At 44.7% G+C, this 70512-nt stretch overlaps 2 protein-coding genes across 2 annotated transcripts; one reads left to right on the top strand and one right to left on the bottom strand.

The window, feature by feature from the left end:
• Positions 1-20803: 20803 nt before the first annotated feature.
• NT5DC4 (5'-nucleotidase domain containing 4) lies at positions 20804-31123 on the top strand. Its single transcript, XM_049784639.1, has 17 exons — positions 20804-20895; positions 22250-22323; positions 22399-22516; positions 22589-22684; positions 22774-22865; positions 22968-23025; positions 23221-23314; positions 23380-23433; positions 23597-23680; positions 23919-23951; positions 24353-24460; positions 24650-24716; positions 24796-24966; positions 25593-25644; positions 25921-25981; positions 28123-28194; positions 31070-31123. Exons 1-17 carry the CDS (start codon positions 20804-20806, stop codon positions 31121-31123), a joined length of 1380 nt encoding a protein of 459 aa, XP_049640596.1.
• Positions 31124-39664: 8541 nt separating this feature from the next.
• On the bottom strand, positions 39665-69723 carry CKAP2L (cytoskeleton associated protein 2 like). The gene is made up of 9 exons (XM_049784459.1): positions 69621-69723; positions 64321-64387; positions 60419-60470; positions 55330-56549; positions 52099-52306; positions 45532-45687; positions 44215-44278; positions 41975-42164; positions 39665-40059 (listed from the first exon to the last, which is right to left on the bottom strand). Exons 1-9 carry the CDS (start codon positions 69649-69651, stop codon positions 39834-39836), a joined length of 2214 nt encoding a protein of 737 aa, XP_049640416.1. The 5' UTR covers positions 69652-69723; the 3' UTR covers positions 39665-39833.
• Between the last annotated feature and the right edge of the window lie 789 nt (positions 69724-70512).

Below are 70512 nucleotides of genomic sequence, written 5' to 3'. Positions count from 1 at the left end.
AATACACTGTGATGGTGAAATAGTTCGTGATGGTGATTTCTTTAATGACGCTTCCAGTTGTGGGTCTGCAGGAATTCACACAGTTCTGAGTTCTTAGGGGATTGTTTGCTTACTGCAGTGGGGTAGGAATCCAACTCTGACGGTCCTGGTATGAAATTCTGGGGGCTGGATGAGCCTGACTCCAAAGAGGTCTCCATATGTTTTGTGGGTGGATGCAGAAATCTGGGCAAAGGCTTAGTAGATCTAAGTAAAAATATCACACCCTAAACAGCAGCTATATCTTCATGACTTGACATTCTTATCTCCTTGTGACCAGCAGCCACCAGACAGGGTGAAATCCCAGAAATGATTACATGAGAGGAAGTACTTGAATTTCACAGCTTGGCATATTATCTTTCACATATTTGTTGCCACTGAACAATACAAATTATCACTTATTTATTTTAGATGTTGGGTCATACCTGGTGGCTCTGAGGGGCCCACTCCCAGTTTGGTGCTGGGATGTTGCTCCTTGTAATTTTAAGTGTTTGGAGGAACCTGCATAGATCCAGCCCAGGCTTCCAGTGCTGGAGATGAGCAAAGCCATTGAGTTATCTCCCAGGCCTTATTTTAATAGCTAATTTTGGTTTGGGGGGACCACAGCACAGAGATGCTTGGAGGTTTCTCTAGCTCTATGTTTGGGGATCACTTTTGGTGCTGCTCAGAAGATGGTGCAGTGCTGGGGATCATAGCATACACTTCCTGTGTGCAAAGCCTGTGCTCAGCTTGTTAAGGTCTCTGGTACTCAAGTCTTCAAGTTCTCGAGCTCTGAGGAGGTTGATCCCTTCCCTTCTTGGTTGGAAATAGAAATTTGGGGTTTTCTGGCTTTTCAGGATTTGTTCTTTATGTACAGCCCTGCTTTCTCCCAGGGAAACCAATACCAGGACTACTGCCTTCTGAGAAAACTCTGCGACCTATCCAGGGCAAGAGGGAAGGTGAGTTTACTAGGGTCAGCAGATTATCTCTTGGGTCTCAACCATTGAGTTGAGCCAGAGTACAGGAAGGTGACTGGCACTGATCTATGTCAGAGGCCTCTGGTGGATGGGGCTCTCATCCGTGCCCCCTTTCCTGCAGCCACCCTACCCTCTGCCCTTTCAATTTTAGATTTCATGGTCCATTTGGTAGTTCTAACTCTTCAGACTGAGTATCATCATGTCTCTATTGCTAGAAATCATAAAGCTTGTTTTTATTTTTTTTGGGGGGGGGCACACCCAATGATACTCAGGGATTAATTCTGGCTTTAAGCTCAGGGATCATTCCTGGTGATACTCAGGGGACCATAAGGCAAGTGCCCTTACCTACTTGCATATACTCTTGCTCTGTCCCATAGACTTGATTTTTTTGGGGGGAGAGCCACACCTGTTTGACGCTCAGGGGTTACTCCTGGCTATGCGCTCAGAAATTGTTCCTTGCTTGGGGGACCATATAGGACACAGGGGGATCAAATCGCGGTCCATCTTAGGCTAGCACTTGCAAGGCAGACACCTTACCTCTAGTGCCACTACTTCGGCCCCAGCCATAGGTTTGATTTTGAGGCCACACTCAGCAGTAGTCAGAGCTTACTCCTGGCTCAAGTATCACTCCTAGTAGGCTGGGGAAACAACTTCCCCGTTGTACTGTCTCTCTGGCCCTGAAATCAGTAAGCTTGCACCTGAACTTCTAGTTTCCCCTGGTAGGCCATCCCCTTGCCCTCTCCAGTGCTCCTAAGGATCTGATCTGCCCTGCTCCCCCTTCTTAGCTTCATGTCTGGCCCCACCAACACTGCCTCTCGACTAAGCACTGAGGCTCTGAGATTTGGGATGAGAGCATGTTCTTCACCTCAGCAGTAGCTCTCTTGCCAGCCTGGAAACAGGTCTTTAGATCCCTTGTGAAAATGAAGATATTGAATTGTAAACCCACTAAAATCCAGACACTGTCACTTAAACTTGTCCATCATTAAGGCACAGCATAAGGGAAGAGACAGTACAGGTGGTAAGGTGTTTGCCTTGCATGTGACCCCAATATAATGTCTGGTTCTCCAGTACTATCAGGGATCACTCTGGAACACAGCTGGGTAAAGCCCCAATCCATGCCTCCCAATAAACTCATATAAAACAAACAAGACAAGAGAAAGATTCATGCATTTTGGGGAATAAAAGAAGAGAAAAGACCAGTGGCACTAGAGGGCACATGCACTTTTGAGAAAAAAAGGAAAACAAAAGAAAAATCAGTGGTGTGGACATGGCTCAATGGTAGAGCACTTACTTGGCATGTGTGAGACCCTGGATTTGGTTCTTAGAACTGGAACTTCCTAGTTCCCAAAGCTCAGCTAGTTATGCCCCCCTCCCCCAAGAAAATAAATCAGAAAACTGGATTTGAAATCCAGCTTCCTACTTACTATTGAACAGATATTTGAACTTTCTGGACACCAATATATCATTCATAAGTTGCAGGTGTGTGTGTGTGTTTGTGTGTGTGTATGTGTGTGTAAAAATTACCTGTGTTCTCTAGCTGGCAAGTTGTCTGGGTGGGAGTAAATACAGAACTCAGCACTATACTGAGCCACTGCAGCCACTGTCTTTAGGAAGTGATCTATTCCTTTTTGCTGTTATTTTTTTGGCTAACCCAGTGGTGCTCAGGGATTATTCCTGGTTATGTGCTCAGGAATCACTATTGGTGGGCTTGGGGAACCATATGAGATTCTGAGGATCATGCCCACGTTGACCACATGCAAGGCAAGCACCTTAACCCAATGCATACTATTTCTCTGTCCCCAAGAGGCCTGCCAGGAGGGGGAGCACCTTCAGTCTTTATGCCCTAATCCTTGGGGAGCAGAAAGAGGTACTTGGACAGGTAACTTCAATAGGGGAGGAAAGGACAAACTGGGACATACTTAGACAGGGAGCCCATGATAAGCATCTCTATCCCAGATGTCAGAAGCTGTGGTAAATATACTCAGTGGAATTTTAAAAAATCTATTAAAAGAGATGAATTGGTATTGAAGAGATAGTACAATGGGGAAGGTGCTTGCCTTGCATATATCTGACAGGTTGACCCCTGGCACCAAATAGGGTTTCCTGAATCCCACTAGAAACAATTCCTAAGCACAGAGCCAGAAGAAAGTCCTGAGTACAGCCAGTTGTGATCCCATTTTACTGTCTCTGCAGAGGAGGCAGCCACCCCTCTTGTCCCTACAAGGACACTTGAACCCCATGAGAGAGCTGAGGTCCCAGGGAGCAGTGGTATTTTGGAGGAAGAAGAAATGGAGATCAATGTAGGATATGACTGGGGAGTGAGGAAGGCGTGAGAGGTAGGAAGACACTGGGAGTTGGCTCTTGCTAACAAACTTTCGGATTTTGAAGGTGACCTGTTGGGGAGGCAGACTTTTCAGGCTGTGAGTATTTTGGAGGAAGAAGAAATGGAGACCACAAAAGATGAATTATTGCCTTTCCCCCAACAACATGGATGGAACTGTGGGTGATTGTGTTAAATGGAATATACCAGAAAGTAAAAGACTAGAACCAGGTGATTTCTATGTGGAATACAAACAAGCAACAATAACAGCTCAGACTTCTGTGGATTGTGTGAGCAGAGGGAGAAGGGGATGGGGCAGAGAGAGAGAGAGGGAGGGGAAGAGGGGTCCCTCTGCTCATAGAAAGGGGTTCTTGGACTTTGTTGATGTTTGTGGCAAAGTTGGAGCCAGAATTCTGCCTGAAGTTGTGCTCCTGAAATACAGGCAGTATCATAAGTCAGTCCAGGGAAAAGCATGTCAGTGAAATAAAGGAAGAAAAAAGGCTTTAGGCTCAAAGCCACAGAAACTTGAGCTTCAGGCTATCTTGGTGTGAAGCTGTCAAACTATTATTTTTCTAGCTACAGTCCACTTGGAGTTTGAAAGACTGTGAACAGGACTGGAAGTTCCAAAGGAGGTGTTGGTGCCATAGGCTGAGCCTGGGGCACTGAGAAAGATGCCTTCTGACAGATCTGTTTCACAGATCTGTTTTCACAGTCTGTTTCACAGATCCCTTTCTTTACTGTCTCTGCAGAGGAGGCAGCCACCCCTCTTGTCCCTACAAGGACACTTGAACCCCATGAGAGAGCTGAGGTCCCAGGGAGCAGTGGTATTTTGGAGGAAGAAGAAATGAAGATCAATGTAGGATGTGACTGGGGAGTGAGGAAGGCGTGAGAGGTAGGAAGACACTGGGAGTTGGCTCTTGCTAACAAACTTTCGGATTTTGAAGGTGACCTGTTGGGGAGGCAGATTTTTCAGGCTGTGAGTAATTTGGAGGAAGAAGAAATGGAGATCAATGTAGGATGTGACTGGGGAGTGAGGAAGGCGTGAGAGGTAGGAAGACATTGGGAGTTGGCTCTTGCTAACAAACTTTCGGATTTTGAAGGTGATCTGGTGGGGAGGCAGACTTTTCAGGCTGTGAGCTCTAGGAGGGCAGAATGGGATCTGGTAGCAGGTAGGATGAGGGACGCAGGCACTCACCTCCCTTCTGAGAGCACTGTCTCCATGACTAAGGTAGTGAGAAAGGACTGCAGGATCTCTCCTCAACCTGACTGGGCTGTTGTGGCCTGTTGGTGCCTGTGGCTTAGAGCTAAAGTCAGTCAGTCACCATGCTCCTCCTCCAGACCCACAGCCTGGCTCTGGGCCAGGTAGTTGGCAAACAAGCAAAACCAGGCTACCTTAGGACACTCAGGTGATGATGCAAGGGGCTGAAGAGATGTCCCATTAGACAAGAAGTCTGATTTGGCTGGTTTGGGGAATACTTGTGGCACCTGACTGGGTGTGTGTCCCCCAACTTTCCAGTCAGACAGTCTGTGCTCTGCAATGCCTGAGGGACCTCTGTGAGACCCGGATGTCTGGTGGACAGACACCAGGGGCATTGGCTGGTGAGCACTGGGCTGTGGGCACAGAACTCTACCTAGAGTTCCTGCTTGGCAAACTGGAAATTGCCTCAAGGAAGTCCTCCCCGAAGAGCCTCCAGGAACTTTAAGGGATTGCTTATTTGTTTGTTTTGGGTCCACATCTAAAACAGTGTTCAGGGGACCCTTTGTGTGTTGGGAATCAAACCCTGGTTGGCCACATGCAAGGTGTATTTTTTATCATTATCTTCTCTTTCCAGCCCTAAGTGTTTTGCTGCTGTTCATTTGTTTTTAACAAACCTAAATCTATTTAAAGGAGTTAATCCCTAGCTGGGTTGACTCCCAACATTAGCGTATAGGTCTCTAAAGTGCAAACCTTATGTTTCAGTCTGGTTTTCAGTGGTGGGGTGGAATTCAATCAGTGCTGGGTGTTTCTAATCTAAGGATATATATATTAAAAATATCGTTATAAAATATAAAATATATATTATATAATGATATTTTTAATGAAAGGGAAAAATTAGAGAATTGAATGAATTTAAGTTTTGCTTTTTCTCTCATTAAACATTTTTGGGGGGCACACCTGGCAGTACTTTGTGTGTGCTGAGGTGGGGGGATGTTCCCCAAATGGTGGTGGGAGCCATTAGGGCTGTACCTTGCATACTTGATTGAGAATGCACAGTGCAGGGATTGAACCCAGGACCCAATTAAGGATAGGCAGGTTTTTTTTGTCCTTTGAGTTATTTTCCTGGTCCTAGATTTATTTAGAATTTGATGGAGGCTGCTGAGTTGACTTCCCAGAGGGGTTGTGCCAATTTACACGATCACAAAAAAAAATGTGTGGAAGTTTCTTTTCCTTCACAGCCTCACCTCCTGGGTGTGTTAACAACTAGTAGAATTTCTGAGAATCTGATAGGTGAAAATTGGTATCAGTAGTTTTGATTTTCGCTTCCCTGATGAGCAAGTTTGCTCATTATTTTTTATACATTAACATTTAGACAATCATTGGTAATTTTTGAATTGCTTATGCATTTTTCTCTTCCTAGGTTGTAAAATAGAAATCCACTAGTTGTGAGATCTTGTCCCACACTGTATCTCCAACCCCAGGCAGACAGGTCTGAAGAAGTGGTGTAGTGACAAAGAAATAATAAGCCAAGCCAGTCAGGAGAGAGTCATGGAACCAGTCTGCTTTTCTTTGATGTCTTTCAGCCTCCACCAAAAGCCAGAACTGCCTTTCTTTATTAAACCAATACCTAAATCACCAGGAGGGGCAAGGTCGAGTGAGAGACAAAAGTACCAACTATCCAGTGGGCTTTTACATATCAAAGGAAGAGGTTTAAGGAAGGAGAAAATTGGGGGAATGCCTTTGTATTGGGCTAATTCTGGGTGTCATCCTACAATGGGTTATGAAGAGAGTTTATATGTTAGGAGGTTTGGTCTTTGGGATATGAATTGCAAGTTTCCCCTTATACCAATTTGTTCTCTTGTTTGGCTTTTCTGGTATATTTTATTGTTCTTGCATTGTTAAAACTTAAAAATAAATAAACCATATTTTTGGAAACAACTTTAGACTTAGGGTAGGGAACAGAGTACAGCCACTTGGCTTTCACGTGGCCAATCTGCACCAACCTGAGTATACGCAGGAGTGATCTTTGAGCACAGAGCCAGGAGTAAACCCTAAGCACCACTGGATATGGGCGTTCTTTTCTTGCACATCCCCAATAGAAAAAAAAAAGTAAGCATGTTAGACTAAAGGAAGAATTCAAAGATAGTAGAGATTTCATTTCTACCCTAGTAGCTGACCTGAATGGTAAAGTCTTTCATATGCAGTATAATTACTGAAACAAGAAACTCAAGGTTGACATTTATCCAATTTATGGATTTTTTTTGAGTTTCCCTAGTTTCTTTCTTTTTTTCTTTTTTTGTTTCCTTTTGGGCCATACCCAGTTGTGCTCAGCACTCTGATCAGGGATCACTTCTGGTAGAACTATATGTGGTGACATAGATCAACTAGTGTCAGCTGTGTTCAAGGCAATCACCTTAACCTCTGTACTATCTCTCTGGCCCATAAGCTTTTTTATTTTAATAGTGATAGTAACATCTTGAATCTGTTTAATATTTGGTCATGATTAAATATATAGATTTTGAGGAAGAACTTAGAATTTATTCTTCTCCCCCCTGCTTTTTTCTTTTCTTTTCTTTTCTTTTTTTTTTTTTTAGGGCTACATCTGGCTATGCTCTGGGCTTATTCCTGGCACTGTACTTAGGAATTCTTCCTTTTTTTTTTTTTTTTTTGGTTTTTGGGCCACACGTGGCATTGCTCAGGGGTTACTCCTGGCTGTCTGCTCAGAAATAGCTCCTGGCAGGCTCGGGGGACCATATGGGACACCGGGATTCGAACCAACCACCTTTGGTCCTGGATCGACTGCTTGCAAGGCAAACGCCGCTGTGCTATCTCTCCGGGCCCAGGAATTATTCTTGATGGTCTCAGGGAACCATATGGGATCAAAGGATCAAACCGGGATCTGCTGTGCAAGACAAATGCCCTACCCACTGTATTATTTCTCCAGCCCCAGAACGTAGAACTTTTGTACCCCTCTTGAGCATAGAGCCAAGAGTAAGTCCTGAGCATCACAAGGTGTGGACCAAAACAACACCAACAAAATTGTTATTAAAATGGTAAGTCTTATTTTTTCCAGTGATTATCAGATGTTTCTAATTACACTTTGTGTGTGTGCACTTTGAAACACTGGTAACACCATGTGGATATCAGGTTCTGAGACCACATGGGGCCTTGGAGCTGTGGCTGCTCTATTTGGGAATTTATTCTGGTGTCAAGAGTATAAATAAGTAGGTCATGAAGCAAAGAGCCCAAGATTATAAACTAAGCACTAAAGGGTCCTGTGCTGTGCTTTTATTGGAATCTTTTGGATTTTGTTGTGGTGGGGAGAAGGTCTCTGATGATGGCAGTTCCCCCTGACAGCTCCAGCAGGTTTCCTCTCTCTTCCTCCCATGCAGTGACTGTCATGTTGATATCTAACTAGTGTACTGCTGTGATCTTGGTGGACATGAGTCTTTTCCAGACCTACACTTGGCTTGCACTCCAAGTCCCAGGCCTTCCAGAATCAAAAGGACTCCCCAGAATTTCAGCCTTTCTCTAAGGTGTAGGCCTGCAGTTACTTCTGACTTCAGCCCTGGGCATCCAGATGATATATGCTAACCCCTTTAAGATCTACAGAAGGACACCTGACACTGTGCCTGGTGTTCTTGAGGATTGGGAGCAGACATGGAGCTGTGAGGGAGTTCGAAGAGGTCTCAACAGCCTGTGTGGACAATGCCCTGACTGGACCACCATCACTTCTCCTACTCATGTGGTTTCTCTTTGCCCTGACTTGCACAAATGCCACCAGTCTTGAACAGCACCTTTCTAGAAGGGGTTTATCTACAGCTCCGGTCTGCATAGCTGCCTCTGGTGACGTGAGGTTTTTCCTTTGGTTTTTGGGTTGTGTGTGAGCCTTACTCCTGGCAGAGCCCAGGGATCATAGGTAGGCATGAATGACCCCCATTAATTGCCCTGAGCCCTAGAGGCCATGCGGCCACACCCTAGGCAGTAAGGGAGGGAATAAACTCCCTCACAGGGACCCCACAGGCCTCACTGTGGGTATAGGATCATCTAGAAGAGGCAGAAATACCTGGGAACAAGAATCCACCAGCACTGTGAACCCTGGGAAGCAAATTGCTGGCCAGCACCTCCTGGGATGGAGCTGAGCTTGGGGTATCTGGAACCAGAAACCCCTTCATGCCAGATACACCACACCTTAAACACCCTCCAGTGGCTGATAAAGAGGTCAGCATTGTTTTCCTTTTGTGCCAATACAAGAAATAATGCTGGAGCAATAGTACAGAGCTTAGGACATTTGCCTTTCATGTGGCTGAGCTGGGTTTTATCTCCTACTCCCCATATGGTGGGAAGGAGGGAGTGAGTGAAGGAAGAAAGGAAAGAAGGAAGGAAGGAAGAAGGAAAAAGAAAGGAGAAAGAGAATGGAAGAAAGAAGAAATAAAGAAAAAAGAAGAAAGGAAGAAAGAAAGGAAGAACAGAAGAAAGAAGAAATAACAGAAGAAAGAAAGAAAAAAAAGAAAAGGAAGGAAGAAAGAAAAAAGAAAGAAAGAAAGAAAGAAAGAAAGAAAGAAAGAAAGAAAGAAAGAAAGAAAGAAAAGAAAGAAAAGTATGTGTATGAGTTTAGGAATATATAAGTAACACAGTAAAATCAGTAGCCTTTAAAATGATAAAAAAAAAAAAACAACTTTCATTTGTCTTGGGGGTAACAACTGGTGATACTTAGGACTTACTCCTGGCTCTCAGGGGGCTCAGGGTTCTCTTCACAAGGTTTGGGGGACTGTATGTGGTGCCAGAGATCAGTAATCCAGATTGACCAGATGCAAGGCTAGTACTTTTTCTTATCTCTCTAATCCCAAGGACTTTTTTGTTTGTTTATTTGGCTTATTGCTGTTTGTTCATTGGGTTTCCAGGACTTTCTGAAAAGTGCTATCTTAGGCTGTGGTATGAGAATCAGGCATATATATCAATGTGGGAACAAAAGTGAAAGAACTATGAGTCAGAAAGGACTTTTTTTTTGGTTTGTTTTTGGGCCACACCCAGCAGCACTCAGGGTTTACTCCTGGCTCTGTGTTCAGAAATTGCTCCTTGTCAGCTTGGGAGACTATATGGGATGCCAGGGCTTGATCCTGGGTTGACTACGTGCAAAGCTAATGTCTTACCTGTTGTGCTATCTCTTCCACCCCAGAAGGATGATTTTTTTTTGTTTGTTTTTGTTTTTGGGTCACACCCAGTGGGGCTTAGGGGTTACTCCTGGCTCTGTACTCAGAAATTGCTCCTGGCAGGCCTGGGGACCATATGGGATGCCAGGATTTGAACCACCTTCTGTTCTAGATCGGCTGTGTGCAAGGCAAACGCCCTACCACTGTGCTATCTCTCCAGCCCCCAGAAGGATGATATTTTTTTTAATTATTTTTTTGTTTTTTGGGTCACACCCGGCAGCACTCAGGGGTTACTCCTGGCTATGAGCTCAGAAATCACTCCAGACAGGTTCGGGGACCATGTATGATACTGGGATTCAAACCACTGTCCTTATGCATGCAAGGCAAATGCCTTACCTCCATGCCATCTTTCTGGCCCCCAGAAGGATGATTTTTAATAAAAAAAATTGTTAAAGGTAAAATAGATGCCAGAGGAGGCTTTACACATAGCCAACTTGGTTTCAATTCTTGCACCAGGCTGTTTCTGGTGTCTTGAGTCCAGAAGTAATCCTAAAATCAGAACCAGAAATAAACCCTGAGCACTGCTTGGTGTGGCATCCCCCCAAATAACCCTTAACTAACTAACTAACTAACTAACTAACTAACTAACTAACTAACTAACTAACCAACCAACTAGAAGGGGCTAGAGAGCCTAAAACAGCATGTAAGAAAGATACTTGCCTTGCATGTGGCCAACCTGTCTAATTGATCTCTGGCATAAGTAGGGTCCCCAAACCCTGCCAAGAATGATTCTATTTTTTTTTTTTTTGGTTGAGTCACACCCAGCAGCACTAAGGGGTTCCTCCTGGCTCTACGCTCAGAAATCGCTCCTGGCAGGCTCAGGGGACCATATGGAATGCTGGGATTTGAACCACCAACCTTCTGCATGCAAGGCGAATGCCTTATCTTCATGTTATCTCTCCGACCCCCAAGAATGATTCTTGAGTAGAGAGCCAGAAGTAATCCCTGGGCACCACCAAGGATGACCCCCCCCCCACTTCCCCTGCCAAAAGTAAAATTTTCTTTTGTCTTTTTGTTTTGTTTTGTTTTTGTTTTTTGGGTCACACTTGGCAGCGCTCAGGGGTTACTCCTGGCTCTATACTTAGAAATCGCCCCTGGTAGGCACGGGGGACCATATGGGATGCTGGAATTTGAACCACCGTCCTTCTGCATGAAAGGCAAATGCCTTACCTCCATGCTATCTCTCCGGCCCTTCTTTTGTCTTTTTAAAGTTTATTAATTTTACTACTTTTACTGAGCTACTTATATGTCCATATACACATTTTCCCCCTTATTTTGGCACAAAAACAAAACAAAACAATGCTGACCCCGTGGAGTGTTTGGTATGAAGGGGTTTCTGGTTCCAGATGCCCCAAGCTCAGCTCTATTCAGGAGGTGCTAGCCAGCACTTTACTTCCCATGATTCACAGTGCCGGTGGATTCTTGTGCCCAGGCATTTTCTGCCTCTTCTAGTTGATTCTGTATCCCCAGTGAGACCTGTGGTGTTCCTGTGGGGAAGTTTATTCCCTTCCTTACTGCCTGGGCTGTGGCCACATGGCCTCTAGGGCTGAGGGCAGTGAGTGGGTCATGCCTGACATGTCTGGGCAGAGCCTGGACAGTTGGGCTGTTTGTTTTTGGCCAAGAGAATGAGGCATGAATGGCTCTCTCAGTTTGGGTCCCTGAACATGCAGATTTTTGGAATATGGCCACAGTGGCCTCACATCTGCAGATATGTAGTTGAGACAAGCCCTTGATACTTAGTGATAGTTCTCAGAACCACTGATCTCTTGGCAGATGCTTCTGGGCCAAAGCCTGGGCTTTGCTTAGTCACTCAATCCTGATAGAGCTGAGGAACTTTGACCTCCTATTGTGGCCTCTGTTGTGATCTGGCCATGCTAGTGGTGGACAAAGACAAATGTTATTTCAGGAATCAAAGTAAAGCATGGAGGGGCCGGAGCAGTGGCGCAAGTGGTAGGGTGTATGCCTTGCACACGCTAACCTAGGACAGACCATGGTTTGTTCAATCCCCTAGTGTCTTATATGGTCCCCCAAGTCAAGGAGCAATTTCTGAGAGCATGGCCAGTAGTAACCCCTGAGTGTCATCGGGTGTGGCCCAAAAACCAAAAAAGAAAGAAAGAAAAAGTAAACCATGGAGACTTGCTCATTCAAGCTTTCATTCTCTCTTGCACACATATTCCCCCTCCACCAATGGTTCTAGGTAAGTATTTTTCATTATCAATTACACAGCAACAAAGGTCCAAAGGTAACACAAAAGGAGAACTGATCCATACAACTGAACTGGAGGGGAGGAGGGAGAGCTGAGAGGGAGGAGGATTGGGGTCCTGGAGAGGGAAGTGGGTACACTGGTGATTATGTACATGAGAAACCAAGGCAAACACCGCTGTGCTATCTCTCTGGGCCCCAATGAAAACATTTTTAAGTAAAGGTGAGCCATGGTTTCTGTGCTAGCCCATGTTTGACTAGTATAAAATTGCCTCCAATGTTGAGAGAGTCATTTGACAATGTATAACTAGAGTTCTACATAACTGTTACTTAAGAAACCAGGCCAAGAAAATATAATCAGAGATATATAGGCTCAGGGGTTGAGAGTTATTTGAAAAACTGAAAACACCCTAAGCAATCTATCATACTTCATATATTGTTCCATGTCACAGATACCTTAGTAGTTATCAACAGTCAAGTAGTCAGGGCTGGAGATTAGTAGTATAGCAGTAGGACACTTGTTCTGCATACTGCTGACCTGGGATTGATTCCTGGCACCACTTATGGTCCCCCAAGCCCTGTCAGGAGTTATCCCTGAGCACATAGCAAGGAATAAACTCCTTCTTCCCCAAAATTAAGTAGCTGAGGGTTAGAGAGATAGGACATCAGGGAAAGACTGGCATGACATGCTGCTGATCCTAGTTTGATCCCCAGCACACCACATGTGATTCAACAAATACCATGAAGGATTACACCTGAACATAGATCCAGGAGTAGTAGCCCTTGAGCCCTGTTGGGTGGGGCCTCTGTCCCTCACCCTCAGTAATCCAGTAGCTGAGTACATAAAGCTGTGCGCTTTAATTCTGAGTGAAAAGAACAGGATATAGAAAGATATTCCTGTGATGGTTCTAGCTCATAGAATACATTTGAGATCATGTTGTTTGTAATTTTGCATCTTTTTCTTTATTTAAACGTGACTAAGCATTCCCCTAGCACCCACACCTTGCTCCTGAGTCAGGCATGGTGAAGAAATAAGCAAAAAGAATGGTAATCACCGTGGCTGGAGAGATAGCATGGAGGTTAGGCATTTGCCTTGCATGCAGAAGGTTGGTGGTTCGAGTCCCGGCATCCCATATGGTCCCCCGAGCCTGCCAGGATTGATTTCTAGCATAGAGCCAGGAGGAATCCCTGAGCGCTGCCGGGTGTGACCCCTCCCCCCAAAAAAAGAATGGTAATCACTGAGTAGCATTTTGTTTTCTGTTCTTTCTCTTCTTTTGTTTTGTTTTTCTTTTTTTTGAGTCATACCCAGTTGTGCTCAGGGGTTACTCCTGGCAGGCTCAGGGGTAGGATGCCTGGTATCTGCCACTTGTAAGGCAAATACCCTACTTGTTGTGCTATCACTCTGACACTTTTTCTGTTATTGTTTTTTCCCCCTGTGTTTTCCTAACATCTTATTTTGGTGGAGACCACACCTAGCAGTGCTTGGGGGTGGGGGACCCTGCAGTGCCCTTGATAGGGATCAAAGCACAAACTCCTTCAGGCTCAACATGAGGCTCTGTGCATGCTCTGGTCCTTTCCCAAACATCCAGTGACAACTATGTACTTTATGCAGTGGTGGTGATGGTGGTGGTGGTGCAGTGGAGGAGGTGGGTGCTGTGGTGCTGGGGGCACTCAGAACAGCACCAGGGCCTTGTATATGCCAGGTGCATGCCAGCCTTTCGAGTCTCGCCCTTGACCTGAATATGTACTACTTGTGTAAGGTAAATAACTGCTGTTTAAAAATCAGAGTGATTCCGGTCACCTATAAGGCTGTGCTGTGTGCTGCGGCTGCCCAGCAGTTTTAATTGGGTCTCTGAGTCTAAGAATAATTTGCCTGTGCGTTTAATTAGGACACTGCCGAGACGACCTAGAATCTCGACGCGGGGCTGAGCTTGTGCCACCAGTACCCAGAGGAGACACAGCTCCAGCCCCTCACAAAGCTGCCTCCTGGCCTCCCCTTAAGTTTGAACTGGGAACACCTGTAAACTCATCTGCCTGGGTCATGCCCTCCTGCCTCTAATGGATATTTAACAATTAATGCAGATGGAGCAGTTTTCTTGAAGGGAGTATAGAGACTCCAGAAGCAAATATTCTAGCCTTTCTAGCTCCATGATAATTCAGGCTGAGTATGGCAGTCAACTCTCAACAAGAGGGCCTTGTTCCCCAAGCCTGGATCTCTGAGAGGTGGGAATGGCTGGGAGGCCTGGGGGAGAGGCAGAGGCTCATTGCTGTGTGTGTGTGTGTGTGTGTGTGTGTGTGTGTGTGTGTGTAGGTGGGTGTGAGTGGGGGCTGGTGTGGCTGCTCCCTGCCCACCCTTTGCTCAACCCTCAATGTCTCCATATCCATGCTGTCTCTCAGCTCTGCCCCTGTCTCTTTCCAGTTTATTCACTGCTTACAGTAACTGAACAGAACCTCTGACTCAGTCCCGAAGGGGTTCCCCTCTTCGAGTGGTGCAATCCTTGATCAGTCGTCTCTCAAGCAGTTATTTATGGCTCTTCTGGGCCCATTTGTGTGGATGAGTATTCATAAGTCAGCTGCAGGAATGCCAGCTTGCCTATTGCATGTTTATGTCTGGTATCTGGTGTCAGGTTGTAGGCCCAGAACCTCCCCCAGGCCATGTATGCCTTCCCAGAGACCTTCCTGAATCCGGGAACCTCAGGAGCTCAAGGTTGGCAGTTCCTACAGGACAGACCCCCAAGTCTCCAGTCATCTGGCCTGCTGCCCCTCTTTTATCCCCATTATTCCAACTCTGGCCCTCCTGTCTGGCCTTTTGCAATTCCCCTCAACACACACACCACTAACTTCCTGCCAACCACTGCATTCACACCTACCTTGGCACAGGTGGTCTGCACCCTTCAGTTGGCATGATGCTGCTGAGCTTTCTGTGCCATCAGGGGCATGGTCCATTCTCGAGCTAGTCCAGGAGCCTTTCCTCTCTGCGCCTGCTTTCCTCCCCCAGCCTTTATATGTCCCCTGAGCTGTGGGCTCCTGACACCTTTTCTCCCTCTACCTCCTGCAGTTACTGTTCAGGCTGGGTCACACACTTTTGCCCTGGTCCCCGCTGTTTACTTTTCCAGGTAGACTGGTGGGCATAGCCTTCTGAAATTTCCTTTACGCCCACTCAGGGGGCTCCCTCTTAGTCCTTCCTGGACATGACCTACTGTTCCGGCCTGGCTGCTCCTCACTTTCCAAAGGTCACTGAGCTCTTGGGTGACACAACTACACAGCGTGAGATGGGGCACAGGGGGACCGGACCAAAGGTTGTTTTGGATTTTGGATAATTCTCCCAACATTGTCCCTGACAATGAGCCCTGATGGGCCCTGGTCACTGCCAGGCCCTTACTCTGCTTCAGGAATGTAGCTGGAGGTCTTCAGCTCCTTACCCTGAAGTCTCCTTACTTCTGTTCACCAGCCTATGGAGTTCCTCTCCCTGTCTGCAGTGGCTGTGCTGTGTGTCCCAGACATTTATTTCTGCAACCTGTCCCTGCCCAGTATCCTTCCTAGATTGGCTTCCCAGGAGTCATTCCCACCCCTGTTCCGTCAAGACCTGTCCCTCCCCAGCCCAGAGGTGGAGTGGCTGTGTAGGGGCCTCTGGGATAGCTTGTTCTTCCCTTTTTCAGGCCACTTCTAGGGCAAGTCCTGCCAGTTGTGGCTGTGGGTCCTTCCACATTTAACCCCTGCCAGGCCTGCCTGTGGAGGACTGAGGGTGACTGTCGGTTGTAGGGAGGGAGAGTGTCTGGCCTGACTGACTCAAACAGGCCCAACTGGTGCTCATGAGCCCCTCAAACTCCACTGATGATTCTCAGCCAATTTGGCTGATGCGTCAAAGTCAGGGCTTGAGGAAACAGTGCTGTGGGGCCCTGAGGTGCTGGGGACTGCAAGGGTGGCCACCACAGAGATGGTCAGAGGCTTCCGGGGCTGCACCCTGTGACTCTCAGGAAACCAGGTGGCTCCATACTTGTTAGAAAAGTGCTCTGTCTACTGTATTATTTCTTGGCCTCCAAACTTGCCTTCTAAAATTTCCTCTTCCATGAAGCCTTCATTGAGTGTCCTAGGCTCTCTAAGGAAAGGGTTTCTTTTTCACTATTCCCCACATTCTTTATTCCAGGACTGTGAGTAACTTAAGAGCAGGTGCCATCATTTTCTCCATGGTTCTGAACCCAGCCTCTGGTACAGGCTTGACATGAGGTAGTAGCTTAATGAACTTGATGTCTAACTTGCCCTGTACATATGCCTTGAATACGCAAGCCAATAAATGTGCATGCCCAGGTGGCCTCCACTGTGTTTCTCAGGCCAACCAGAACCTGAATAGAGTCGCTGGCCTCAGATGCCTTTTACCCTGCTGATGGCATGGCCTGAGGCCTTCCTGTAGCCCAGGAGCTCTGCCAGCTGTGATGGCTGGCACCATCCTCATTCTCAGGGCTACCTGTGCTGCTCCCCCACCTGGTTCTCTTCAGGCCCACAGTTCAGTCCTTCAGGGGGACTTGGGTTTTCAGGTAGGGACAATTAGGTCTTATTCCCACGCAGGCCAGCTTTCTCCTAAAGAGGAACCCACAAAAAGCCTATGTGGGCGTCCTATGGGGAGTCTTGCACCCCTTCCCTGCTCTGCACTCCCCCGTGTCCTTTTGTGAAACAGACAGGCTTGTGTCTGCCCCTTGAAGCACGCCTGCACACATACACTCACACTCATGTCTATACCCTTCACATATGTACAGACAGGCACATAATCATAAAGCACAACCAGACATATATATCCATGTAAGTTGGACATGTACCACATTTATACACACAGGTACACAGTCAACACACTTGCACGCATGTATATATTCACACAATGCAAAAACCCATGCTGATACAGAACCCACAACCCACACACATGTATCATGCACACAACACACCAGCACACACATACAATTGATATATGCCCAGATAGGCAACAAGTCACACATATACATGTAAATTCATTCATACACACATTCATATAGATGTACATACATATATCGCAACCTGTCCATTCACATACATGCAAACACACACAATACCCACATATATAGACCTAAACATAATATATCACATGCATTACACATGTGTATATGTACACACATATATATGCGCATATTAACCCACACATACGCTTACATATATTTGTTCATACCTACATGTGTACATGCACTGACACACACAGGTGCATATACATACACTAGCACATTTACATGCATACACTCACACGCACTGACACATTCACACATAGTCACATGTATGCACTCACACTCTTGCCCTCTCTACAGAGGCAAGCACCTTGACACATCTGCTGAGACACACTCATACACATGCATTGTAAACACACACACAGCTACCACAAGCATCCTCCTCGGAACCTCCGGCACATATGCACACCTGTACACACCTGCATATGTCTGTACACACCATGTTTTATAGAAGGAAGATGAGCCGTATCCGTCCAAGTCTCTGACCTTTTGTCCCAAATTCAAGCTCTTTATCTCAGGGGGCACCTTTGCCCTGGGAGGAGTTGGAATATACCTTTAAGTCTTCTGGGCCATGGGCGCCAGGGGACTAAACTCAGCCCCAGATGATCCTGGCCATTCCCCTTTCCACCCACTCAGGTCACATGCTTTGGTGACATGGTCCTGCTGGGAGAGTATCCAGCTGGGCTCTTTTGGCAGCTGGGGTCCCCTGAGGGCCATTTTCCTTCTGGATCTCAGCACTGGCTCCTCAAAGATTCTCTTTTAAAATGACCTTTCTTTTTTATTCAAGTCTGATCAAGCTGCATGGAGCAGGGGATGACACGAGGGCCCACACACAATGTATGGTTTTAACCTCTATCCACTCTCTCTAGCCCAGAGACACACACACCTTTTATTTTATTTGTTTCCTTGTTTATTTAGGTTTCTGGCCCACCCCTGTTGGTGCTCAGGGCTTACTCCTTTCTCTGGGTTCAGGAATTGTTCAGGGTCTCCAGGGACCCATTGTGGGGTCAGAGATCAAGCAAATGCCTGACTTTACCAACTCTCCTTATCTGAGACACACCTTTATGTCATGATCCAATTGTGTATGTGATTTCATAGTTGACTTTGGACATGATGCCAGTGTAAAACTTCCTGGGGGTGAGCAGTGGTGGTGAAGGGGAAGAGACTGTGAGCCCTTAGAAGGTAGAGCAGGCCACTTGGGACCTCAGGATCACAGATCCTTTAGTAACCTGCTTTAAAGTTTGGAAATAGTGATAAATTTATGAAAAGTGATTTTAAAAAACAACCAAATCATATGGATTGGTTTTTGTTTGTTTGTTTGTTTGTTTTTGTTTTTGGGTCACACCTGGCAGCACTCCTGGGTTACTCCTGGGTCTATGCTCAGAAATCGCCCCTAGCAGGCACAGGGACCACATGGGATGCCGGGATTTGAACCACCGTCCTTCTGCATGAAAGGCAAACGCCTTACCTCTATGCTATCTCTCCGGTCCCATGGATTGTTTTTTGAGCCCATATTCTCTCTCTCTCTCTTTCTCTCTCTCTCTCTCATTCTCTCTCTCACACTTTGTCTCTCTCACTTTGTCTCTCTCTCTCATTCTCTCTCTCACACTTTGTCTCTCTCTCTCATTCTCTCTCTCACACTTTGTCTCTCTCTCTCATTCTCTCTCTCTCTTTGTCTCTCTCACTTTGTCTCTCTCTCTCATTCTCTCACACTTTGTCTCTCTCTCTCTCACTTTGTCTCTCTCTCATTCTCTCTCTCACACTTTGTCTCTCTCTCACTTTGTCTCTCTCTCTCTCTCTCTCTCTCTCTCTCTCTCTCTCTCTCTCTCGTTTATGCTTCTGGGTGACACACAACAATGCCCAGAGCTTACTTCTGGCTCTGCTTTCAGGGATCATTTTGATGGTTCCAAGGGATCCTATGATGTGCTGGGGATTGAACCTGGGTCAGTGGCATGCAAGGCAAGTGCACTACCCACTATCATTTCTCTCTGGCCCCCATGTTCTCTCTTGCACACACATTTTCTTTCTGTCGTTCTTCTCACATTTTTCTAAGTTTTGCTCAATAAAAACGGTCTTGCTTCATTAAATAAATAAAAGGTGCTATTAAATATGATCTTGTAAGCCCTACCAGGAATGATCCTTATACAGAATAAGCCTGGAGCATAGCTGGGTGTGGCCCCCCAAACAATCTCCCTCAGCACACAAAAAAAGAACAACCTTCCACTTTTTATCAAGATTCACATATGGACACTATCCCATTTGCTTTGTTTGTCTGACCCCTGATATGAGCACATGTGTAAACGCACACACACACACAAACACAAATACACTCGCTTTTGTTATTATTGGCATGATGGAGAGTGTGGTTGCTGTGCTCACATTCCTGGCCATGATGCTTAGAAGCTGGGCTTCTTTATAGGTCTCAACCTCTGTTGCATCCCTGAAGGTTCCAGAGAATAGAGTTTCTGGGCCCACATTTGACACATGTGGCAGCATGAAGATCAATCTCACAGTCTCACATTGGCCAGGCAGCACTTTTTTTTGTTTTTGTTTTTGTGGGGGGCATGTTTTTGGTGCAACACTAGGTGGTATTCAGGGCTTACTCCTGGTTCTGATATTGGAGCTCACTCCTGGTGGGAGTGAATGTGTGATGTGGGGATTGAACCTTCATTGGTCACTTGCAAGGTAGGTGCCCTACTAGGTAATCTGGCCATTGAGTCATCTGGACTGTTTCGTGCACTCAAGCTTCCTTTAGTGCAACATTCCCGTGGCCTTTATCTTTCTGAGAGTCCAGTGGGGTTTTGTTTGGGGACTGAGAGAACAAATATGTGTCCCACCTGTGGGTGCAGCTCATGGACTCTATGACTGTGCACCAGGTGCAGAGGTCTGTCTTTTTTTTTGGGGGGGGGGCACACCCATTTGATGTGCAGGGTTACTCCTGGCTAAGCACTCAAAAATTGCCCTTGGCTTGGGGGGACCATATGGGACGCCGGGAGATCGAACCTTGGTCCTTCCTTGGCTAGCACTTGCAAGGCAGACACCTTACCTCTAGCACCATCTCGCCAGCCCCAAGGGGTCTTTCTTCTTGTCTATCAACTATAATTGCAGAGTTGCAGAGGCATTCTCCATGGCTGAGTATGCGGCCTGGCACACAGTAAAAGCCTTAAAGAATCCAGGGCAACTCTCCTCTCCTCCAAGAACCCCAGGGGCTAACTCAGGGCCCAGCACAGGTCCTCCCTGACACAGGGCCAAGGACTCTGGACTCTGGAGAAGTGACCCTATGCTGGGGTATGCAGAGCCCAGACTTCTAGGCCTCAGTGAATAGCAAATATGGGGTTGCTGGTCCCATAGAACCCCCAGAGAAGGACTACTCCTCATAGAACCTATAGGCATGGTGTGTGTGTGTTTATGTGTGTAGTAACCCCAGCCTAGGACCTATAGGCATGGTATGTGTGTGTGTATGTGTGTGTGTGTGTGTGTGTGTGTGTGTGTGTGTGTGTGTGTGTGTAGTAACCCCAGCCTTGCCCCATCAGCATCTGGAGGGAACAAAGCTGAGAAGTGATGTAAATAACTGGAGGAAACCGAGAGTCAGGGAATTGCTGAACAAGGCTTCCTGGTGCATGCCAGGCTGAATCCATGGCCTCACGCTTGCAAGGCCACTGTCACCTGTCTAGCATTGCCATGGGAAGACCCCTGCTCCGCCTACTCCTCCTTGAGGGAGCCCCCAAGGGGCCCCGGGGGTGGGACTGGAGGTCAGGGTGTCTGAAGTATATGAGGGAGCAGGAAAGCTGGTGCTCGCTGATAGGAGGTAGTGGAGACGGGACCTCAGCACGTCTGCCCTCCTGATGGCAATGGCTGGCGTGGGAAGCGGTGAGCCCAGGGAGCCAGGAGGGGCTCCGAAGGACCTGCTGGCACAAGACCCGAAGCAGGAATGGCAGCAGCGGTGAGGCAGAGCCTGGGGGGGTCTAGGGGGCTCTGGTGGGGTTTTAGCTGTTTCCTGACAAATTGCACTGGACAACTGGGACTGACTTCTGAGCCCACATGTGTAGGCATTCAGCACAGATACTCTGCATCCGAGGTCTTGCTTGGTCCTACAAGAAGGTCCCTCTGTGTGCCAGCTGTGTTGGGCAGCCCAGGGCACAGGGAGACTCCCCCCGCACCGACACTAGAGGCCCGCTGGTCCTCAGACTATGGCCCGCGGGCCACATATTGTATTTGTTCCCATTTTGTTTCTTCATTTTAAAATAAGATATATGTAGTGTGCATAGGAATTTGTTCATTGTTTTTTTTTTTTTTTTTTTTAATTTTTGGGTCACACCCAGCAGCACTCAGGGGCTACTCCTGGCTCTACGCTCAGAAATCGCTCCTGGCAGGCTCAGGGGACCACATGGGATGCCAGGATTCAAACCACCGTCCTTTTGCATGCAAGGCAAATGCCTTACCTCCATGCTATCTCTCCGGCCCCATAGTTATTTCTGTTTTTGGTTTTTGGGCCACACGCGGCGTTGCTTAGGGGTTATTCCTGGCTGTTTGCTTAGAAATAGCTCCTGGCAGGCAAGGGGGACCACATGGGACACCAGGATTCGAACCAACCACCTTTGGTCCTGGATCGGCTGCTTGCAAGGCAAAATCCGCTGTGCTATCTCTCCGGGCCCTTAATGTTTTCTTATTGAAATTATAGTAAGTAGCTATAATTTAAACTATTAAATAACATTAAATAGGTTGCTTTGCATTTTGTCAATTTATTCTTCTCACCTGATTTTTATTTTCTCTTTGTTTTTTTGTTTTTTGTTTGTTTGTTTTTGGGCAATACCTGGTGGTGCTCAGGGGTTACTCCTGGCTCTGTGCTCAGAAATCACCCCTGGCAGGCACGGGGGGGGGGGGCACCATATGGGATGCCGGGATTTGAACCACCATCCTTCTGGATGTAAGGCAAACACCCTACCTCCAGGCTATCTCTCTGGCCCCTAGTTTTTGTTTTTACTATAGTCTGGCCCTCCACGGTCTGAGGAACAGTGAATTGGCCCCTGTTTAAAAAATTTGAGGACCAGGCCTGGAGAGATAGCACAGTGGGCGTTTGCCTTGCAAGCAGCCGATCCAGAACCAAAGGTGGTTGGTTCGAATCCCGGTGTCCCATATGGTCCCCCGTGCCTGCCAGGAGCTATTTCTGAGCAGACAGCCAGGAGTAACCCCTGAGCATCGCCTGGTGTGGCCCAAAAACAAACAAACAAAAAATTTGAGGACCACTCGGCCATACCGAGGTTTGGGGGTGCAGCTTCTCTTTCTCCTCCCCCCAGGATATTCGTCAACCGCAGCCTGGCTCTGGGGAGCATCCGCTGCTTCGGCTTCGACATGGATTACACTTTGGCTGGTAGGGACGGGGTGCGGGTGTGTGGGGCTCCCCAGGGCTCAGGGACCCACCTGCGTGTTCTGCTGGGCCCTGCAGCCTACAAGTCCCCGGCCTATGAGGCTCTGGCCTTTGAGCTGCTGCTGGAACACCTGGTATGCATTGGGTATCCGCATGAGATCCTGCGCTACACCTATGACCCCGCCTTCCCCACCAGGTGCGTGGGCTCCGGGAAGGGGGGGGCCTGGCACCCCCATCTGTGTCTGTGTTCATGTGTTCTCCCTACCAGGGGCCTGGTGTTTGATGCGCTCTACGGGAACCTGCTCAAGGTGGACGCACACGGGAACGTGCTGCTGGGCACCCATGGCTTTGCCATCCTGTCTGAGTAGGAACCTGGGGGTGAGGAGGGGGAGTAGGGGTGGGAGGAGGGGGTGCCCTCTTGCTGTTTCCCAGCCCAGCCCCTTCCCTTCTCAGGGCTGAGATCTGGAGCATGTACCCCAGCAAGTTCATCCAGAGGGACGACCTGCAGCGCTTCCATTTCCTCAACACCCTCTTCAACCTGCCTGGTGCGGGGGACTCCTCGCTCTGCTGAGGGTTGGGGGGTGATGGGGTGGGGGACACGCCTGGGTCTAACTCAGCCCTGAGCCCTCTCTGTGTGTGCCCTGCAGAAACCTACCTCTACGCCTGCTTGGTGGACTTCTTCTCCCGCTGCTCTCGCTACATCAAGTAAGCCTCAGCCCTGAAAGGGGGGGGGGTCCCCCTCCTGAGAATTGGGGGGGCTAAGGCCCCCAGTCCTAGAATCAACGCCACCAGAACTCTTCCAAGCAAATCCTGTTTGCGGGCAAGGTCAGGAAGCCTAGCAGAGTCCCGATGAGGCCCAGGCCCTGACCAGCCTCTGTGGCCTCTCTTGTTCCTCCCCAGCTGTGACACTGGCTATCAGCACGGGAACCTCTTCATGTCCTTCCGTAGCCTCTTCCAGGATGTGACCGACGCCATGGATAATGTCCACCAGTCGGTGAGTGAATTAGGGTGCAGGGCAGGGGTGCAGGGTGCCAATACTCAGCACTACTCCCCTCACAGGACTGTCTCAAGGAGAAGACGCTGCAGAACTTGGAGAAATATGTGGAGAAGGATGTAAGGCATGCTGGGGTCATCCCACTAGGCCACCTGGCCTGCCCTTCTGTTCCTCAGGGCAGGGCCCGATTCTCTCCTCATCCCCCGTGGGTTGTGGGCATAAATCCCTAAATTCCTGCTAAGGGAGGCCCCATCTCAGAAGTCACTCCTGTCTCCACTTCAGGAGAGAATCCCTATGCTGCTGGGCAAGATGAAGGAGGTTGGGAAAGTGTTTCTGGCCACCAATAGCAGCTACAACTATACCAATGTGAGTGTCATGAGGGACACTCAGGGGGAGCTCTAGGGGAAACTGAGGCACCGCAGGACACAGTGAGGGGCAGGTGGGAGCTGGAGCCTGCTAGTGGCTGTGTATCTAGGGGCGCAGTGGAAGGAGCGACTGCCCACCAAGTCTCATGGCCATTGTGCCCATGTGTCTTGGAGTAAGGGGACAGAGGCAGGAGTGGTCCCTGGTTCTCCAGACTCTGAGACCTGTCCTTTCTCTCAAGGCTATCATGACTTACCTCTTCGAGACAGGAGAGGTGAGTGTGTGTGTGTGTTGGGGGGGACTGGCGGGGGTTGTCTTGGACCCATGGGGTGGAGGCTTGCTGGAACTGGTCCAGGGAGTGGCCAAGTCAGACCCTGAGAGTATTGAATTGACCACAGAGATCTTATGGAGGGTTGCAGAGAGGCAGAGAACTGGAGGGTCAGGGAGGGGGTGAGCGTGTGACATCACCACAGAGCCGGGCCTGAGCCCTGCAGGACACAGGAGCTCCCATTGCAGTGCTTTCCATGCCAGACCCCAGACTTTCATTGTGGGCTCATTTGTGGAGGGGAGGACTGGGGTGCCCCAAGACCTGGGAGGCTGGGAAGGCAAGTGACCCTGCTGGAGACCCTGTGCATAGGGTACCACTTCACAGGCTGCTGCCCACCTGCCTTGTAGGCTGAGACCCAAACCAGGCCATGGAGGTCCTACTTTGATCTCATTGTGGTGGACACACACAAGCCTGGCTTCTTTGCGGAGGGGACGGTGCTGAGGCAGGTCAACACGGTACGGCTCGGGCTGGGGGGACCTGGTGACCCCGGGCTGACCTTGGGGTTTGGGGGCCACCTTTCAGACTCAGGCTCTGCCCTGTGCATCGCGCAGGCCTCTGGGTTCTCAGAGGAGGCATTGTGGGCCCCAGAGCACTCTGCCACCCCCAGCTCCCGCGTCCCCCAATTCTGGCCCTTCTGCTCTCAGGACTCGGGCAAGCTCCGTGTGGGCACCTACACGGGGCCACACCAGCACTGCGCTGTCTACTCTGGAGGTACCAGCTCTGTTGGGGGTGCGGCCTGGCCTACACTGCTGGGTGGTCCCTGAGTGCCCTGGCCCCCTCTCCACCACAGGCTCCTCAGACATGGTGTGCGAGTTGCTTGGGGTCCACGGGAAGGACATCCTGTACATTGGGGACCACATCTTTGGGGACATCCTCAAGTCTAAGAAGCAGCAGGGCTGGCGGACTTGCCTGGTGGTCCCTGAGCTGACCTGGGAGCTGGATATCTGGGCCCGGGAGAAGGGTGAGCCCCGGGCAAAGGGGACAGGGACACAAGGACATCTTCCCTGCCTTTCTGGAAGCTATATAGGTGTGACCTCTGGAGTCTGTCTGCTCTGTGCTTTCTGAGCATGGATCTATCTAATATGCAAGGAAACACCCAGATAGGTTAAGCAACTTTCCCCACACCGCATAGCAGAGGGTCACTGCTGAGCACCAGACCTGAGCCTGATCTTTGTGTAGGTTCCTATTTTTGGGGGGGGGGGAGGGGACTTTTTTGGGCCACACCCAGCGGTGCTCAGGGGTTACTCCTCTGGCTCTGTGCTCAGAAATCACTCCTGGCAGGCTTACGGGACCATATGGGTTCCTGGGGATTGAATCCTGGTCAGTCCCAGGTCAGCCACATGCAAGGCAAACACCCTACCGCTATGTTATCTTTCCAACCTTTCTGGAAGTTCTAAGAGCTGGGGTTAGCCACCAGTCCCTCACCTCTCTGCGTGTCTCTTGCTTCGGTCTGGGCAGAGGCTTTGCCCAGGCAAGGAGAAGATTCCAAGAAACTGCAACAAATGTGGGTGTGTGGAGTCCTGGTGGCTCTGCTCCTCCATCACCTTGGGCAGGGATAGATGGACTCATGCACTGTCTCTTCATCAGGGAGGATGGAGAAGCTGAAGAGGCTGGACGCATACCTGGCAGACCTGTACCAGTGAGATCCATAGCCTGGGCAGTCCCTGGGAAGGTTGTGTGTGTGTGTGTGTGTGTGGTGGTGGGGCTGAGGTTTGTTTCAGTCTGGCTTCCCCCAAAAGCTGGACTCAAGGGCCCTTTAAATCCCCAGAGAACCACACAATGTCTCATCTAGTCCAATGCCTGTCTGCTCCCACTGCACCACACAGCCTGCGGGCTGCAGGGAGGGAAGGCCTGGCTGGGTGGCCAGATTTCTCTCAACCTGGTCCTGTGATCAATTTGTCTTTTCCTTTACCAGGCATGTGGATGGGAGCAGCTGTGGGTTGCAAGTCATTACTTCCACCAAGAAAGAGATTCGGGTAAGTGTCCTGCTGAATGCTGAGTGGACAGGCCCAGAATGATGGAGGGTTCAGGCAGATCCTCAGGCACTTTTGAGCTTGCTCCCTTCAGAAGCTCACACCCTCCCCCATTCCGTGGAGCCCCACCTGGGTAGCCAGTGCCCTCTGCTGGCCCACATTCCAAAGCACAGCAACGGGCTTGGTGAGCAGGCCAAGCAATTTAAGAAGCCCTGCCCCAATCCCTCAGTCTCAGACTCCTTGCAACCCACAACACTTGCAACCCAAGAAATGCCTGCTGGGCGGGCAGAGCCCTCTTGTCACCAACTAGTAGGGATAACTGCGATCATGTCTGGTCTGGAGTCATCCAAGTGAGGGATCTGAGAGGTGGGGGTTGTGGCAGGTGAGCTCAGGGATCTGGGAAAGAGAAGGAAGAGGCTGGAGAGATAGTGCAGGGGACAAGGCACTTGCCTTGCAGGTGACCAACCCAGGTTTGATACTCAACACTGCATATGGTTTTTTTGACCATCCCCAAGAGTGATCCCTGAGCACAGAGCCAGGAGTAAGTAAGCCCTGAGTACAACTGGGCTTTCCCCCAAAGAGAAAGAAGTCAGAAGAAGCATCCCTGTTGTGTTGCTGACCCACCATCAGGTTGGGCATGCCCCACAGGCCACATCAAGCGGATTCAGGCATGTGTCAGGCCTGAATTTCCGCATTCAGGGCCAGCTGGGACCAAGAGGAAGGGTCTTTGCAGTCTTTTTCAGGGTAGAGGCTGTGCGGCTCTTTGTGCATAGCCTTACATGGAGCTGAAGGTGCAGCTCTGTGCAGGTCCACGGTCACTGTATGCTTCCTCTCCAGGGTGAGCCCAGGCCTCCGGAGGACACCCAACAGGGTGCACTGGCCTGGGGAGGGTGCGGTTGAGGCTGGGTTATGGCAGGTGGTAGGTGGATGACCATGCTGCTGCTCCCCCTCCAGAGAGTCACTCGTGAGCTCGACCTGAGCTATGGCACGATGGGCAGCCTGTTCCGCTGCGGGTTCCAGCACACTCTCTTCTCCAGCCAGCTGGTGCGCTATGCCGACCTGTACACTGCCTCCTGCCTCAACTTTCTTCATTACCCACTTAGCTCGCTATACCGAGCTGCGCCGGAGCTGGTGGGTCCCACTGAAGCCCCCAGCCCAGATAGTCTGCCAAAGTCAGTCTGCCCCATCAAGGCACAGTGGGTCAGAGCCTAGAGGTTCACCCTCTGCATCCCCAAAACACTGGGGGGAAGCCCATTAGAATTAGTTAGGCCCCTAAAAGGCCTAGGCTCGGTCTGGCCTTCAAGTCGGTTTCCAGGGAAAATATCTCTGCTCGCATTGGGTGTGTTGGGGGGAATGTGGATGTGCCGGGGGCCCTGGTTAGAGAACCTAGTCTCCCCTGAGCCTGGAAATGTGCTTCCCCACTCCTTAATGGTGCTCTCCACTGCCTGCGGGTGTCAGGGAGACAGTCAAAACAGCATTCCCTGCCCTGATTGGGGTTTGAGTAGATTTCTGACTTCCCTCTAAGCTTGCATAATTGGCACCCCCCTTATTTTCTGGCCATACCTGGCATTGCTCAGAACTTACACTTGTCTCTGAGCTCCTGCTGGATTGAGCTGGGGTTGAGCAGCATGCGAGGCAAGTAAGTGCCTTTCCTGCTGTATGATCTGATCCATTGCTCAGGTCTAATTGGCTCTGTTATCCTCATATTACCCCTGAACAATGAGGTGCAGATCTGCTCACTTGCTGTCATGCTACTGGGGAGAGCAGAGAACCCTACCCAGGACTGAGTTGCAGTGGGTATTATACCCCATGCCTCGGGCTGGGGCAAATGAGCCCAGCCCCTACTCTGATGAGCTACAGGATTCCTGCTCAGTCCAGCAGTGCTAAGGCAGAGCTGCCACAGCAGGGATGCCTGACACCAGTGAGGATCTTTGACGAAGGATCCCACCTCTCCCACAATGCTGGTCTGGGACTTGGGAGGAAGTACTGTCCTCTCCAGAGGGGCTTGGTCTATGGCAGTATCGTGGGCAGGATGCTGGCAAGTGCTGCTCAGGGCACTGTGGGATGTGTCTGCCCCCTTGAGGACCTCACTAGGCTTTCATGGATGGTGCCACTGTTTGTTTAGTCTTTGTGTGTCCTCACAGATGCCCCATGAGTTGGTTGCGGAGCAAGAACAGAACAGTCTGGAGTCCTCTCTCCTTTCCTGCAGCCTCATGGTGAGTCAGCAGATCAGGGAGGACTGGGATGGCTCTTTCCGCATGATGCAGAAGAGCCTGGCTCTGCCTGGAGCTCAGGGCTGGGGTGCCCCAGTTGTTTGTGTGTACATGTGTGTGTGTGCACAGGTATATAAGTGTGTGTGTGCATGTGTGACCAACCCTAGTGGCATGCTGGAGTTTGGGGAAGCCTTTTTTGTCTTCAAGTAGAATCATTCCTGAATACATATATAGAAACACTTATGTTTTATTTAATTTTGGCTTTGGGGCCATATCTGGAGGTATTTGAGCTTATTCCTGGTTTAGGGATCATTCCTGGCTGGGTTCAGGGGACCCTATGTCCACTCTCTGCAGCTCAGCATCCAACCATACATGGTCTGCTGTGTGCAAGACACTACTCCTGCATTCCTCTCTTTATTCCTATATCTATCAGGCCCCAAGCTTGAGGACTTTTTTGTTTTGTTTGTTTTTGGGTCTAACCTGGCAGTACTCGGGTGTTACTCCGGGCTCTGTGCTCAGAAATTGCCCCTGGCAGGCATGGGGGACCATATGGGATGCCAGGATTCAAACCACCATTCATCCTAGATCAGCCTCATGCAAGGCAAATGCCCTACTGCTGTGATATATCTCTGGCCCAGGACTTTTTTTTTGTTTTTTGATATTTGGGTAACATCTAGTGGTGCTCAGGGCTTACTTCTGGCTGTGGGGTCAGGGATCACTCCTGCACTCTGGCCCAAACAATAATCCATATTATTGTTTAAAAATTATGTTATTATACTCAAGTTATAGATAGGTTATTAATTTTTTAAAAATAATGGACATTATGACTATGAATTAAAGTTTAGACCAGAAAAGGGGGAATTAAAATTTTACTTATATTTTGTTTTGTTTTTGGGCCACACCAGCAGTGCTTAGGTTTACTTCTGGCTCTGTGCCCAGAGTATGCTCCTGGCAGGATCAGGGGGACCATATGGGATTCTGAGAATCAAACTCAGGTCTGTCTTGGGTTGGCTGCATACAAGGCAAACACCCTATCATTGTGCTTTCACTCTGGCTAAAATTTTATTTATTTACTTATATATTTATTGGGGGGGGCACACTTAGTGATGCTCAGGGGTTATTCCTGGCTATGCACTCAGAAATCACTCCTGGCTCTGGGGACCATATGGGACACTGGGGATCGAACCCAGGTCCATCCTGGGTCAGCTGCATGCAAGGCAAATGCCCTACCGCTGTGTGATTGCTCCGGCCCCAAAATCTTATTTTATTTATTTATTTATTTATTTAATTTATTTTTTGTTTTTGGGTCACACCTGATGGTGCTCGCGTTACTCCTGGCTCTACCTCAGGAATTGCTCCTGGCAGGCACATGGAACCATATGGGATGCCGGGATTCCAACCACCGTCCGTCTTGAATCAAAGCAAATGCCCTACCACTGTGACATCTCTCTGGCACCAACCAAAATTTTATTTATTTATTTATTTATTTATTTTGGTTTTTGGGCCACACCCAAACACCAAAAGGCAGATGCCTTACTGCTAGCACCACCACTCCAGCCCCAAAATTTTATTTTTAATTACATTTTATCCTTTAGGGTGGATTTGGACCACACCCACTTTTGCTAGGAGCTACTCTTGGCTCACTGAATCTGAACCTCCCTAAAGTTTGCACTTTTCTTTTCTTTTTCTTTCTTTTTTCTTGCCTTTTTCTTTGGTCATACCCAGTGATGCTGAGGCTATTCCTGGCTTGTGCTCACGAGTGACCACTGGTGGTACTCCAGGTACCATATGTGGCTCCAGGGATTCAAACCTGGCTCAGCCACATGTAAGGCAAATGTCTTAACCTCTGTGCTACCTTTCCACCCTTAAGACAGTTAAATATTTGTCTTAAGTGGAGAGACATCTGTGAAAGTCCAGGCTTCTGGGGGATAAGGGGGTCTCTGCTGTGGGGCCTGTACTCCTTCCCACCCTTTTTGGCTGATTCTGGGGAGCCTGCCAGTCTGTGGGTCTTCCTCTCCTGAAAGGCTTCTGGAGTTAGGGTGGGAGTCAGGGCTTCTGCTTCTGCCTGATGCCTGTGACCTTCTATTGATCCATTCTGCACTCCTGAGTCCTAAGGACCATTTCTGTTTCTCATCAGGGTGCAATTTTTAAATTTTTATTTATTTATTTATTTTTGTTTTTTTTTTTTTTTGGGCCACACTTGTTTGTTGCTCAGGGGTTACTCCTGGCTAAGCACTCAGAAATTGCCCCTGGCTTGGGGGGACCATATGGGCGCCAGGGGATCGAACCTCGGTCCTTCCTTGGCTAGCGCTTGCAAGGCAGACACCTTACCTTTAGCACCACCTCACTGGCCCCTTATTTATTTATTTATTTATTTGAAACACTTGGTAGTGCTCAGGGCTTAGTCCTGGCTCTGCACCAGGGACCACTCCTGGTGGACTTGGGGGATCATATAGAGCCGTGGGGATTTCATCCTAGGCTTGACTGTGTGCCAGGCAAACATCCTACCTGCTGTAGTATTGTCAAGGAGTGTGATTTTTTTTTTTAAATGCCTGACTTATAAGTCCACATTAGCTGAGGCTTTAGGATCAGTGCCCCTTCTGTCATCCAGCCTGAACTGAGCACTCCCCAAATTGGAACAAAATCATGAATGGTTGTGCGGAGAAACTCAGAATTCCAGCATAATTCATCTTTTATAGGGTGACAGTGATCCTGTGCCAGTTCTTCTGTAACTCTGGCTTCCCTGGGCAGGACTGAGACTGTTTCTCCTGTTATTTCTCACCTTCTCAGCTCTGTGTGATGACATATTTTTTTTATCACCGGTTGGGAAGTACTTGGGAAGAAAATGCTCATAACTAACTTTCTTTGTTCTTGAAAGGCCGAGAGCAAAGAGAGACACGAGGACCAAGAGGATGTCTTTGAGCTTGACTGAGTCCTGAACCTGGCTTGGATCTTTGTCATGTCAGCCGTGACATGGCTTTCCATTACCAGGAAATGTCTGGAAGAGGGGAGAACAATGGAACTCCAAATCTGCTGAATGTAGATTTGGAAGCCAGAACTTCCTTCAGAGAGGAGGAAGCTCTGTCCTCGCTCCTAAAGGCATCATGCCCCATGGCCTGATGCTCTGGAAATATGTGTGTATAAGTTTAATGATTTCACCCACTTCTGAGTTACGTCATGTTTCACATCCAATTCCTTTAATTTTATGTTTTTCCAGTTGGATAAAGGATATCAAGTCCAGGGCCTCACACATTCAAGGCACATATCGTACTGCTGAGTCAACTGTCTGGCTCTTATTTTAAATCAGTACTTCAGTGAATTCATGATTCTGTGACACTAGTAGCAGTAACTAAAGTGTTTAGAAGTCTGTCCAAGCACTAACAGTAGTAAATGGTGGGCTCAGATCACATGGAGGACAGCCAGGGAGATAACCCAAATGTCTTTGGACATTGAGACATGCCCCCAAATCTAGGAAAGGTTGTAATCATGATCCAAAAAGCTGTTCTGTAACATGGAGCTATGGGTTCTCATTGCTCTGCTACCATGGATTTCAATTCACATTTCAACCCCGTGGACTCACATTTCTGTTTGTGATAGAACCCTGAATCATACAAATCATCTTTCTCAAAGCAGGTGATGCTGTTGAAGTTCAGGTTGAACGTTCCACAGTCCCCAGTGAGGAAAGGGGAATCCCGTACCCCCTAACTGGGGAGGACAGGAGAAGCTGGTCCACTAGTAATTCCATGCAATAATCCACACAGATATGGAGGTTTTAGCAGGCAAGAAAACTCACACTGTAAGCTGTACACCCACAGTCGCTCCACCATGTGGAACCACAAGCCTAGATGGCAGCTCATTGCTAAGTTCTCCTGCCTCCCACTTATTGAGATCCAAACAAAGCCCCTTCACCCAAGAGGAGGGGGGAAAGCAAGATGAAAGGCAATGGGAAAACAAGAACAACGAAAAACAATTAAGATACAAATGGGAACTATTTCAAAGGTCTTCATTTACCTCACATGATGCAACCTAACCTAAGGGAGCTGTAATGAACCAAAGGGCACACTGGTAGCCGTTGGGTACAATTGGAGGAGGTGATGGCGGGTAGTTTCTTGTTTTAAGGTTGATTTCAAGGATGGTGCTGAGTCCTTTTCTTCTGAAAAAGGGTAGCAGCTAAATAATTTTGGGAATTTCTGATATAGAGGTTTTGAATGAAATATGGAAATGTCAAGATAAACTCTTCCAAGCTTAGGTCTGAGATGCTCACCTCGAGTTTCACTTCATGGAATACACAAGAAAACAGAGGATTTGAGGATATATATAGAAAACCTGTTCATGTGCTCAGATATTTTATTTTGTTTCAGAAGCTTCTGTTCTGGCTCCTGGACAGACTGACTTTCTAGCTCTAAAATCTGCAGAGCCAGACTTTTTGGGAAAGATCTGGGCACATGGGCTTTGTATCTGCAAATGCTTGGTTCTTTTTATTCTTATTTTCTGCAGTCTTTGGTGGAAATGCTCTAGCACTCTTGGCTCTGGCTCAAGGATAATTTCTGGTGCACTCTAGGAAACCATATGTGGTGGTGGGACTGAACTTGGTAGGTCACATGCCCTATCTGCTATATTATCAATTCGAATTTATTTATTTTTTTGGGTGGGTGGGTGGGTGGTGGTGGTGGTGGTGCTGTGGTGGTGGTGGTGGTGGGGTCAATTCGAATTTTTTAAGCCAAAATATGAAAATGCTCAGGGGTTACTCCTGGCTCTGCACTCAGGAATTACTTCTGGCAGTGCTCAGGGGACCATATGGAATGCCAAGGATCGAACCTGGGTTGATCATATGCAAAGCAAGTGCTTATCTACTGTACTATCTCTCTGGCCCTTCAACTAGATTATTATTGAAGGTCTAGAAGACAGTATTTTTTTTTAGAACAGTATTTTTTTCTTATCCTAGGACCTAGGCTTTTGTGGAAGTCCTGAACTTTAGTCCAGTAAGCAGTAGCATAGCATTCAACCTTTGAGTTTCACTAGGATAGACTAATAAAAGGCTGAGAGAGAGAGAGAGAGAGAGAGAGAGAGAGAGAGAGAGAGAAAGAGAGAGAGAGAGAGAGAGAGAGCCACACAGAAACATCCTAGGGATCTGAGGAGGAGTAGGAGGTAGAGGGGAAAAAGAACTAGAACATGCAGGGAGAGTTAGAGGTGGCTAACTCTTTTCCTTCTTCCTGAAGCCTTCACCAGCCTCTTCTGCACATTCGTTCCAAGACCTCAGGGACCCCTTTTCCCCCAAGGGACTCTTCTATGATGATCTGCCTTTCTCAGGATGTGGCTCATATTCTTATTGTGAAGAATGCATCCCTGTCACATGTCAAGCTCCTTGAGGACAGGTGTCCAAACTTAGCAGCAGGTGACAGTCACAGGGTTTTGAGATTTCATTGAGAGGACTGTGGCACCTGGGTCTGCTTGCAGATCTGCAGGGAGGAGGCTGGCAGAAGGTGAGCTGTAAGATAAGAGGAAGTGAAACTGCGGTGAAGCTTCTATTAAACTGTCTAACCTACATTCTTTGGGGTTTATCTGGAACAGGGCAGGAGGAGAGATATATGTATTGGGGGTGGGCTGTTTGCTTGGTAAAGGCTTTTCCTTTTCACCCAATGTGACTGCTCTAGCTCAGTTTCTCTAGACCTTGGGGGTGGTAGATATTTAGGTTGGTGAATAGACTCCATTCCTAAAAGAATTTTCAGTTGGGTGTATAGTAGCTCAAGATATTTCCCAGACTTTATTTGGAGATAGTGGAGAGATTTCCTTTTTTTTTTTGGTTTTTGGGTCACACTTGGCAGCGCTCAGGGGTTAATCTTGGCTCTATGCTCAGAAATCACTTCTGGTAGGCCTGGGGGACCACATGGGGTGCCGGGATTCAAACCACCATTCTTCTGCGTGCAAATAGAGCGCCCTACCTCCATGCTATCTCGCTGGCCCCAATGGGGAGATTTCTGATCACTTTCTGGCTCCCCTGTCCTAAGCAGAAACAAAAATATCCAAGTTGCAACTTTACAAGGAGAGGGTCTTTCCCCTTGGTCCCAGGTTGGGATGTGAACTATCTTGGGTTGTACAATGAGGTTGCCTCTGGGGACAACAGATATGGCCAGGATACTGCCCTATTTGAGTTCTGAATGTGGCTATCTGGGCAGCTGCTGTGGGAGAGGGGCATTTTTCCTAGGATCTGGTCTCAGCAGCTGATTCTGTTACCCCACGATGGGCATCTGGTTCTGAGAAGAGATGAAGAGAGCAGAAGCAACATTCTGGACCTTGTACTGACCAAGTAACCTCACTTGTGAAATGAACACCAGTAATGTAGACTAGTTCTGGAATTCCTCTTTAGTTAAATGGAGACAATTAAGAATTTCTCTTCTCACATTGGTTCTTTCCTTTTGACTATCTACCATCGGAGTCTTTATTTCCCTACCTGAACTTGAGATAGGACTGAAAAGCTCTGGATTTGTAGCCAGGCAGTCCTGAGTTGGCAATTTCAGTCTTGTCACTAAACTATTACCTTGTTTCTAACCTATGTCATTACGTCAATAGGCCTTTGTGAGGGTATCATAAGGTAACATGTATGGAGAATGCCTGAGTAAGTACTTTGTTTAGCAATAGAAAGGAACCTAAATGAAACTGGGTTAAGAAAATGGGCCGTTAGGAGGGAGAGTACAGAGGTAAGAAAGGCATTAGCCTTGCACACAGCCAACCCTCGTTGATTCCCAGCCATGCCAGTAGTGATCCCTGAACAGTCGGGAGAAAGCACAGATGGGTGTGGCCTGAAAACAAAAAGAATAAGAAGGGGAAAGAATCTTTGTTGGTTCTTGTCATTTAGAGAAGATGGAGGGTTCCTGGCTTCAGCCAGGGGATCAGACTCACTGGACAAAACCTTGTTCTGGGCAGCTTGCATGTCAATTCATGCTGTGGCATTTTCCACAGGCTGTTGTAAGGTGGATGCCCTCCAGACTTCAGGTTTCCTTCTATTCCTCCAACCTTCCCTTTCTTCTTTCCCTGTCTTCCTTTCTCCCTCCCCCATCTTTCCCTTTCTTTCTTTTCTTCTCTCACTTTTTTTTTGGTTTTGGGGCTATACTAGGCTGTGCTCAGTGGTAATTCCTGGCAGACTCAAGGTACTATATGGAGTGCTAAGTATCAAAGCTGGGTTAGCCACATGCAAAGTTCTATCTGCTGTACTATTTCTCCCACCCCTACCAGAATTCTTTACTTTCAACAACAACTCTACTACAAAGAAAAATCTTTCCAAGAAGACTGGGAAATCAAACTCATTGAAATTTTTTTTTTTTTTGGGTCACACCTGGCAGCACTCAGGGGACCATATGGGATGCCGGGATTCGAACCACTGTCCTTCTGCATGCAAGGCAAACACCTCACCTCCATGCTATCTCTCCAGCCCCAAACTGATTGATTTTGACTGAGGTATGACTTTCCCTCCAATCACTGCTACTGGCCAGGCCTTTGTCACATGTTCATATGGGTGGAGCCTGTACATTCATTGCTGTTTCATTTCATTGCTTCACACACTACTGCTTGAATCCTATTCTTGGTTCTCTTAAATCAGACTATGAATGGAAAAGTGATGGCTCCAAGGACAGGGGGTAGGGTTAGTCTGATTAGGACTATAACCAGGCAGTTAAAAGTCCTTTTTGCTAACAGAAGTACCTGGCACCTAGTGAATAACAGTAAATAATAAAGTTGAACTGTCAGACTTCTGTCTTCTGGTTGTCATTCTGTAGTGATGCCAATACAGACCCCACCATGTTAATTTGCTTATAAAACTCATACTCATAGCCTCTAGAACCACGCCTAACAACTTTTTTTGGGGGACAGAGTGGGGAGCAGGGATTATTCCTGGCATGCTCAAGGCACCATATGGGATGCCGGGAATTGGACCCTGGCCAGCTGCATGCAAGGCAAATGCCCAACTCACTATGCTATCGCTTAGGCCCCATGCCTAACAATTTAAATCCATATCTCCATTACAACTTTGCTGTAATGAGTTGCAATGAGTAGGACTTTCTTCCCTCTGGCTTCCTGTTCCTTGGAATAGCCCTTTACTAAATGAGGGGATTACTGATAAGCTACAAAAGCTGTAGAAATATCAGGGTGCACTTTACTACAACAGCTGTACCATCCATAATTACTTCCATGGTCTTCTGTATATTGAAGATGTTATATAGCATAAAGACTTCAAATATTTCCCATTCATCAATTTATATAAAATATAAAGCAAATGCTTTATAATCAAAAATATGTATAATTATATACAACTGATAAAAATTTTTACTGAAAACAGTTCAGGGCTGGAGAGAGTACAGTAGGTAGGGCATTTTTGCCTTGCATGTGGGTTCGATCTCCAGTATCCCATATGGTCCTCTGATCGCCACCAGGATTAATGCCAGAATGTAGAGCCGTGAGTAACCCTGAGCATCTCTGGATGTGGTCCAAACTCCAAAACCTTTCCCCCGTCCCCATAAAACCAACCAAACACCAAACCATAGTACAAACTGTATTGTTGTTGGTACTCAGCGTGATTCTAAGACTGCAAAGAACAAGAAACAAGATAAAACTGTTCTTTAAAGATGCTCCTAAGGAAAGCTGTGCAAAAGAAGCATCAAAAACCGTCTCATCTGAGCAAGAGTGGGGCATGGCAGAGAAAAACCAGTGCAGTTAAAGGAAAAGAGCTGCCTAGAGCCTACCAGGAGGAAGGAAGGGTGGTGGAGAGATGTAAAAGGGAGATGTAAAGAGGCAAGGACACACCTAACAAACTGGCTTGAGATGTTTAGTCTGGTGATTCTGAATATTTGATTTCTAGGAGAGTTCTGCTGGAGTTTAGAGATGGCTAATCAAGTAGCTGGCCTTATTTAGCTTCACAGATAAAGTGAATCTAACAATAACAGGGTAGTCATGTGGATTCAGCATTTGGAAAAGCTATTTCTTGTTGTAAGTTAGTCTATTAGCATTACACATTTATAGCTTAGTCTTATGAAATGGTTGGTCAAAGCTGGTGCTTTGACCTTGGGTAGTCTATTATTGTCTCCTTCCTTGGACAACCCACTAATTCTGTAAACCAAGATACCATCGCTGCTTTCTATAATAAATGAGATAAACAACAGGCAAAAATGACAAAATTTAATTATTGTTTAGGTTTTAGATAACACTTAAATACTAAGAAAGCTAAATTTCAAAGAAGTTGATAAGGTTTTCCTACATCCTCTATTTACATGATTCTGATCTTACATTCTCCAGGGCAGCGGCCACAAGTTCCAGGTGATTGGTGATGGCCTCTGGGACTCCAGCCCTTTCTCTTCAGGCCAGAACTCCATATCAGTAAGCGGTGTGAAGGAGTCTGCATCCCTTCTCCACCTTCTTCTCTCTACTGAAGCACTGGCAGAAGGCTCACAATGAGCTTGGTGATTATAACTGCTTTATTTGAGGAAACTCAAAAAGAAAGTATGCAAATCACTCTTCATATTCCAAGGTCTTATTATGATAAAGTCAAAGGTCATCTCTAATAGTCACTGGAGACCTCTGAGGACAGGTCTACAAGTATAAACTCAGAGGTAAAATGAGGGGATGCCATCACACTTCGTCAAGCTCAGTTCTTCCATGATGCAGTGCTCATCATTTATGGGGGAGGGTGTCATCACAATGCAGCACTAGTATATGCTCACATACTCTGGAAGGGCTGCTGCTGGGGGCAGTGCATAAGTTGTACCACAAAGCAACAAACTTCTCCGGTGTTCCCCTTCCTCCTTCCCAAACCAACTACGTTAAAATGAAGTAGGTCAATAAAGTGCAAAGTTTTAAAAACTTTTTTTCTCTTTTTTAAATTAAGAGTTTATCATAGGGGGGGGTGTGCTTGGACCAAATCCAGTGGCACTCAGGGGTTACACCTGGCTCTGGATGCAAAGATCGATCCTGATGGGCTCCGGGGACCATATGGGATGCTGGGGATTGAACCTGGGTCCATCCTGGGTTAGCAATGTGCAAGGCAAACACACTACTGCTGTGCTATTGCTCCTGTCCTGATCATCACTCTCTCATTTACCCAATGCTGATGAGAACAATAACACTGCCAGTACTGGTTTATATATATTCCATCTGGCTTCAAGTAGGCCATGAAGCATTATTAATAGGCAAGTACAAGATCCTGTGGGGAAGATGAGATGGGGTTATAATTCAGTCTTTTTCTGACTCTAAAGTACAAAATTTTACCATGAATGTGTGGAGGTAAATATGTATTCAATAGTTTGAAATTTATGTGTGCTAGAAAACAGCTAAAAGTACCCATGCTCATTGCAACATTTAGTACAATAACCAGGATATAAAAATAAAAATAAAAACTCTGGGGCCGGAGAGATAGCATGGAAGTAAGGCATTTGCCTTCCATGTAGAAGGACGGTGGTTCGAATCCTGGCATCCCATGTGGTCCCCTGCGCCTGCCAGGAGCGATTTCTTAGCACAGAGCCAGGAGTAACCCCTGAGTGCTGCTGGGTATGGCCCCAAAACAAAAAAACAAACAAACAAACAAAAAAACCCTCCCCCAGATGGGGGCCGGAGCGATGGCACTAGTAGTAAGGCGGCTGTCTGCCTTGCAAGTGTTAACCTACGATGAACAGCGGTTCGATCCCCTGGCGTCCCATATGCTCCCCCAAGCCAGGCGCGATTTCTGAGCGCATAGCCAGGAGTAACCCCTAAGCGTCATAGGGTGTGGCCCAAACATCAAAAAACAAGCAAACAAAAAACCTCCCCCAGATGCCCAGGACAGATCAAAGGATAAAGCAGGGGTGGCAGTGCCAGAGAAACAGTACAGGGGTAAGGCACTTCCCTTGCATGTGGACAACCTGGGTTTAATTCTTGAACTGTTTATAATCCCTCAAGCACTGCCAGAAGTAACCCCTGAATCAAGATTAATTCTGAATACCACTGGCTGTTGCCTACAACCCTTCCCGTCTCACCTCACCCCTATACAATTTATCTATGGCATATAAAAATGGAATACTATGCAGCTGAAAGAAAAGATGAAATCATGCAGCTCAGTGCAAAGTAGATGGAACTGGGGCCTTAGATGAAGTGAAAAAACCAGAGGGAGAACAAATGTCAAATGATCTCATTCCTCTGAGATATATGAACACACAAAACTAGGGAATACAGTATGACAAAATGTTGAAAAAGCATGACAAAATGCTGGCCTTGCAATACAAAACTGAGATTACCAAGCAGTGTGGGAAGCCGGGGCAGAGAATAAAGGAGCAGACTGGAAGTGATCTAAGAACCGTGGGGGAGGGCATCAGGCACTTTCGGGGATTAAGTGCAGCAATTATATATCAAAGCCATAAAAGTTAACACTATTGCAGACGCATTACTTACATGGTAACAGTAAGAGACAAAATCTATGTCAAATTATAGCCTTCAACAACCCAGACTTCCTAAGGCGGTCATAAACTTTGAGAATAAGTTCAGTGAGTTCCTTTCTGAATCTTTACTGCCCATCATCTGCAATCAAAATGCTTCTGCTACTTCATTTCTTTCAGGTTGTTTGGGCAAGCATCTTATGGAAAAAAGGCATTTCAGATCTTTCCTAAAAATATAGTGTCAAGAAATTAAGATTCCAGTGTTTGAAAACCTAATGTTACAGGCAAGGCCTCATTTTTGCGGAATATGAAATACTCTGTGTCTTCCACTGCCAGCAGATCATCGAGTGATGACACTACCATGTCGTGCTCCTGTAGCATTTCTGGGTAGTGGGAAACTGCTCTCCCAATCCTCGCCGAGCGCCGCACTGGAGTGATGAGCTTCATGTCTTGCACTTCTGGCATTCCATTTACTCTGAGGGGGAGCAAAAGTTGCATTCAAAACCCTACAACTTTTTTTTTTGGTTTTTGGGCCACACCCGGTGACGCTCAGGGGTTACTCCTGGCTATGCGCTCAGAAGTCGCTCCTGGCTTGGGGGACCATATGGGACGCCGGGGGATCGAACCGCGGTCCGTCCAAGGCTAGCGCAGGTAAGGCAGGCACCTTACCTCTAGCGCCACCGCCCGGCCCCAATCCTACAACTTTTGGCTAACGCCCTGCTGCTGCGGACCACTTCATCTTACACTTTCTTTTGGAATTCTACTTGTTATTTTTCCTTATCCCACAAGGAAACATGATGGATGTATCCATGGAGGCTGACACAAGACACACCTCTAGATGAGCTCTTTTCTCATGGGGCCTGACTGTCAGATGGTAGAAGTGCAGGGACTAATTAAATGAAGCCTAAAGTGTGGCTTTTATTTTAAACCAAAAACTTGGCAGCAGGTGTTTATTTTATGTAGTTCATAAACTTTCAAGAGAGTTGCCAGGTTTTGAGGAAACTGGGCCTAACCCCAAGAGGGGATGGTTTAAAAAACTCTTAGATATTTTTCCTTGTGTTGACATTACATATTTTAAAAACTATCTCAGGTTGAAAACCATGGTTTGGGGGTCAGAGAGATAATGAGAAGGGCAGGGTGCTTGTATCATATGTGGCTGACATGGGTTTGATCACCAGCATTCACAGGAATGATTCCTGAGTGCAGAATCAGGAGTAAACCCTGAGCACTGCTGGATATTGCCTCACAACCACCCCAACCCTCCCCTACATAAACCATCCCCCTCCAAATGAAAGCCTCATTCAGTGCAGGAGAGGAGGTAGAGGCCTTAACTTTTCCACGTAGTTTCAGGGCTATATGCCAAAACATCACTACTCATATTAGCATAAACAAAATATAATAAAGCTGAAGGTCAGTTACTCAAAGTTCTCAGAATAGACTTGAGTCATCCAGAGTTGGTTTTGATCACCAACTTGATTTCACCCATCTCTGAGTTGACTGAGGTAGGGAATTGACTGAGAGATTAGGACAGGCAGTTTCTATCTGTGCTTCTTAGGGAATCTACCACTAAATACTATAATAAACAGTGGTGACCCTGGGGTTTTTTGTGTGGAATTTTTTTTCAGATGGAACAAAGACAGATATTATATTGATATAGAAAATTGGGGCCGGAGAAATAGCATGATGGTAGGGCATTTGCCTTGCATGTAGAAGGACAGTAGATCAAATCCTGGCATCCCATATGGTCCCCCATGCCTGCCAGGAGTGATTTCTGAGCGTAGAGCCAGGAGTAACCTCAGAGCACTACTGGGTATGACCCAAAAACCAAAAAGAAAAAAAAAAGAAAAAGAAAAAAAGAAAATGACACTGAAAACCCACTACAGTAGCTTCAGCGAGTCTGGATTCTTCCTATAGAACACAAGTAGCAAAACTCCTCCTTGGATATTATGAACAGTGACTAGTCTCTGCCTCTTTATCCTCACAGGCCTATTTACTAACCCATTCACAATAGCTATGGTGGTGGCTCCTGCCTGGCATGGAATGGCAGGAAAGATGCGTGGGACAGGCAAGTGAAGCTATATTGAGAGCAAAGAGACAGGCCCAAGGCCAGAGGAAGGAGATGGGTCTGTTCCAATATCCCTCTTGATCCTGGTAGCTCTAATCTTGGATTGGTGGTGGAGCAGGATGGAAGAAAATGGGTCTTCCCAGGAGTCGCCTGTTCCGGACCATCCCCCTCTGCTCCTTCCCTCAAGGCCCAAGATGAATTAGTCTGCCTGGTCCTCTTACATGGCAGGAGGCAGCAAAAACCTGATGGGATTCTGAGTCTGGGTGGGAGAAAAAACTGAACTAGAAGTTGGCCTATGACTCCAAATTGAGCTGAGTCTGCTTACCTAGGAATTGGTGCAACCTGTAATTTAATACCAGCATGGCTATCCAGCTCTGCCTTGGTTACTGTGGGTGTTGCTGTCACCTCTACTCTCTCTTCTGGACAAAGGTCAGACTTTCTAGATTCCATCCTCTTTGTCAGTTCTTCTATTGATGTTCTATTAGTTTCAGCAACTGAGTTATCATTGGTAAGTGCTGTGTGTACAAAAAGATGAAAGATATAGTAATTTAATAAATTAAACATCAATAAACCAAAAAAGTAATATATAGAATGATTTCCCGGTAACCCTCATGGACTCCATATTCTAAATAAAGAGTAATAGATTTAAATCGGAACTTAAGACTAATTAATCCTGCTGAGTAATAGCAATGCTCTATATCAGGCCATCCTATTTCTCAGCCTCTAGGACATTCTTTGTGCATGCTTCCTGCTCGTAGATGAATCCATGGTACCGATCTAATATCTGAGCATACCTACAAATTCTTATTCCTTCTCCAAAGAGTACCCTTAGAAGTTAACCACTGAACTAACCCTTATACATTATCTTGGTTTGATTTTCTTGATGTACTGGGGTTAACTTGACTTACAACCCCTTCCCAAGCAAAGAATGACCATGTGTTTATCAATGTGGATAAGTGAGAATAGCTTGTTAAAAGAATTTGTGTGATATTCCAACCACAAAAACAAAAGGAAGGAAATTGATGAGCCAGGCAGATACTAAGGTTGGGGACAGACATCCCCAAGAGAGGTCAATAGGGGCCCTACAATGAAAAAGGCAGATTGCTTTATTTTTCATTTTCTTTTTGGGCCACACTCAGCTGTGCTCAGGCTTACTCCTGGGCTCGGGGCTCAGGGAGCACCCCTGGAGGTTTTTCGGGTGTGGGGGGATATGGGTGCTGGAGACTGAATCCAGATCAGCCAAATACAAGTCAAATGTTCTACCTGTTGTACTATCATTCTGGCCCAAGGTACAGCTTATCTCTTCTCTTCATCCCTCTATGAACACTGTCATATATAATTATAAACCCAATTACAAATATAATCTGAACCTTTTCCAGAAAAGGTACATTTAGTTATGTCTATTCTGTAATCTTGTTTGTTTGTTTGTTTTTTTTTTTGGGTCACACTCGGGGGTTATTCCTGGCTCTATGCTCAGATTCAAACCACTGTCCTGTGTGCAAGGCAAATGCCTTACCTCTATGCTATTTCTCCAGCCCCACTATTCTCTAATCTTATTTATGTCACAAAGTAAAATGGGTCAGTTAGCTATAATACCACTTTTTAACAGAAAAAAAGTTCATCTCTTAATATCACAAAAGACATCTACTTTATTTTCTGGAGGCAGCATATTTTTTTCTTTTTTTCTTGTCTTTCCACTTATATTCTAAGCGATTATAACATGCTACTCACTGAATTTAAGAACCCTCTATACATTCTATCAATGCCAGCAATGGTCAACATAAAGTGATAAAAATTCCCGAAGCAGCTACTTTATTTAATGAAAAAAAAATTTTTTTTTCTCTTTATGGGCTACAACCAGCAGTGCTTAGGGTTTACTCCTGGGTCTGCACTGAGGAATCATTCCTGGTGGGTTTGGGGATGCTGGGGATTGAACATGGGTTGGTGGCAAGCAAGGCAAATGCCCTGCCTCCTGTACTAGCACCCAAGATCGTTATCTTAAAAACCATGATACAGGGCCCGGAGCGATAGCACAGCGGTGTTTGCCTTGCAAGCAGCCGATCCAGGACCGAAGGTGGTTGGTTCGAATCCCAATGTCCCATATGGTCCCTTGTGCCTGCCAGGAGCTATTTCTGAGCAGACAGCCAGGAGTAAGCCCTGAGCACCGCCGGGTGTGACCCAAAAACTAAAACAAACAAACAAACAAACAAAAAAAACCATGATACATTAAAAAAACAAAATGGTGACACAAACATGGATGTAAAAATGAGGTTTGGCTTACCATCATTTAATATGCAACTAAAGAGAGACATTTCCCTCTATGCCTCAGTCTCTTCCACCCTGGACTTTAGGTTGCCAGGGTGAGAGCCTTTGTTCTGAGTTGTGCAGAATAGTAATTATAACTAACCATTAAGAAATCTGACAATGATGTATGATGGGAGCCAGCTTGAAAGCCAGGGGGTGTAGGCATCTGTGGGGACTTGTCATTCCTTCCCTTTCCCCTTGTACACAGGCTTTTACTTGTGTGGCTGCAGGAAATGTATTAAAGTACAAAAAGAGTAGTACCTTTTGTGATTTCACTTGGGTTCTGTAAAATCTTAAAAACAAATTCTCGCAGCTCTTGTATTGGCTAGAAGATAAGAAAATAATATTTCACTCTAAGAAATGGAAATGGGACAGAAGCAGAGTAAAGTAAAGGAGCCCACAAACTACCTGACTGTATTTGAATTGCACATATGAAGTCTGATCAGGAAGACGAGTGAAATGTTTATGTGAATAGGGTTCTAAAACTATCTGAAGCAACCTTAGGTAGAACACTGTATTCAAAATATGGTTTTATTAGGTTTTGTCAAAAATTAGAAGTCAATTTGTACAATGATTCTAAATGACTAATTTATGGACACTGATGTGTTGACTTCAATGTTTTAAGTTCCTATGGAGAAGTACAACTTAAGTACTGGATATGGATGTTATAACTTTCTATAATATTAGACTACATACATGTATATTTCTATACAGTGTACATATATGTATACATATAAGTGCATATATTTCTATACAATAAACACATTCAATGAAAACTGATTCTCTGGGTCTCCATATACACCTGGAAGAAAAAAGGTGTTTTTTCCCCTTCTGAGCAGTGTTCAGAGAGCCTCAGACCACTCCTGATGATTCTTGGTGAACAAGGCCTGATGGTTCAAGGATGCTGTGATGCTGCTCAGGCACTGTGATGCCCAAGGACCATTTGGCTCACCCCAGTGGTGCTCAGGAGTCTCCAGGGTGATACCTAGCAATGTCAGAGGGAACATGTGGTTGCAGAGATTAAACCAGGATGGGCTCGTAACTCTGAAATTATCCATCTCCTTGGCCCTGGAAGTAATTATTTTTTGGTGGGGCCTCTGAAGCAATATTTAGTCAAGGGTCACACCTGGTGATATCCAGGTGTGATGCTCTCACCTGGGCATAGGGTCAGTGATAAGATGCTGCCTGGGTCTAGCAATGTTTGGGGGCCACTAGAGCTTAAACCTTGAGGTGTTCAGGGGCTTCTAATGTGACACCTGGATATACTGGGATGAGGGGCATGCTGAACCAGGGATTGAATTTGGGTCTTATATGAAAGGCATATGCTCCAGATTTTGAGTTTCCATGCTTGTCCTGAAAATAATATTCTAAAGAAAATGTTACTGACATTATGTGTTAATTTGAGAAAAGAATTTCTAACCTTATACTAATAATAAGTCTAAACTTTTACTACAGACCAGCCACATGCAAAAAAAAAAAAACAAACAAAAAAAACAAAACAAAAAAAAAACCAACAAAAACCCCAGAGAACTCATATAAGAGTTTTCAAGAAATCTCCCACTCAAAAGAGATACTCACGGTTGCCCCGCTTTTAATGGCTTCTTCATACAATCCAATAACATCAAAAGTGCCTTTACTTGCCATCAACTTTGCTTTACAGATCCAGAATTTAGCAAATTTTTCAGCCTCAGGAATACTAGATAGTATGGTAAATAGCTCATTAGAAAGTACGCCCTGGGGGGAAAAATATCCAGAATTAATTGTACCCATCTCACTGCTACTGCCATATCTCCTGTTATTTGCAATAGCAAGTTTTCAGAAATCCATCCAATATATATGTAATAGGGTCTCCTGAGCATTGCTAAGAGTGATCCCTGAGTACAGACTCGGGAGGAAGTCTAGGTACAGCTGGGTGTACCTCCCAAACCAAAATAAATACACAAATCACATCAGACCAAATAGTCAAATCTGATTATTATAGCTGAAGGAAAAAAATATGGTCTATATTTTTATATGTCATAAAACCAGAATAAAAAAAAAAACCCTAATCAAGATTCATCTGTATTTCATTATATATTTCCATTACAATGAGAACACTGAATTAGTGATGAGAATTTCCTTGACTTTAGCAGAAATATGAGGATGGTACAAGTATACCTATATGTGCAGGTACATGTATGTGTGTGTTGGGAATTTGTGGAAATGTATTAAAGGAGGATTAAAAACCACAAAGGAGTTTACTTGGTTTGGTTCCTCCTAGTTTGTGCCCAGAGCAATGCAGTGACATAGACCTCAAAGAATCTGGGGAAACACAGGACTCATGCCCAGGAAACTACAAACTAGACCCTCCCTCAGCCAACTGCCTCCTCCTGCACAGGTGGTGGAGGCACAGTCAAGAGCTACTAGAGTTTGGGAAAAACATTACATACAACTCAACAACTAAAAGAATGAATACTGGAACAAAACCACTGAGAAAGCAAACAATAATACATTTTAAGAATATGATGGTAACATGAGAGTTAAAAAAGTGTATTGTCACCAAAAGCAGAGTGAGCTTTTCTAAAAAGGGTGAGCAGAAGGTCAAAACAGGAGCCTGAATGAAGCTGAAGAATCACAAGTGAGCTGAAAACTTAACTGTGGAATTCTTCTAGAATCAGTGTTAACAGAATGAAAGAGTAGAAAATTTGAGTGCCTCGAGTTCTATGACTCAAGAGTCCCAATATTTACCTAAGAAAATTCCTAGAATGCAGAACAGAAAAAACCAAGTTGAACACTCATCAAAAATAGTTGTAAAAGAACATGTTCTAAGAACTGAATGAAGAAGGTGTTCAGATAGAAAAGGTCCTCAGAGCCAACCAGGATGAAAAAAAATAAAAAGAGCCATATTCAGAAAACCAAGATAAAAAGAAAATCTTAAATACTTCCAGAAAAGGGAGAAAAGTATTATTTATAAGAGAATAAAAATTAGATCAACAGGAGTCTTTAGTAGATCGACAACTCCAGATGTAAGAAATAAAAGTGAAGCATAATTTTAAAATTTCTAGGCCTACCCACAAAAATGGGAGAAACTGTTCACACAAAACCCATCTGATAAGGGGCTAATACGCAAGATATGGAAGGTACTAACAGAACTTAACAAGAAAAAAACATCTAACCTCATCAAAAAAATGGGAGAAGAAATGAACAATACTTCCCCGAAAAGGAAATATAGATGGCCAAAGGCACATGAAAAATGTTCCGCATCACTAATCATCAGCGAGATGAGGTATCATTCATCATCTCTGAGACTGGCACACATCACAAAGAACAAGAACAACTAGTGCTGGAGGAGATGTGGTGAGAAAGGACTCCCATTCACTGCTGGTGGGAATGTCATCTAGCCCAACCTCTCTGGAAAACAATATAGATATTCCTCAAAAGCTGGAAATTGAGCTCCCATATGATCCAGCAATACTACTCATAGAGATATATTCTAGGAACACAAAACACAATACAAAAATGCCCTCTGCACCCCTATGTTTATTGCAGCACTATTTACAATAACCAGAATCTGGAAAAAAACCAGGTGCCCAACAACAGATGAGTGGCTAAAGAAACTGGTACATTTACATAATGGAATACTATGTGGTTATTAGGAAAAGTGAAGTCATAAAATTTGTCTATACCTATACATAGAAGAACGTGGAGAACTATTATGCTGAAATGAAAAGAGCCAGAGGGAGAGGGATAGACACAGAATAGTCTTATTTATCTGTGGGATATAAGAAAAATAAAAGACAATATGGCAATAATATCAGAGGCAATAGAGCCGAATGCTGGGAGGTCCACCTCATAACATGAAGCTTGCCATAAAAGTGATGAGTGCAGCTAGAGTACTAACCACAATGACAACTACCATGACAATAATAATGAGGGAGAGAGGCAGAATGACTGTCTGAAAGACAGGTAAGAAATTGGGGTGGGAGAGGGAAGTGGAGGGGCATTGTTGGTGGGAAGATTGCACTGGTGAAGGGTGGTATACATTCTATGACTGAAATCCCAGTATGGAAAATTTTGTAAACATGGTGATTAAATTAAAAAATAAACAGGGGCTGGAGAGATAGCATGGAGGTAGGGTATTTGTCTTGCATTCAGAAGGAAGGTAGTTTGAATGCCGACATCCCATTTGGTCCCCAAGTCTGCCAGGAGCGATTTCTGAGTATAGAGCCAGAAGTAAACCCTGAGCACTGCCGGGTGTGACCCAAAACCCACCTGTATTCATTGCAGCGATATTTACAATAGCCAGACTCTAGAAACAACCAAGATGCCCTTCAACAGATGAATGGCTAGAGAAACTGTGGTACATATACACAGTGGAATTTTATGCAGCTGTCAGGAGAGATGAAGTCATGAAATTTTCCTATATGTAGATGTACAAGGAATCTATTATGCTGAGTGAAATAAGCCAGAGGGAGAGAGATAGACTCATCTATAGGTTTTAAGAAAAATAAAAGACATTTTTGCAATAATTCTCAGAGACAAAAGAGAGGAGAGCTGGAAGGTCCAGCTCATGACATGAAGCTCACCACAAAGAGTGATGAGTGCAGTTAGAGAAATAACTACTTTGAGAACTATCATAACAAAGTGAATGAATGAGAGAAGTAGAAAGCCTGTCTATAGAGTACAGGCAGGGGTGGGGTGGGGAGGAGGGAGATTTGGGACATTGGTGATGGAAACGTTGCACTGGTGAAGGGGGGTGTCTTTACATGACTGTAACCCAACTATAATCATATTTGTAATCAAGGTGTTTAAATAAAGATATTAAAAAAAAAAAAGAAAGAAATCGCTCCTGGCAGGCTCAGGATGCCAGGATGGGATGTAGGGGCTAGGACCAGTGTCCGCCCATGCAAGACAAATGCCCTAGTGCTGTACTATCACTCTGGCCTTGAAAATTTAATTGAATTCTCTTTTTCAAAAATTAAATTAAAAACTGAACTCCATGTTAATAAAAAATAAAATTTCTAGGCCTAATAACTTGAATTAAAATTTTTTTCCCTCAGTTAAAAGTAATTCAGTATGAAGGTAAAAGAATGACATTTCAGATGCATAAGCACTAAGAAAATTCACTTCCTTTTTTTTTTTGGCCACACCTGGTGACGCTCAGAGGTTACTCTTGGCTATGCGCTCAGAAATCGCTTTTTGCTAATGGGATGCCAAGAGATTGAACCACAGTCCGTCCTAGGCTAGGACGTCTTACCGCATGTGCCATCACTCTGGCCCAAAAGTTCACTTCTTAAAATAATGAATTAACTTTAAAAAAACAAATGAAATACAAAAATTAACAATTAGCAAATGATTATGTTAATAATACTTTCCATTTAACTTTGTGATTTTTAACTTATATGCTGTTTTATTTTTAGGGCATAAAGAAAAACTGGATTAGGGACCGGAGAGACAGTATAGGGGTAAGGTGCTTGCTTTGCAGGTGGTTGGTCAATTCTCGTTCAATCCCAGACACCATATATGGTTTCCCTGAGCATTACACCAAGGTGAGGATGTGATTCTAAGCATAGAGCCAGGAATAAGTCCTGAGCACTGCTGGGTGTATCCCCAAAGTGAAATTTAAAATTAAAATGAGGTCAAATAAAAAAAATTAAGGGACAATAAAAATAATTCAAGTATGCTGAATTATAAAATTAAATGGCAGGCATTTGAGTAATTACAACAAATGTGTACAGGCTGAATTTTTCTTTTTCTTTCTTTCTTTCTTTTTTTTTTTTTTGTGGTTTTTGGGTCACACCTGGCAGTGCTCAGGGGTTATTCCTGGCTCCAGGCTCAGAAATTGCTCCTGGCAGGCACGGGGGACCATATGGGACGCCGGGATTCGAACTGATAACCTCCTACATGAAAGGCAAACGCCTTACCTCCATGCTATCTCTCTGGCCCCTGAATTTGTTTTTTAAAAAAAGAATGCTCCAGATTTTATTAAAAATTTGAGCTGTGGAGCTGGTAATATAGTACAGTGGGTAGGGTACTTATTTGCTTGCAATCAACTCAAGTTCGATCCCTGGCATCCTGTATGGTCCCTGAGAACTGCCAGAAGTGATCCCTGAGTATTGCCAGATATAGCACCTCACCAAAAAAAAAAAAAAAAAAAAAAGAACTGTATATATTAAAATATACATAAAAAATAGGATTAGAAAATTCTACCAAAGCTGAAAAGTGGAATGACAGGATTAGCAACAAAGATATCAAAGTTAGGCCATGAATCTTTATGTATCTCAATATAAATTTGAAAAATAAAAATTAAGGGGTCGAAGTGGTAACTCAGAGGTAGGGCGTTTGCTTTGCATGTGCCTGACCTGGGACGGACCATGGTTCGATCCTCTGGTGTTCCATATGGTCCCCAAAGCCAGGAGCAATTTCTGAGCACATAGCCAGGAGTGAGTGTCACTGGGTGTGGCCCAAAAACAAAAACAAAACAAAAAAGGGGATGCAGAGATAGCACAGTGGTGGGGCGTTTGCCTTGCATACAGCCAGTTCAGGATGAATGGTGGTTTGAGTTCTGGCATCCCATATGGTCCCCTGTGCCTGCCAGGAGTAATCCCTGAGTGCTGCCAGGTGTCATCGAAAACACAAAAACCAAAAAACCAAAAAGAAAATTAAAAATAGACAGGACTATAAAGAGAAAAGATCAACCACTAATCACAGAGTCAGTCAGTGACTTTGCATTCCATCAAGCAGAACACATAGAAGATCTCTTCACTAGCCACAGTTCAGTCTAGATAAACATTAGCACAAAGAGAAGAGCAGTGACACCTGGAAGTGAAAATGAGATTTTTCTAAGATAACTTTGGGTTAAAGCAGCATTCAAAATGGGAAGCCAGGAACTGGCTCCATGCTAGAGCCTGTAGATCTGGGTCTGAGTTTAGTCCCTAGCACTTCCTTGCATTCCATGGGATCCTGGTGGCACCAAAATCAAGCTGATATGCCCCCAAAGTACAGTTATGTCCAACAACTTATAAACAAACTTATTTTTTGGGCCACACCCAGTGATGCTTAGGAGTTACTCCTGGCTATGCACTCAGAAATCACTCCTGGCTTGGGGAACCATATGGGATGACTGGATCGAACCCAGGTCTGTCCTGGGTCTGCCGCAAACTCTGGCCCCAGAAATGAACAAACTTAGAACTTTGTTCTAAGTTATTGTGGGTCCTTAGTTTTGAACCCAACCACCTATTCTCCTCTGTTCTAGTTCCCTGCTCTGCCCCCACAATACCATAACTCACTTTTTGCTAGTAGAGTAACTTCCTGTTGGTCTCTGCCAAGATGAGGCACTAGATAGTGTAGCTCTGGGGAAGAGGGGAGCTTTTCTTTAGTTCTCTTTACTTTTATATTCCTTTACTATGACTTTTCAGAGTCTTCTTTACTAGGACTTCATCAGCCCAGCAAGAGGCATTCACTGGCAGAAGCAATGGGTTCTTATCTCCATTTTTTCCTGGCCTTCATAGACACAAGCAGCACTGGGTAGTGGCATCATCTTGAGTTTAAGCCCCAGCCCTGCCAGGTCTCTCCTGTTCCTGGAGTGCCATGATCTGTTGAGGAGCTGCCCTTCTTAGATAGATATCTGCTTCCAGCAGTTTCTCTCAGGTGGCTTCTAGATTTTGCCATCCCCAGCCACTGTTCCTCAGATTCAGAGACTGCTGCCAGAACCCTGCTTTCCACCCTCGGACTTCAGCTTCCTCTTTACTGTCAGTCCCATGTGTGGCACCCATGTAGAGGATCCCTTTACAGTTGTGTGTTCCTAGTCTCACAATGGACATTGGATTGTGTCAGAAAGTCAGGAACACCCGGGAACTTGGGAGACTGGCAGGGGTTCTGTGCCTGTAAGGGCTGTGCTATAATGTGCATCTCACAGCCTCCAAGGGGCCTCCATGGAACTGGGCAAAAGCTTCTCTCCACAGACCTTGCTTTAATACCACATGCTATTGGCCCAACACTTCCTGGCCTCATATCCAACTCCTGGCTCAGGGTTCCCTAGAAACCTCTTCTGAACAAAATGCTCCTATAATATATTAAGCATTATTACATTATATAATATATAAAGTAAATGCTGAAAAACATTAAGGCTATAGGCCAGGGCTTTATGTGCTTATTCCTACTTACTCTTTCAATGAGCTGTAGACATTCTGTCAGAGTGCTGTTGATTTTACTGGACAGCTCAAGTTGAACTTTTTTTTCTTCTTCTTCTTTCTCCATGCTCTTCCAGAATGAAATATTCATTTCTTCTATGACTTTTCTTTTTGTTTTAAGTTCCATGGGAGGCCGTTTATAGACCTTCCCCTTAGATTTCTGCCATTCTTCTAGCTGTTTCCTGTTATGCAATTAAAAATCACACATATGTATATATAAAATATAAACATACATAGTAAGTACATAGTCAAGTTTCTAAAGTGGATAATATAAAATGACTGAGTATCAATAAACTTTAACTATGCAAGCAGGAGAATGGACTGAAGAACAGCTGGTGAATGTGTGTGATAGCAGCAGTGGCTGCCTATACCTTTAGAACCAGATGCTGGTGAGATTACAGGGCTCTCAGTGGCAGCTCTTGGTGCCACTTTCTTTGAAAATGTTCATTTCCCCTGTATGCTACTTGATGAAACAAATGTTTCCCTAAAGGATTTTTCCAATGATGAGTTCAATGACTGACTCACCATAAGCTCTTTATCTGCTATTCAACTGGGTTTGACCCACCAAAACTACATTGTGACCCCTGGAGAGAGGGTCCTTGTTACTGCAAAGGACCAAATTTCTTAGGTTGTGCCTGGTCATACAGATCAAATAAGATTAATAATTTCAGGGACTCTTGTTTTAAGGTACAGGTCTGTAGTATACCAAGTTCTAATCCTTGCTTAACATTCTCTATTCTTGTTTTTAAGCAGCTGATAGTTGTTTAGTAGGGAGAAGGGGAGGCAAGGTCTGGTCTCTGTTGTCGATGTTCAGGGGCCATATGTGGTATCAGGGAATCAAACTTAGGCCAGTCAATACAAAGCAAGCACCTTAGCCTGCACCATCTCTACCACCCCCTCTAGCTTAATTTTCTAAAATGTGACCAGCTCAGACTCATGTTTCCAGTTCTTTCTTCCCTGTTAACTTTTCTAGATTAGCCACTGCTTTTCTTTATAAGGGACTAATCACTTCCCTGGTTCACAGTCATTTAAACATCTATCACTTCCCTGGTTCATAGTCATTTAAACATCTGAACTATAGATGGATTTATGGGGTCCTTCTGCCTACACTGGTTCTTTGCTATTTAATTTATGAAGTACACTTCTTGAATAAAGGCTCACATCTTGACCTATTTCTTTTTCATTGTTGTTGTTTTTGGACCACACCCGAGAGCACCCAGGGGTTACTCCTGGCTCTACGCTCAGAAATTGCTCCTGGCAGGCTTGGGGGACCATATTAAATGCCAGGGATCGAACCCAGGCCCATCCTGAGTCGACAGCATGCAAGGCAAACACCCTACTGCTGTGCTATCACTCTGGTCCATTGAACTATTTCTTACTCACTACTTCTATCTCCATTTTCTTTTTTTTTTTTTTTAATGATCATTTTTTTTTATTTAAACACCTTGATTACATACATGATTGTGTTTGGGTTTCAGTCATGTAAAGAACACCACCCATCACCAGTGCAACATTCCCATCACCAATGTCCCAAGTTTCCCTCCTCCCCACCCGACCCCCGCCTGTACTCTAAACAGGCTCTCCATTTCCCTCATACATTCTCATTATTAGGACAGTTCAAAATGTAGTTATTTCTCTAACTAAACTCATCACTATTTGTGGTGAGCTTCCTGAGGTGAGCTGGAACTTCCAGCTCTTTTATCTTTTGTGCCTGAAAATTATTATTGCAAGAATGTCTTTCATTTTTCTTAAAACCCATAGATGAGTGAGACCATTCTGCGTTTTTCTCTCTCTCTCTGACTTATTTCACTCAGCATAAGATTCTGTGTACATCGTTGTATAGGAAAATTTCATGACTTCATCTCTCCTGACAGCTGCATAATATTCCATTGTGTATATGTACCACAGTTTCTTTAGCCATTCATCTGTTGAAGGGCATCTTGGTTGTTTCCATAGTCTTGCTATGGTAAATAGTGCTGCAATGAATATAGGTGTAAGGAAGGGGTTTTTGTATTGTATTTTTATGTTCCTAGGGTATATTCCTAGGAGTGGTATAGCTGGATCGTATGGGAGCTCGATTTCCAGTTTTTGGAGGAATCTCCATATCGCTGGTGGCATTCCCACCAGCAGTGGATAAGAGTTCCTTTCTCTCCACATCCCCGCCAACACTGTTAAAAAGTTACAAGAATACAAAAAATTATAACTACCAGATGTGTGTGTAGCCTATGGTATAGATGCTTTTTTTTTTTTAAATCTTTATCCAAGCACCATGATTACAGACATGTTTGTAGTTAGGTTTCAGTTATAAAAAATGACCACCCCCCTTCACCAGTGCAACCTTCCACCACCAATGCCCCCCCCATCTTTTTCCTCCTCCACCCCTTGCCTGTATTCAAGACAGGCATACTACTTCTCTCACTCACTACCATTGTCGTGATAGTTGTTAATGTAGTTATTTCTCTAACTGCACTCACCACTCTTTGTGGTAAATTTCATATTGTGGTCCATCCTTCCAGCCCTCACCTCTATTGTTTCTGGGTATTATTACAATAATGCCTTTTATTTTTCTTAAATCCCATAGATGAATGAGACTATTCTGTATCTATCTCTCTCCCTCTGACTTATTTCACTCAGCATAATAGTTTCCATGTCCATCCATGCAAATCAAAACAACAATGAGGTACACATCTCATGCCATAGAGACTGGCACACATCACAAAGAACAATCAATGCTGGCAGGAATGTGGGGATAAAGGAACTCTCATTCACTGCTGGTGGGAATGCTGTCTAGTCCAGCCTTTATGGAAAACAATATGGAGATTCCTCAAAAAACTGGAAATAGAGCTCCCATATGATCCAGCTATTCCACTCCTAGGGATATACACTGGGAACACAAAAACACAATACAAAAATGCCTTCTCCACACCTATATTCATTGCAGCACTATTTACAATACCCAAAATCTGGAAACAACCCAAATGCCCAACAACAGATGAGTGGCTAAAGAAATACTATGCAGCTGTCAGGAAAAAAATGAAGTCATGAAATTTTTTCTACACATGAATGAATATGAAAGCTGTTATATATGCTTCAAATTTTTCTTTATTTTAAAAAAGTCTGAACTCAAATATCACTCAGGGTCATTAGTTATGGTCTATTTCCTTAACTATTTATCATTTCAAATTGTGGAAACAAAGGGAAGTACCTGCGATTCTTTACTGCAGTGTTCTTTTTAGCATCTGGATTTGTTTGGGTCCCATGCGGAGATCCTCTGCCTTTTAAGGCTGTGCCACCTGCTTGAGTCCTAGGAGCTGTCCTACTCAGAAATCGATTCTGAGGAAGAGTTGTTTTCAACCTGGCATCTACAGTCTGTGCTTTTGGCTGACAGCAGATGTTGAATTTATTCCCATTAATTCCATTCACACTTATACTTGGGGTTATTGGAAGTGTTGAATTAAAGTTGCCACTTGCCAAATTAGGCTTTTGGCTGATTGCTTTTGACTTTTGCAGTACACTTGATGTCTGAGGTCTAACATTAGACTGAGTGGACTTATGGTCCTGTTTAATATGTTCATGTCTTTTGCAATATTCTCCCTGGAGCACATTGGGGCATGTCTTGTACTTGGAATTTTCTACTTTCTGTTTAGTAACAGTGTAGGTTTGGAACTTAGTTTCATTTGCTTTTTTATATTTACCCCTTGTAGCCTTTATATCTGCGACTGCTGGTTTCACTTGAACCCTGCTACCAGCCTGAGCAAAGTGAGAGGAAGCTGTCTTTTGGGTTTTCCCTCCTGGTTTTCTAAGTTCTGCTTCTCGAGCGAGTTGTTGTGACTTTGCTGGAAGAATCCTGACGTGGCATTGTTTATTAACTCGGTCCTGCAGAATAGTACTCTTCACTGAGCTTTTGTGTAAGTCTTGTCTAGAAGCTATATTGCTCTTGGTTGGATTATCTGAGTTAGTCTTTGGTTTACTTATGGTCCATAATTCACCATGGTGCTCCTTCTCAGAATTTGCTAAGGTACAGGGAAAGTTCTCTTTGTTCATCTCTTTCAGAAAGTTGTCCCGGGAATTATTTTCAACACGGGCATTGTCCACAGAGTTTATACATTCAGTATCTCCTTGATCTGGTTTTTGCTGCCTTGTAGTTGTTAATTTATGTGTATTAAGTGATAGCTCTGTACTTGTGGATATACTCGTGGATGACTTGCCTTCATGTTGTTGACAATTGTTGGAAGGCTTACAGTTTGGGTTAGAAGAAACACATGCTGAAGTCAGTCTTTTGCCCAGAGATTTTGGTGGTTCCAATTTTGGCTTCTGGGGTCCTGTGAGATTGGTAGGTCGGGACTGAAGTTTGGTGCTGATAGGCCTTTTAACTTTGACAGGCAAAGCAACATGGTTGGTAAGATCCTTTTTGGGTTTAAGAGTCTAGAAAGACAAAGAAAATTTATAAAAAAAAAAATACATTCTTAATATAGTACTTTTTGTTTTGATTGTTCACACCCAGGGGTGTTCAAGCTTGTGATCAATTCAAGCTATCCTGAAAAAAAAGCATGAGCTCAGTCTACTGAATTATTTCTCTGGCTCTCCTCACGATTCTTTCTTTTGTTTTTGGTTTTGGGCAATACCCAGCAGTGCTCAGGGGTTACTTCTGGCTCTGTGCTCAGTAATCATTCCTTGAATATGGGGGACATATGAGATGCTGGGAATTGAACCTGGGTCAGCTGCATGCAAGACAAATACCCTACCTGCTGCACCCCCCACTATTCTTTTATCTTTAAAAATAAATCTGCTAATTAAATCACTGTGAGATAAGATTTATGATTGAGTTTCAGTCATACAATTCTGGATAGCACATATACATGGGATTAGGCCACATATGGTCTTCTTGTCTGGCTTCTTTCACTTAGCATCATCTTCAAGGATCACTCAGACATATCATCTATGAGAAATTCCTTATTTTAATCAATAAACTGTATTTCTAATAGCAATTTTAGACTTACAGCAAAATTGAGTAGAAAGTAAAGCTAGTTCCATATCCTCTGTTGACTACTTTTTTTTAACCACACCCGGCGATGCTCAGGGGCTATTCCTAGCTTTGCTCAGGACGCCTTTCTGGCATGCTCAGGGGGCCATGTGGGATGCCGGTGACTGAACTCAGGTCGAAAGCGTGCAAGGCAAGCGTCCTACCCGCTATTCTATCGGTCTGGCCCCTCTGTTGACTACTTTTTAACTACATTTGATTATCCATCCATTCATCAGCTAATGGATGCTTGAGCTTAATTGTTTTTTTTCCCCTTCAATACTTTTTATTTTATAGCCCCCTCCCTCATTTTGGGCCACACCTGGTGGTATTCAGGACTTGCTTCTAGCTCTGTGCTCAGGGAACACTTCTTGTAGGGTTTGGGGACCTTACGTGGTACCAACGATTGATCCAGAGTTGGTGTATGTGGCAGGTACCTAACTTACTGTACTCTCTCTCAGGCCCCAACCAACACTTGTTATTTTTGATTCTAGCCATCCTACTGGGCATGAAATACATTTCCCTGTTGTTTTATTTTTGTATTTCTCTAATGGTCAATGACAATCTTTTCATGTCCTGAAATGATTATTTCTATGTCTTCTTTGGCAAAATGTCCATTTATATTCTCTGGTTTTTTTTTTTTTTTTTTTTTTTTTTTGGCCACACTCGTTTGATGCTCAGGGGTTACTCCTGGTTATGCGCTCAGAAATCGCCCCTGGCTTGGGGGGACCATATGGGACATTGAGGGATCAAACTACGGTTCTACGCTAGCACTTGCAAGGCAGGCGCCTTACCTCTAGCACCACCTTTCTGGCCCCCCTATATTCTGTTTTTGAAATATACCTGGTGTTTTAGGGCTAGTCCCTGATTCAGTGCTAGAGAGACTCTGCTGTGTTAGAAATCAATTCCAGGTTTCCACTTGCAAAGCAAGAGCCCCATCTAGTCCTTTGAACCATCTCCTGTGTCTATGATTCAGATTCTTCATCCATTAGTATTTTCTTTTGGAAGTAAAATAGTTTTGAGGGCAGATACTAAGTCTAAGAAGATGGAAAGAGAAGATAGAAACAAGAGAGAAAATAGGAGAGAGAGAAAAGGACAAAGAGCAATTGTAGGGTGGAGAGCTGTAGAGAGATCATGTACTGTATAAGCACACCCAGTATCGTGTGCAGTGATATTTATTTATATTTATTTATTTTTTTGGTTTTTGGGCCACACCTGGCGGTGCTCAGGGGTTACTCCTGGCTGTCTGCTCAGAAATAGCTCCTGGCAGGCACAGGGGACCATATGGGACACCAGGATTCGAACCAACCACCTTAGGTCCTGGATCGGCTGCTTGCAAGGCAATCATCGTTGTGCTATCTCTCCGGGCCCTTATTTATATTTATATTTTATTGTTATCTTTGGTGGTACAGTCTCATATATGAATTATACAGTATTAAATTTTATCCTGTATTTAAATGTCAATATCTTTATTTAATAATAAGCACATATTATTACATATTTTAGTGCTTAGTGCTTACGATTAATAAAATCTTAGGTACTAAAAGTATTTGATATATTGTGAAACATTATACAATTGTAAAGATGACTATAATCTTTATATATATTTTTATAATATAATCTATATAATCTTTTTTTGCTTATTTTGATTTTGCTTCAATTCCATAATTCACTTCCCAACTTCATTTTTTTTGGGGAGGGAGGTGTTAGTTTTTTGGGCCATACCTGCTGTTTGTTCAGGGCTTACTTCTGGTTCTTGCTCAGGAATCAGTTTTCATGAAGATTTTGGGAACCATATGGGGTGTCATGGATTGTACCCAGGTCAGACATACGCAAGTTAAGTGCCTTACCTGCAGTGCTATCTTTTTGGGCTTACCCACCCAACTGCATTTTATCTTCATTGCTGTGTCAAGCAGATAAAGTGTCACCTCATTTACAAAATGATATAAGGAAGTGCTGCCGACTTCTAAAGGCCCATGTACTCTAATGTTGGCTTTTTAGCAGATTCTCCCTTTAAGATTTGCACGTTGTCTAGTTCGATCTGCATGAAGCAGAATATAAGACAGTAATTCCTAGTTGTTCACATGATTTTTTCCTTATATACATTTTTTTATCTTCCAATAACTAATGACATCATATGCACACATACCAAAGAGTTCAAATATGGCATAAACATGCCTATGTGTGTGTGTTTAGTGATTACTCATTCAAGGTACTATACTTGGGGCCGGTGAGGTGGCGCTAGAGGTAAGGTGTCTGCCTTGCAAGCGCTAGTCTCATATGGTCCCCCAAGCCAGGGGCAATTTCTGAGCGCTTAGCCAGGAGTAACCCCTGAGCATCAAATGGGTGTGGCCCCCCAAAAAAGGTACTATACTCAGCACTGATATCTCACCATGAGAAATGTTATTTTAGAATTTAGATAAAATTAGGGGCCAGAGCAATAGCACAATGTGTAGGGCATTTGCCCTGCAAGCGGTTGACTGGGGTTTGATCTCTGGCATCCCATATGGCATCCCCTGAACCTGTTGGGAATAATTTCTGAGCTCAGAGCCAGAAGTAACCCCAGAGCACTGCTGGGTTGGCCTTATAATAAACAAACCAAAATATAGAAGGTACAATTTTTATTGACTTGCAAAACTGCAAGAGCAACAATTTGTACTGTTTTAAGGAGATTAATTTCCTCCATTAAGGCTCTTGCTATATTTGACTCCTTTACAATTTTATCCACAATCTGCTAAATTAAACCAATTAATAGGCATATTTTGTTAAATAATTTGCAAGAGCCAACACAGCTATTCTTTTTAATGAGATGTACTGAGTTATTTAACTTCATGCAGCATACCAAAATGGTTAGCACCACAAACACTTTGCTCTGTCACTTTACAGCTATGTGACTATATACTCATCTTTTCTGTGACTCAGTTCCCTCATCTGCAAAATGGGGTTACTAATAAGTAACTACTGCATAAATTTAATGTAAAGTTGGCAACCTAGCACACCTAGCATGTAACCTAGCTGGCCACCTAGCTTGTACTTGTACTAGTATTCAATAAAAGCTAGCAATAAGAGGATCAAAGTGCACTTAAGGATTTTTAAATTCATAAATCTGAACTATAATATTATTTACTTTCAACAAAATAATTTCCTATCAGACTAAACTGTTATTTATAAGAAGTATCATTGCTATACATGTTCTTTAAGCTAATATGGTGATTAGTAGCTTTATTACTAATAATTCAAATAGAGATTTCTACAAGGAATAATTGCTACTTACGGGTTTAGAATGTGGAGGATTCGGGCAACTATTCTTGGCTTTTAGATAAGGTCTATAAAAGACAAAATAAGATTAATTCTTAGTAAAGATGGATCAACAAGATTTGGAGAGTACAATGACTGAGTCTATTAAGCTTAGAAGTTTATTTTATTTATTTATTTATTTATTTATTTATTTTTTGGGTCACACCTGGTGGTACTCAGGGGTTACTCCTGGCTATCTGCTCAGAAATAGCTCCTGGCAGGCACGGGGGACCATATGGGACACCGGGATTCGAACCAACCACCTTTGGTCCTGGATCGGCTGCTTGCAAGGCAAACGCCTCTGTGCTATCTCTCCGGGCCCTTATTTTATTTTTTATTACTTTATTTAAACACCATGGTTACAAGGTTGTTCATAGTACAGTTGGTTTTCTCTCTCAGATATATGATTGAGTCTTAATCATACAAGGTACAACAGCCTTCGCCAGAGCACATTTCTTCACACCGATGTCCCCTGTTTCCCACCTGCCCTTCCTGCTGTCTGCCTCTGGGGCAGACATTTTTTCTCTCACTCACTCTCTTCTTTATTACCCCTTTTAGACACTGTGGTTTGCAATGCTATTACTGAGAGGAATCAAAGCTTAGAATTTTAAATGATTACAATTACCAAATAATAAAATAATTTAATTTATACCTGATAAAATACTTCCTTATAATCTTTTATAACAAAGTTCCATTATTCTATTCCTTGAAGACTACAACTACTCTTAACATTAAAAAATTTTTTTGGCCACACCTGGAAATACTCAGAGGTTACTCCTGGTTCTGCACTCAGGAATTACTCCGGGTGGTGCTCAAGGCACAGATGGGATTCAAGAATCAATCCAGATTGTTCGCATGAAGGCAAACCACTCTACTTTTATATTATTACTCTGGATCATTAAGTTTTAAAATGACCTCAGAAATATCCTATCCTATTATATATACACACACTTATGCACACATCCACAAAAGAAAATGTGTGTATGTGAGTGTGAGTGAGGTATGTGTGTGTGTGTGTGCGGAACATGTGCACCATATCATGTGGAACTGGGGACCAGACCTAGGGCTTCTGCATGCAAAGTAAATGCAAACACCATATCCATTGTACATCTTGCCAGCCCTTTAACTGCCTCTTGGAAAAAAAGCTCCCTCCAAATTGGAGTCATAGTATAGTGGGCAGGGCACTCGCCTTGCACATGGCTGTCTTGGGTTCAGTCACCTGGCACCTGGATGGTCCTGAGCACCATCAAAAGAGATCCCTGAGTAGAGTAAGTCCATCACGTGTGGTCCCAAGCAAAACAAAAATAAAAATCCCTCTCATTTTAAGTTTCTTTACAAAAACAGTTTTATGATAAGGGAAGGTGATCTAATAAAAAACACCCACACACAACATCAGTATACATGAAACCCAAATAATCAGACAGAAAATATAAAAAAGTATAGGAAAGAGGAGGAGAAATATAGGGTTCAATTTCTATGGATCATAAAGGACTCTTGTCACAGCTAGGCTATCAAACAACAACAGCAAGGAAGGGAAGAGAAGAAAAATTAATGAAGCATTTTAAAAGTTAAAAAATAGGGGCTGGAGTGGTGGCGCTAGAATTAAGTTGTCTGTCTTGCAAGCGCTATCCTAGGATGGACCTAGGTTCGATCCCCGGCATCCCATATGGTCCCCCAAGCCAGGAGCGATTTCTGAGCGCATAGCCAGGAGTAACCCCTGAGTGTCAACGGGTGTGCCCCCCGCCCCAAAATAATGAGACTATTAAGATGTTAATCATAATGTAAGCCCTGGAAGGAAAAGGACCCATTTTGAGTAGCTGATATATTACTGATGAAATCATAGTTGAAGAAGAAAGGAATTATGTCAAGAAAGTAAGAATAGGCCAAAAGGCATATGAAAAAAATTCTTTCCTTTACTGATCATTAGGAAGATGCAAAACAATGAGGCATCATCTCACACCACAGAGATTGGCACACAACACAATGAACAAGAACAACCAGAGCTGGTGTGGATGTGGGGAGAAAGGGACTCTCATTTACTGCTGATGGGAATGCTGTTTAGTCCAGCCTTTCTGGAAAACAATATGGATATTCCTCAAAAAACTAGAAATTAAGCTTCCATATGATCCTGTAGTATCACTTCTCAAAATATAACCTAGGAGACCAACAATGCAGAAAAGTACTCTGCATTTCTATATTCATTGTAGCACTATTCACAATAGCCAGACTCTAGAAGCAACCCAAGTGGTAGGAAGTTGCCACAAATAGCGGGGGAGTGTAGTTAGGGCAGAAAAATGACCACTATGACAATGATAGCTGGAAATGATCACTCTGGACAAGAATTGGGTGATAAAAGGAGACAAAATGATATATGCATGATATCCCTTCATTAGTAAAAGACAGAGTCTAAAAGAAAAAAAAAAGAGAGAAGGGGAAGGCAGGGGGAGGGTTGGAGTGAAACTGGGGACATTGGTGGCAGGAAATGTACACAGGTGAATGGTGTTTTACATTGTACAACTGAAACTCAATTATGAAAAACTTTGTAATTATGAAAGAAAACCAATTCTTTTATGATCTGTTGGGTAATACCTTATTTTACCTAAAACAAAGTTCATTCCTGGTTTCTTTGTATGTTTGTTTGCAACTTGGTTTCAATCAAAACAAAGATTATCTTAAATGTAAACCTGGAGGGAAAAGCTCACGTTAACTGCCCCATGTTGGGGTGGTCTCTATCCTCAATAAAAAAGGTAGCTCTGGCAGGCAGTAGGTGCTCCACACCAGGTAAAAGACTGCTAGCTGACAAGTGTTTCACCCTCAGCCTGGTTTGGATTATTTCATGCACAACCCTGATTCAGATATGGTGCATGGGATAATTTTTACAATGATCAACCTTGTAACCACAGTGTTTAAATAAAATAGTTAAAAAATAATTAAAAATATTTGCGTGTTGGATGTGTACTTTATAGTGTTCCATTTGCCCATATAGAAACTTGAAAAAGAATAAACTTTGTAAAGAAAAAAAGAACAAAAATCAACAACAACAACAACAAAAAACAACCTAAAAGGTGAAAAGCAAATTAAAAGCAAATTATGTAAAAAGAAATTAGTTTCCAAATAAAAAATTAGGGGCCGAAGCGGTGGTGCAGGGCGTAAGGCATATGCCTTGTGTGCTAGCCTAGGATTGACCATGATTTGATCCCCCAACATCCTGTGTGGTCCCCCAAGCCATGGGTGATTTCTGAGCACATAGCCAGGAGTAACCCCTGAGCATCAGCAGGTGTGGCCCAAAAACCAAAAACAAACAAACAAACAAACAAAACAAAACAAAAATTAGCAACCTAAGAGGAAGAAAACATGCTAATGTTTAACAAATGGGACATATAATAAGAGCATAAAGATAGCAAGATACTGACAAAAGGAAGAGACTGGCAAAGTGGTTATATTCTGCCCCAAGTGTGGAGAGGAATAGCCAACGAGCACTAAGAGATTGGAGGACGAGGATGTGCACTGCTGGAAGACCCAACCATACTCATTTCGTGCTTCACAAAGAAGATTCAGCAAACAAAACCAAAGTACAAAGAAACACTACAATCAGGGTCACACATATAGCCTTTTTGGCAAATTATGAAAATTGTTTCCTTAGAAAAATATGAAAAAAAAATCAAGCCCACAGATATAAACCTCTAGCATGATAGAAAATATTGTAACTTCTCCCCTTTCTTCCTTTGGAGAGTGAAAATAGACTTAACAGATATTGCCTAGCATCTACTATAAAGGCCCTTCTCCAATTACTATAGGCTCACAAGGCAATCGAGCAGTCTGAAACGGCTTGATAAGGCTGTTAGCTACCAGGGCAAGAAGCAAGGGAGAGAAACTCACTTGGTGTTGTGGCACTTCAGTTTTCCCTTGGCTGCTAAGTACTCCTGGAGTTTTCTTTGTCGTTCTTCTGCAAAACAGGCAAGGAACAAACAATGGAACTTTAGCTTGAGATTTACTATTCTCAATGGCAAAACTGTTCTGTAATTTACTTAAAAGAAGTAGCAACAATAATCACATTTTCTCTCCGATATTAAGCTCTTCATGCTCATATTTTCTTTAACCCTCACAATCATCCTTGGAGATATTTTATAGCTGAAATTTGAACAGGGCTAAGTGTTATACTCAAAGTCAGCTCAGAATGTGGAACTAAGTTTGTTTTGTCCAAGTTCTATCCCTGGCTTCTCACTTACAAATTATATTCTGCATAAAAAAATTGCTTTGTTTTGTTTTGTTTTGTTTTGGGGCAAGCACACACCTGCTGTACTTTCACTCTGCTATAGTTTAACATCCTAACTACTGTACTTTTACTCTGGCCCCTGCTAAGAATAAATTGTTACTGGTCCACATGAGGAAGTAAGTCAGGCCTATGATATTCATTCATTCATTCTTCCGTTCTTTCTCCCTCTCCCTCCCTCCCTCCCTCCCTCCCTCCCTCCCTCCCTCCCTCCCTCCCTCCCTCCCTCTCTCCCTCCCTCCCTCTCTCCCTCCCTCCCTCCCTCCCTCCCTTCCTACCTTTTCCTTCCCTTCCCTTCCCTTCCCTTCCCTTCCCTTCCCTTCCCTTCCCTTCCCTTCCCTTCCCTTCCCTTCCCTTCCCTCCCCTCCCCTCCCCTCCCCTCCCCTCCCTTCCCTTCCCTTCCCTTCCCTTCCCTTCCCTTCCCTTCTCTCTTTTGGGCCATACTCTGGGGTATTCAGGACTTACAGCTCTGCACTTAGGGATCACTGCTGGCAAGGTTTAGGGGTCAATATGGGGTGCTGGGCAATGAATCCCAGTTGCTGTGTGCAAAGCAACTATCTCTCCCGCTCCTTAACTAATTTTTTCTTCTTTTAATTTAAACACCGTGTTTACAAGGTTGTTCATAACTAGTTTATTTTCCACAGATAAAGTTGTTCATGATTGAATTAGTCACACAATGTACTACTTTCACCAGTGCGCATTTCCAGCCAACAATGTCAACAGTTTCCCTCCCATCCTTCGTGATACTCTCTTTCCTCCCACCCACACACCCTTGCCTACTTACTTCACTCTCTTTTTTGACACCGTGGTTTGCACTACTGTTAATGAAGGGGTGCCTTCATGTCACTTTATCCCCTTTCAGAATCCAGTTCCAACTATCACTTTCACAGCAGACCCTTCTCTATTCTAACTGCACTCTCAGCTTTTTGTGGCAAGCTTCCCATCATGGATTGGTCCTCCTAATCCTCATTTCTATTGTCTCTGTCCCTGCACTGTCATTTACCTTCCTTATATCCCACAGATGAATGAGATTGTTCTATGTTTATCCCTCTCCCTCTGACTCATTTCACTCAGCATAATAATTTTCATGTCCATCCATGTGTAAGTAAGTTTCATGACTTCATTTTTCCTTATGCAGCATATTATTCCACTGTGTAGATGTACCACAGTTTCTTTAGCTAATCATCTGTTGTCGGACACCTGGGCTGTTTCCAAATTCTAGCTATTGTAAATAGTGCTAAGATGAACATAGGAGTGCAGAGGGCATTTTTGTATTGTGTTTTTGTGTTTCTAGGGTATATCCCTACCACAAGTCCATGGCAAATATTATACTCAATGGGGAAAAATTAAAAGCCTTTCATCTAGATCTGGCACTAGAAAAAGTTGCCCCCTCTTGCCACTTCTATTCATGAAGTACTGGAAGTACTTGCCATAGCAATCGGGCAAAAATACAAACAAAAAAACACACACACACAAAAAAATGATATCAATGGCATCCAGATAGGAAAGGAAGAAGTCATGGCAGATGACATGATACTATATTTATAAAAATCCTACAGACTCTACCAAAAATCTTCTAGAAACAATAGATTTGTACAGTAGATTGGCAGGCTACAAAATTAACAAAAAAAATCCGTAACATTTTTATATACAAATAATGAAAGAGAAAAAAGAGACATTAAAAAAATTCCATTCACAACTGTGCTTCAGAAAATCAAGTACCTTGGAGTTAACTAAAGAGGTGAAAGATCTATACAAAGATAACTACAAAACACTATTCCAAGAAATCAAGGACACAAGGAAATGGAAATATATACCTGCTCATGGATTGGGAGGAATTACATCAATAAAATAGGATTACTTCCCAAAGCATTGTACAGATTTAATGCAACCTGTCTAAGGATATTCATGACATATTTCAAAGAAGTGGATCAAACACTCCTGAAATTCATTTGTAACAATAAACACCCAAAGTAGCTAAAGCAATCCTTGGGAAAAAGAAGATGAAAGGCATCACTTTTGCCAATTTTAAACTGTACTGTAAAGCAATAGTCATTAAAATGCATGGTATTGGGCTGGAGAGATAGCACAGTGGTAGGGCCTTTGCCTTGCACACAGCAGATCCAGAACGGATGGTGGTTTGAATCCCAGAATCCCATATGGTCCGAGTCTGCTAGGAGTGATTTCTGAGTGTAGAGCCAGAAGCAACCCCTGAACTCTGCCAGGTGTGACCCAAAAACAAAAACAAAACAAAACCAAAAATGCATGGTATTGCAACAAAGACAGACCTTCAGATCAATGAAATAGACCTGAGTTTTCTGAGACTAACTCCCATGTATATAATGAATTAATCTTTGATAAAGGGGCAAAGTGGAGGATAGAAGTGGTGCTGGGAAAACTGGTCAAGTACATGCACAAAAGTGAACTCAGACCTCTCTTAATAGCATGTGCAAAGACCAAATCAAAATGGATTAAAGGGGGCTGGAGCAATAGCACATGGGGTAGAGCATTTGTCTTGTATGCAGCCTAGCCAGGTTCCATCCCTTCCATCCTATATGATATCCCGAGCACTGCCAGGAATGATCTATGAGTGGAGAGCCAGGAGTAACCCCAGAGCACAGCTGAGTGTGACACAAAATTTAAAAAAAAAAACATGGATCAGGGTCCAGAGCGATTGCACAGCAGTATGGTGTTTGCCTTGCATGCTGCTGATCTGGGATAGACCCGGATTTGATCTCTGGCATCTCATATAGTCCTCTGAGCCTGTCAGGAGCAATTTCTGAGCGCAGAGCCAGGAGTAACCCCCAAGGGTCACCAGGTGTGGCCCCAAAACAAAACAAAAACAAAAAAGATCAAAGACCTTGATATCAGACCTGAAACCATAAGGTACATTGAGGAAAACATAGGGAAAACACCATGACATTGAGACTAAAGGCATTTTCAAGGAGGAAAAAAAAAACCTTTGTCCAAGCAAGTGAAAGCAGAGATAAACAAATGGGACTACATTACACTGAGAAGCTTCTGCATTTCAAAGGGAACAGTGACTAGGATACAAATGGAATGGAATGGCTACCCATGGAATGGGAAAATATTATTTACTCAATCTGATAAAAAGTTAATATCTAAGATTATATATAAAGTACTGGCAGAATTTACCAAGAAAAACATCTAAGCCTCATACAAAAACGGGGTGACGAAATAACATTTTCCTCAAAGAAGAAATACAAATGGCCAAAAGGCACACGAAAAAATACTACATATCACTAATCATTAAAGAGATGCAAATCAAAGCAAGGAAGAGGTATCATCTCACACCACATCTCACACACACCCCAGAGACTGGCACACATCACAAAGAACAAGAACAACCAGTGCTGGTGCGAATATGGGAAGAATGGGATTCTCATTCTCTGCTGGTGGGAATGCTGTCTAGTTCAGCCTTTTAGGAAAACAATATGGATATTCTTCAATAAAACCTGGAAACTGAGCTTCCTCAGGATCTTTAACCAAATCTTATGGGAACTGCCTGTATAAATACTAGTGTCCAACTAATGTACCAACCCCTGGGAGTCAGCACTACAGAAATGCATTATGAATGTGCCAGGGATGCAGAGACAGGGGATGCTGGTGACTGAGAGATGGCTGGATTCTGAGCTAGTGGTGAGCCAACCTTGCATTGGGGGAACTAAGGGGTGGGCCAGCCCTGTTCATCTTTAAGGACTGTTACGTGAAAGGTCTAGTATGGTGTCCAGAACTCGAAAACTCGAAGATGTTTGGTAGGTATTACGAGACTACAAAGCACGTGAGCACTTAGCAGCAGGAGGCACCTGAGCCGCAGGCCTTGGATGGAAAGGCAAGCAGGGTACATCCATCCAAGAGTCAGGGATCCTGTGATCCTGGGGCTCAGGGCCGACTTAACCTGTCAACACAAAGTTGACAAAGAGAAACAGGGTTCGATTGCTTAGGACCTCACTTCTGACAGCTGTCATGGATCGGGTTGCAGAGGACGCAACCGGGCTCGGCTAAGACACGACCAACTAACTGCACCTTTCCACAAAACTGTGGCGAGGAGTGGCATGAGAGATAGCACGGAGGCAGGGTGTCTGCCTTGCACGCAGAAGGACTAGCTCGGAATCCAGCCATTTCTCAGTTGCCAGCATCCCCTGTCTCTGCATCCCTGGCATTTTTTGGCGGGGAGTCACACCCGGCAGTACTCAGGGGTTACTCCTGGCTCCACGCTCAGAAATTGCTCCTGGCAGGTTCGGGGGACCATCTGGGATGCCGGGATTCGAACCACCGACCTTCTGCACGCAACGCAAACGCCTTACCTCCATGCTATCTCTCCGGCCCCATCCCTGGCAATATTTATGATGCATTTCTGTATTGCTGACTCCCAGGGGTTGGTTATACACTAGCATTGGACACTAGCATTCATCATACAGGCAGTTCCCATAAGATTTGGCGAAGGATCATAAAGAAGCTCAATTTCCAGCTCAATGTTATTGAAGAATACCTGTACTGTTTTCCAAAAAGGCTGGACTAGAAGACGGTTGGAAACCCGGCATCCCATATGGTGCTCAGAGCTTGCCAGGAGCCATTTCTGAGTGTAGAGCCAGGAGGTACCCCTGAGGGCTGTCGGGTGTGACCCAAAAACCAAAACTGTGGCGAGGCTCACGGAGACGTTCCCGAAGATATGGCCCCGCAGGACCAGGCCCTGCGCCTGCCGCCCAGATGAGGGGTCCGGGCTGCAAGGACGGGGAGGAAGCGCCTGCCAGGCGCGGGTGCAAGCAAGCAAGCAGGGCGCACAGCAGGGAGGAAAGCAGCCGGCGCAGTCTTTCGAGGCTCCTCGGTCCGTGCTCACAACGCCTGCAAGAGACAGGCCCCGGCTCCCCCGCCGCAAACTCACCCGCGGCGGCGGAGGGCTTCGGCTGCCCCATGGCTCCTCAACGACAGTTTTTGTTTGGTTTCGTTTTTTTTATTTTTTTCAAAGGCCGCGCCCGGAGCTTCAGAGACCAGCGCGCCGCGCGTCCGCCCGCTCTCATAGGCTCCTTCTGGTTTGAAACAGGGGAGGGCGGGACGAGTGAAGAAAACGCCTTCCTATTGGCTGCGGTGCTCAGGCTTTGGACCCTTTGATTGGATGATGTGACAGTGCCGGGAGGTCAAGGGAGGTGATTTCTGGTGGCCGCTGGGAAAGCCGGTAACGCCGTTCGTCTACTTCCGGCTTTTCGGATGCTCTTCTACACTAAGCTTATAGGGGCCGCATATGGTATTGGGGGTCACAGCAGACGGTCGGCCAGAACGGGGTTCGGAGGAAAAAAATAAAAAAAATAAAACCAAAATTAGATGAATTCGACGACGCTTTGCTTGTCCCCCCGCTTTTTAAAAAATTATTTTTTGTCACTGCTTTGTGAGCATGATGTCTCTGAATGCTTTTAGACCTGGAAGGTGACTCCTGTTTAATTTTAATTGTGGAACAATGGACAACGAAAACGGATCATTTCAACCACTTTACATGTATATTGTTTTTTTGCCTGTTAGTGGCATTAAATACCTTCTCTGCTGTGCACCCATCAACCCTGCCCTCCTTCCGAAGGATTTTTGTGCTCCCAGAGAGCAACTCTGTCCATCATATTTTCCTCACCTCTTTTTTTTTTTATTTGAACACCTTGATTACATACATGATTGTGTTTGGGTTTCAGTCATGTAAAGAACACCACCCATCACCAGTGCAACGTTCCCATCACCAATGTCCCAAATCTCCCTCCTCCCCACCCAACCCCCGCCTGTACTCTAAACAG

The sequence above is a fragment of the Suncus etruscus genome, chromosome 12 (genome assembly GCF_024139225.1).
Source record: "Suncus etruscus isolate mSunEtr1 chromosome 12, mSunEtr1.pri.cur, whole genome shotgun sequence".
Taxonomy (NCBI): Eukaryota; Metazoa; Chordata; class Mammalia; order Eulipotyphla; family Soricidae; genus Suncus; species Suncus etruscus.
This window is presented reverse-complemented; position numbering and strand designations above follow the sequence as displayed.

Coding starts and splice junctions, on each gene's coding strand:
- NT5DC4 (XM_049784639.1), top strand. CDS start 20,804: ATGGCTGGCGTGGGAAGCGGTGAGCCCAGGGAGCCAGGAGGGGCTCCG. Junction 22,866..22,967: donor CACCCTCTTCAACCTGCCTG/GTGCGGGGGACT, acceptor TGTGCCCTGCAG/AAACCTACCTCTACGCCTGC. Junction 24,717..24,795: donor CTGCGCTGTCTACTCTGGAG/GTACCAGCTCTG, acceptor TCTCCACCACAG/GCTCCTCAGACATGGTGTGC.
- CKAP2L (XM_049784459.1), bottom strand. CDS start 69,651: ATGGGGCAGCCGAAGCCCTCCGCCGCCGCGG. Junction 60,471..64,320: donor CTGAAGTGCCACAACACCAA/GTGAGTTTCTCT, acceptor TGTCTTTTATAG/ACCTTATCTAAAAGCCAAGA. Junction 45,688..52,098: donor GTCTACAGCTCATTGAAAGA/GTAAGTAGGAAT, acceptor TTTTCCCCCCAG/GGCGTACTTTCTAATGAGCT.